This window comes from Ascidiella aspersa, chromosome 2 (assembly GCF_963924565.1).
Source record: "Ascidiella aspersa chromosome 2, kaAscAspe10.2, whole genome shotgun sequence".
NCBI lineage: Eukaryota > Metazoa > Chordata > Ascidiacea > Phlebobranchia > Ascidiidae > Ascidiella > Ascidiella aspersa.
In genome coordinates, this window is record NC_139448.1 from 26,728,904 (window position 1) to 26,789,851 (window position 60,948).

Consider the following 60,948-nt stretch of genomic DNA (forward strand, 5'->3'; position numbering starts at 1 on the left):
AGGTATCAGTAAAGGTTGTGTCAGAGTTTAAATTAAAAATAAATTCTGAACATAAACTAAACAAACCCAATCACTTGACAGCTTGCGCCAGAACTATAAACATCAAAAAGATGTGAAGAAAACAATATAAATAAAGGCTCAAAATATCAACTTTAGCGCTCTTGCAATGTTGGGACAACTCAACATCAGCTACAACCTTCAGATGTGAAATCGTAGGTAAAACAGTCCTACATTTTAATAAAATGGTAATGTTTGTTTAATAAATAAAAAGCCTAGAGGCATCTAATGCAACAGCAATAAAAGGCTTCCATGCACTGTGCTCCGCCAAAAGCGTAGCCTATATGTTTTGCTTGAAAATACCAAAAGCAAAAGGCGGCCCTCACCTGCTCATATACGTGCTTGAGATCGAAGAGTGTTTGCCGGGTTGTGATCGAGTAGACGAGAATAAACGCGTGGCCTCTGCTGATCGACAGCCTTTGCATGGCGGGAAAGTGGTGAGAGCCGGCCGTGTCGGTGACTTGCAACGTGCAGAAGTTCTTGTCGCATTTCAGCATCTGTCGCACACGCAAGGGCGTGTAAGTATATGTAACAAGCAAAAAATGGACAGCCTTTTGGCTTTTATTTCGGCGTGGCGGCTACACGAAAGTATGGGCTGCGGCAAAACGAATTTAACTCATATTGATCAGAGGAGATGGATTGGACGAATTAGGGCGTCTTCCCATTAGCCGTCTTGAATCGATATTTCATTTAGTCTTAAGTAGTTGGCGCAACCACAGTTCGGCCGAGATTGTTGTAAGATATAATTTCAAGGAAAGCATCTATAGGTAAGAATTTAACACAGTCGACTCAACCCTTTGAGAACTCGCGGTCCGTCAATGCAAAAATGATCGTTACGGCGCTGTAAAACAGCAACCAACTAACAACGAGATAAATTATCAGAGTATATGCATTATCGCAGCACTTCTATAGTGACATACGAAGAAATGCGTTTCAAAATCCAAACAGAAACACTTGACTAACAAGTAGGGGAAAAATAGCTTTTAAATTACTTTTTTAAAGAAAAAAAAATTGCCTATACTAAGTTCTGAAAGACGTGATGTCTTAAAAGATAAATTCAACATTTTCACATTTGAGTGATTCTTATCCAGATTAAAGCATTTTTGTATTTTTGTATTTTGGCAATGAATATTTGTAGCAATTATGAAAATGACAATGTACACTGATATTTCTACTCAACCACATTACAGATTTTTCGATTTTTTTATCTTTACGTCGTTTTGGTGAAACCTGGCAGTAATGCATACATTTTTTCTCACAGGTCAAGTTTGTTTACGGTAAAAGGACAATTGCCCCGGTATGAAAGATTATAATCCTTAAGCACTTTAAGCACTAAAAAAATATCAACCTAATATTTTGCCCTGTATAAGAAACAAGCGTATTTCAAATCACTGTAAATTCCACACACGTGTTCGACTAGGTAGCCAGGAGTGTCGTATCAAACAAGTTGACCAATATCCATATCCAAATATTAATACTACTACCATATCACTCACGAAATGTAATTTATATTCGGATTACTGAAATTTACCTTTATGGCATGTAGTCTATGTGTACTCGATCACTCGATTTATGCCCAGCTTAGGGTAGAAAAATGGTTACATTCAATATAACTCTTACAAGAACAACTAGTTGTGTCCATGCAGAACCTACCTGTCGGTAATTGTCCTCCACAGTGGGTGTGTAAGTTTCACGAAATGTGCCTTTCATGAATCGTTGAACGAGGGAGGTCTTACCAACGCCACCAGGACCAAACACCACCACCCTATAATCTGTGCTTTGTTCAGGCATGGTATATCCTCTTTATACGCATCTGTGTAAATCTCGCTATATAACCGCCTATTAAGAAAATCCGGCTGTGTTCCGACCAGTAGGCTTAAACAAAGAAGCACGAATGAACGGGCTTGGTTTAAAGTATTCAATACATAAAAGGCTTCCTAAAACTAGTACAGCTTGCGCCTGGGGGCCTTTATGCATTAGGACAAACCCTAGACGAAATTATATACTTGTAAGCTGCTCGCATGCTTACCTGAGGCCGACAGCGTGACGAGCCCGTTACTGGGTGTTTAGTACAGAGAAACGTTTACCTGACTAGTTCCTTGACCTGGTCGACAAGGTTCTCAGCCATACTAAGCTACTGGACTTGCCATCGGACGAAAGTTTCTTTAATGGGTGTAAAATATTTACCATTAGGCCAACTGCTTGCGACTGACAAACGTCATTGTCTGCTATGCATGATTCTCAGCTTGCCCTGGCAAGGACCGAACGGCCATAAATTATTTAGGAAGCTCATTCACTGAAGCAGACTTGTTGACGGGGGCACATGCATTCGGCGACACAGCCTAATCAAGCCGAGCGAGCGAACTTAAGCCTGCTGAAAGCGCCTTAATTTTCTCTCTTGAATTAAAAAAGAGATATTTGCCTGATTCGCCTGGGATATCAATGGAAAGTCTAAAACTCCAAACTAGATTATAACCAATTCGTCTGCATTAGCTCATTTTTCAAATATCTAGCGTGAACGCAAAAGCTAGGTCCCTGCAGCAACGTGCGCGAGAAGTAAGTGCCTTGCTAGCGACCTAGCGTCTTCGCAACATTTCGACTTTTTCTTTTCGCGAGCCTATATCGAGGGCTGGAACAAAATGGAAACGTCGATATCGATTGCAGGCGCTTGCGCTGAAAAGTCGAATTGCAAGGTCTGAAGTATTTATGTCAAAGCTCGGCGCGGAGATCAATGCTGACGACAGAGTGCGATCGATTCTCACGACTTTTCCTCCAAACAGAGTTTCTTTGAATTTTCCTTCTTCCCAGCTTATAAAGCATGCGCGCACAGCCGTTCTTGATGCTGCTGGGAACTTGCTGGGTACGGTCGTTTCGGCTCGGTCTTTTTCTCCTATTCAAACACGCAATCTATCACCACGAATGTGTATCGATTTGACAATTAAAACTCGTCTCTCGAATAAATTGTTTCGCCCAATAAACGTTGCCTGTTTTTTTCGCCAGGAGAACTTGCATCGTTAAAGGCCATTTGTTTACCAGCGGTTTATTTTAAGTCATAAACGACCGTCGACCGGTACACTTTTCGCAACCTTTTATTTTATCTGATCAAAACTCGTGAATGAGTCATTGGTATTGCGTTTGGTGGGACATTGTGACAAAATGTCAAGTACTCAGATGACGCAGTTCACTATACAGGTTGATCTTTAGGCGAAAGGTGATGAAGGACGCAGCCAACGAACTTTACAAAAACTTTTACAAAATTAACGAAATGTTTCTTGTGAACATTAGATGTGGATAACCTTCATTAGTTTTTACGTAATAAAAATGCCAAATCCTGGAGACAGTTAATTTCAGTTTCTTATTGCCTCGCCAATTTTCTACAAGGTGTTTCAGTTTAGCTGTTAGTTAATTTTATGTGTATCTTTAAAACCTGAATTTCGACGAAAGTTTATCCTTGTTTAATTCTTCGCTCACGCAGTTACCGACGAAAGGTCAATTAATGCGCAGTTTATTTTTGTAAATAGATTAATTGCGTTAACGGCTAGTTTGATATAATAATATTTCAAAAATGAGAATGTAGCTAAACACGGAAGAATCTGTCACAGCCAAAGTAGGCAAACTAAGATAAATAAACTCGTTAAACCACAAAAAACTGGCCAATTGTGTTTGATAACCTTATATTGCGTAAAACCATCGTGACGTTGTTAGGTTGAATTGTTTTTGACTGCACATTATAAAATAAGTGTTAAGTTCATTAAAATACCGACAAATGCAAAATATTGTTAAGCGTGATTTCAATACTATAAGGCGTGGGCTACAACTTTTTACGTCTACTTAGTCTTAGATTATCCTATTTATACCCTCCATTAGGCGTTTACGTATATTGAAAACAAAAAGGTGAAAAAGATTAGGTTGACATTTAAAAGGATGGGTTGATATTTACGAAAATCAAGTTTAATTTCTAGGCCTCAAATCATTTCACAGACATCATTTTTACAAATTTCCAATGAACGTTTTTGATTAAAGTCCTGGTTACTAATAAGACTGTGATAACTAACGCCAATCCATATATTTAACACGCCCTAGTATGTTAAATTTGGTTTTCAGGTGGTATATTTTGCCTCAAAATTATTCTTATACTGTTATCCCCTATATAGTGCCCTGTTGATTCGCAAAACAGTTTGGTAGGACGCCATGTCTTAAAAATCCTTTTAAGGAAACTTTTATTAAATTTATCTTAACGGTACCTTGATTAGGTCATCATGACACCGATTAAGGCTTACCCGAATTTGTTGAATAGGCAAATCCTCGCCTTAGTTATCCTTTTTAACAAAAATGAACCTGATGACGACGAACAAACATTATTATCAACCTTATCTGAAAAATGCGAAACTCAAATAGGCTCTTTTTCACATATTCCTCAAAACATACTAAAATAAATTTGATTGGAAGTCGAAAAACGTTTTAATTTGTAATTGTGAAGATATTTAGTTGTGCAAAAATTGTCAGTAAGGCATGTCTGGTGGTATAATTATGAGGTACCGTACCTATAAAAACTTTAAAATATCAGACCTTGTTGAAAAATACAGGGTGATATTGTTCATAGATCGGATATCTAATAAAATTACGCTCTAATTGCAAGCGATTCAATATAAACTTGCCTACCTGCGTTGTAATGTTTATCGGATAACATTATGCTTATACAGTTTGGGCCTGCATGAGTGCACATATTGCGATAGGCTTACCAAACGTTCCTTTTTAGCCAGGATAGTCCCGGATTTTGGGCTTTCCTGGATTTTTGGCTTTGTACCGGCGCCCGGTCAACCAAAAACGTCCCGCTTTAAAACCAACGCTTTTCTACATAACACGGATATTAAAATGCTGCGATTAATCTTTCTACCCAACTAGAGCAGACCTGGTTAAAATTCGGCCCAAACAATTTAATGAAGTCCGCGACTTTTTTCTTTCAAACATTTCCTCGGATTTTTCGTGCTAATTTGACAACGCATCTTCCATTGTATCCTAGTGTGTGTTACAGTAAATGTTCACTCTAAAGACAATAAAGCAGGCGGTGGTCTAGTAGTCGGTCGGATGTTTGCTTTTGGCTCACTTTAGTAGGATTCTCTTCAGGACCGTACAAAAGCAACTGCGATGTCACGCTGTGCGTCGCTTTTTCCTTATCGCCTGAGACTGCTATGTTTGTAAGTTGGCCTCTTTAACCGCGCAAAACTTTTCCATACATAGTTAGCGCAGTTATCTGCGTGATCGTAAAAAATATTTAATGCTTAATGACTGTTTGCATTCTTCTTATTTATTCGATCCATTCAGACACAACTCATAGCATTGCTTTTTAGGTAAGAAATCATTTTTTATTTTTTATTGTATTAGCAAAACGCAAAACTATCTAATAATTTGCTATACATAAGAATTAGATTTTATTAAGTCAACCAAAAAAATGTGATATTCTATACCACGCCATTCCATTAAATACCCCTTCTATTAACCGTTTTCATACAAAATCAGCGGCACCAGTGCCTTTGGTTTTTTTACAATAGTCCGCATGTTTTCGATCACCGCGAAATGTTGAAAAACACATCACAAGATTTCTATTTACCAAAAGTTATTACGATTTTAAACAATATTTTCGCATTATTTAGCCTTCTGACGAAGATGCTATGCTATCCGTAACATTGCTTTTTGGTTACAGGTGAATTGCCACATTCATTTTTATAATCATCAGCTATAACACGCGAGGCTATAGCAAATTTACACGGACATGTTACAACGTAGTATACAAAAGTCATGACTAGCGTAATAGATTCTTACATTTGTTTAACCAAGCAACATTTAGGTAGACTTCGCGCTTATTGCAGGAGTGCAGTTAACGTAAATTGCCGGGATAACGCCGCAGCAGTACTTCACCAGTTAGACCGTTTGGCAACCTTTCTTAGTCGCGGGGCACAACTAACCTAAGAAAGATCTCCGCGGGCCGTAATAAATTTTAAATGACAATTGTGCATTCAGATACAAAGAGTTGGCGAAACTTCATATGTTGGTAGTTCCATCCGTGGTAGGCAGTACGGCTTTAGGCTGAAAATCCCATCTGCCTTGTCAAATTAGTTGAAAAGTATGAGAAATGGCCTCTTACCCCTATCATGAAGGAAGTGACGGGCCGGATGATATTCATTAGAGAGCCGGATTCGGTCCGCGGACCGTAGGTTGCCCACCCCTGAGTTAGACACTAAACTGCGGTAAATAATCGTTTTAACCTGGGCAACGCCTGGTATTTCGTCCACTCTAAATTTTATTATTCAACCACGTCGCATCACGCATATCTGTTCTCCCTCGCCATCTAGTGCTTATGGGCTTAGGCAAACGTAGCCCTCTTGATCAGAGGTCTCTGAATGAACTCCAGCAAAAATACAAAATTAGAATAACATCATCGCCGAAATAAATCGTAGATTATCGTCGGTATAAAGCTTAGAATAAGAACAAAAAGTTATTACTACCTATAATAGATTAGGTCTAAATCGGAATAATGGTTCTTAACCTTCTATGCTTCGTGGTCCCCTTTGTTAGGCTCAACCCTAGTGACTCCTCTGACTATAAAACAGTCCATCGAATAAAACATACAATAAAACAGTCCATCGAATAAATGCACTTACTTTCTAATATAGTTAAACAAATCAGTCATTTTATTTCGAATTAACTTAGTAAGCGACAAAACTTGTTCTTATACTCCGCCAAGGTACTTCTTTATATTCGGCTCTGTTTTGTAGTGAGCAAATCGAATGTCATTATATACATCGAGACGATTTCTGGATTTCGTTTGATTGCACGCCAGATCAGAAAGTCCAGCTTCGCAAAAATAAACATAGTTGCCATTTATTCACACATTACGATGGTCTTCGTGCTGATTATTGAGTACGAATCTCGGATAGACATCAACAACTGTAGCCATCACTTGTTGTCAAATGGCAGCTTCATTGCAGTTGCAGAAGATGTGGCAGTAATTGCTGTTCAAACTTAACGGCTCTAGCATTCGTCTGTGTTTTTATAACGCCGATCCTTGATTCTAATCTGGCATGAAGTCCATTGAAACAAAGGTTTGTAGGCTACTTTGCCGCGATAAGCTACCTGCCCGCAAAAAAAATAAAATACTTCTGGCAATAATTCTAGAAAGTTTAATTGACAATGTAGGGATCTGCAAAGTAGAATCCAAACGTAATCTACAATAATAGGTTTCCAAACTAAATTCAGAATATCAAATCCTATTATTTTTTTACACAATTACTCAACTTTTATTTTAGGGTGATTGAGAAAACAGCAGTACTATATCGCATAACTAGACGAAACACTAAACAAGAACATAACATGACAGAAACACTAGTCCAAGTTGTTGCAAAAACTTGTTTTTTGTCCATAGTGCAGGGGTCGGCAACCTTTTTCTAGTCGCGGGCCAAAACCAAACTCAGAAAGGTCTCCGCGGGCCGCACAAAATGATAACTACGAATTGTGTTATTTTCATGTTAGAACAACTGTGAATCAGCCGGGCCTCGGATCGTTTTTGCCCTTAAAATGTGTTTAATTACGTTTACGGAGGCAGTGAAGTGTTGGCGCAAAGCACGAAAAAAAACGTTGGTTTGGTTTAAAATTCGAGTTCACACGTCGTCATCCATACTACTAATAAAAGTATAATAAAGGTAATTTTAGGAAACGCGATAACATTTAAAGTTAATCTAGGTCGGTGTTTGTTAATTTTTAAGTCAAGACCCACCTGGCAATCGAAGCGAGCGCGATTTTTTAGGGTATTCTGGCATTTCTTTTACATTTTTTGCAAGTTGTTAGTACATCGCCGAAAAAAAAAATATTAAAAAAGATATCTCCAACATTTTGAATACGTTTTCCGTGACGCACTTAGCAGCCTTGCACGTCGCAACGGTAAAAAAGCGTTGAGCTTGGTGAAAACACAGCAGCAAAACGTAAACAGGACGCCGAATGATGGTTCAAAAACAGGACGCCGAATGATGGTTCAAAAACAGGACGTCGAATGATGGTTTTGCACTTACGTAGTAGTCAAAAAGTATGTGAAATCGACTCGTGTCTAATTTGTCAAAGAGGTGGCGGGCAGGATGAATTACATCGGCGGGCCGGATAGGTTGCCGACCCCTGATCTAGTGAGTACAATGCATAACTATTTTATGTGTGCTCAATGCGTCACGTCCCCCTCTAAATCAAAATTTGCGTTTAAGTCATAAGCCTCAATTGTTTTGCCCTCGCGCGATGCTATGTCGCCTTTTCCGCAAATCGACTTTAAGCTGTAGGCTATATCTGCGCAAAACTTCTAACGTTATAATAGTTTTTTTCGCTTACTTGTTTTATAGTGTCATTGTATGACAGAATATTGCATTTGTGAATGGCCTACCGCAACGTTTTATGCTTCGGTAAAAAAAATAATTGCGCACCCCTGATCTAAAGTGATCAAAACGGATATTTGCTTTAGTTTAAGGTAAAAATTGGTTTAACGTTTTGTTAATAGAGTTTCAAAAGAACCTTGAAATCCAGGTGTAAAACAGGTCAAGAAACAAATCTATTGTAATTCAATGTTTATTTTTTTATTTTTCGCATTAAACGGCAATTAGCGCTATAAGTACATAATAATAACTACAACATACAATTAGCTTTTACACACAGGCTAAGTGCTGTAAATGTTAAATGTTAAAAAAATTACAGTTTTTTACCCTTTAAGGCAGGGGTTCTTAAACTGGGGTCCATAGACCCCTTAGGGGTCCGTGAACTAGTTTTAGGGGCTCCGTGAAGGCCAAATTGAAATATTGGTCTATATTTAGGAAGTAATCAATTTTTCTAAGGAAAGAGTTTAATTAAAAATAAAACTATTTTTGCATTGAATGTCTCTATTTCTATTCTCCTTTTCACATTTTGTGGACTGAAAACTGCAGATTTCTACAGTCTATTTGTATAACGACGTCAAATTATGACGTGAAGCAAAAAAAACAATTTAGGGGTCCGCGGCGAAAAAAATTTAAGAATCCCTGCTTTAAGGAAAGGACAAATTATAAGTTGTTTTCCAATTGTCAAGACATTTTGAAAAAGTTTTGTTCTACAAATCATTTCGATGAATTACTAAAATATCTGTCTCGAGAACAAAAGCCACTCCTGGTTCTCCTGCACAAAATATCTTCTTAACAGTTCTATTTTCGAACAAATGCTCATGTGATTTCTACTTCTAAACATCAAAACTACTTTAAAACAGCAATTATATGATTGGTTCGTTACTTCCGGGTGTTTTGTCCTGTTATGGCCTGACTAGGTGCACACCTGAAACAAAACAAAAAATGTTATCAGCATTATAAAAACCTAAGGATTTCATACAATTCGTATCAGCAAACAATATTCAGGAATCTGTTCGGATCATTTTTGCTTAAAGAGTAAATAGAACTAATCAGTTAAAAGTACCAAAAATATTTTAACCACTGGGGAACAAATCGAAAATATTTTATAAAAATATTTTTTTTTTAAATTGTTTAATATTCAAAGAACTCTAATCATGTCCCGTAATTAAGTCGTAAAACATGCCAAATTTACCTTTTTGGGAGTTCTTCAATTTAGAAGACCATATCCATATATGTTACATATCCCTTTTTAACGAAGTTTCACACTAAATAGCAAACTATGTTGCAGGTCTATTTTTACCTACCAGTATCTAAGGTTGATTCTTTCATTTGATTTTATTATATTTACCTTTTGCATTTATGCTTTGGTTGGTCTAAATCGTAATATACTTTTCCAAAAACAGACAACTTAAAAGCTATGGCACTGGCACCCGACAGGTATGGGATTTTTAACATTATATTTGTTCGATTAATATATAATAAAAGTTATACTAACCTATTTGAGTCCGGATCGCATCGAAGCTGATAGCAGACATCGCCCCCAAAATGGCAATCGGCGGAAACATAACATTTCGTGCTAAACATTGGACAATTTTGTAATTCGTTTGCCTGCATAAAAAAAACAAAAAAACAGTTTAAGTAACTGAAGAACTACAACTAGTATTTACTTATGATTAGTTGATTTTGTACACTTACCGTGGTCCTGATGATTAACTCCGAAATACACATCAACAGAACACAACAAAATATCGCGCGAATCATGTCGATGATCGTGATAGTTAAACTCTTGCCGAGAAGTCACACGCTTGTGATGGATATCGGAGGTATAAAGAAGCTTTATACGTTTTCAGCCACGAATCATCAAAATAAATTTCGCCGACACCGAACCCAGAATACTTACCCGCAAATGGAAAAGTCTGACGCATAGCAAACATCGGCTTCGGTGCGTCACCCTCGGATAAGACACTCGAGACTCGCTCGAAAATGTATCTAATGGCAGATAAGGGGCCCCCGACAAACAGATCTTGTGAAAACAAGTACTCGCCTAATGGAAAGTTAATGCCAACATGTCTAGCAAGTTCAAAACGGCTTAGTCGGTTCATCCGGCTCGACGCGGATGTAAGACCACTTTCTCTTCCTTTTTGTTTTCGTTTCTGTGACTGTTGCCACAAAATCACATATCAACGAAAAAACTGCGCTTTCGTATTGTCGTTTTACGCAAATAATGGTCAGCTAGAAACGACACAACTTAAGTTTGGGCTTTACTTTAAGTTTAGAGCAAAATATAACAGACTGCTGTCCAACAAAATGCATCACGCAAAATTTATTCAAAGATCAAACATTAAAAAAGTGTTTCTAGGTGCATGAATTGGACAAAGAGTCATAAAAAATAACTTAATGGTTGCTTTGAAAAATAGTCTAGGCGTACTTTCACACTTTTACAACGATTTGACCCCGTTTAAACCGGGATGTATACTTTTGTTACTCTAAAGCCGATAGGATTAACTGTTCCTTTCTATACAGCGATAATCGGCTTTACTATTGATTGTGTCAACACCTCGAGGCAGCCCCTTGTGTCATGGAATGCATTTATTTCTGCGACAACGAAAACAAAACGACGTAAAGGCTGTAGTTTAAGGCGTAAGTGATTTTTTTCAGGGTGTAACGGATTTGCCATCTGCCCTTACTTAGTGACTGTGCCCATACCGCCAGTGACAACCGCTTATTATAGAGAGGCCTCTGCTGCATTTCCTCCATTTGAAATTTACTATTTACAAATAACAATGCTTTAAAATGCAACTAATAGTGTCATAACATAAAATGCATCCAGTATGCAACAATATTCATAGCCTACTCATTATATTAGCCGAATTGAGACCAAGTGCTGTTTCCTTACGAAAATTTGTTATGTAAAGCATATATTTAATTTACTGATCGCTGAGATGGACTACCACAGTAATTATAACAACGTCTTTAGTAAACGGCGGTTTTATTTTTCTCAAAGAATAGTTTTGTAGCGTATGATACCCAACCTTTGGGGCAACAAGTGTAATAACATCACAATTTTTGCCGCTTTGAGATTTATCCAGTGGAGAAAGTAAACCGGAATGATCCGGTAAAAGAGTGTCGTCTCAGTAAAAAAAAATTAGCAGGCATGCAATGTACCTTTTTCACCAAGCTATCCCGGCATCTCGTTTACAGTAATGGCATTTAAAGTATTATCGTTTCATATTATTGCACGACATCGACAGATAACAGTAGGATTTCTAAGGTTACCTGGTTTAGATGTCCCGCTATGACTTAACTTTGTTACGCCATCTCTGCAAATTTGCGTTCCGATTAGAGCAGGTTTTTTTTAATTTTTTTACCTCGGGCCTACATTAACATTTCAATTAGGATCCCTAAAACTTGTTCACAGACCCCTAAGGGGTTCATAATCCCCAGTTTAAAAACGCGTCTCGTCTCACAGACAATCGCAATACTAATAAAATATTTATTTTTGACTCAAACGTTTCAACTCAGTTTAACAAAATACGTAACAAATATATAATTATGGCATATATAGGCTACCACATGAAAACTAGATTTTAAAGGCAAGGAAGTTTTTTTTATAAAAAAATGAAGTTAGTTTGCTTGTAATGATAAAGGCAGGATGGTATACCTAATGAAGGTATAAACAATTTAATAAGAATTAGTTTGATTTCAATATCTAGTTTTTATTTTATTATTACTTTAGATTTAACGAAGGACGCAGAAAGACAAGAGCAATAGCTATATACGTGAAATTGCGCTCAATTGTTTGCAGCGAAGAATAAGACAAATAACGAGTATAAGAAAAAACAGAATACAGTGTAAAGGAAGTTCTGATTTCAAAAAACGAAAACTCAAGTTACGAATTGCGCAACACAGCGCTGTTCCTACTGTTTAACCTGGCGCCTGATTTTTTCCCGAGGAGATCCCAAACCCAGGTCAACATGAGGCTCGCGACATTATTATCGGTAGCCCGCGGAACAAAGTTTATTGATTGTCAAAACCTCTATTTACGTGCAATTTAAATTTTTCGTACAGTGTTTTCTTACCAGGTATATTCGGAAACATTAAAATAATTTTATAAACAAACTATAAGAAAGCGTTAAAAGCTAGAAAGGTATATTTAAACAAAGCTTAGAAAAATTGTTTAAAATAAGTTTATAAAACCCTACTGCTCGTATTCCTTGATAACTTAAGATAATCTTAAAATATCGAACGGTTTAAAGATAAATTTTGAGAATTTACAGACACGCTTTCAGTTTAACAACTACAAATTATTTGTTGCACTCATAATAGTTACGGCTTTGAACCGCGCGACATTTCGTCGTAAAGTTTAGCGCCGAGCTTTTTCAGCAGGACGCAGACAAAAACGTTTTCGACGTGATCTGTTGCGAGGACGCTTTCGCTTGCTGTGGGCAAAGAGGGGTAGAAAGATTCCTTTGAAATTTCTTCCAGGAGGGAATCAATTGAACAGCGTAAACGGGACAACAACTGGTTACTGCCGCCAGCATGAAACACGAGCACGTCAACGCTTTTCGCAATATTCTTTTTCATCGCAATAGTCACATCGCTGTTAGTCAGCGATTTTATCATTTCGTCCATGACGCTGTGCTTGGTACTGGTAAGCGCGTCCAACTCGTCCCACTGCAGGAGTTGGCAAAACACGCAGCAAGCTAAACTCTGATCCTCGCTCGAACTCGTTAGGAAGGAGAACAGAATCGGCATGGCAAGGTCGATGCACCTGACAACCTGGGGTTTTAAACTGCCTTTTGAATCACAGAGAAATGGAGGCTTCTCTCGTCCAACTTCTCTCACGCAGTTGGCGGCCACGAGACAGGCAAGCAAGTGACAACTTTTCGTCCGCAGCTGTTTGTCGTTTGAGTTTAGACAAACTTGCGCGGGCGAACCTGAATCTCGGCCGTCGCCAAAAAATATTTCCGATACAACTTCGCCGCATTCCCGCGATGTGTCCGATAGAAGAAGTTGGAGATGCTTGACAAGTTTCACCTTCGCCGATTCGGGTGTATCTGGATCTTGTAGGAAATTGGACAGACAGCGAGCCGCATCGTCACCTTGAGACTGTTTTTCTGAGCAGACACTAATGAATTCCTTGGTGTTGGGAAACTGTATTTCGCTCACAGCAATTAGCAATGCAATTAGCGTCTCGTTCTTGGTGATTTGTAACTGGGAAAAGCGTTGGAACAAGATTGGAATCACGCGCATTTTGGCATATACTTCGGCAAGTTGCTGAAGGACTGTAAGGTCGATTTCAGAGAGAAACGGCACGTAGAGGCAATTCAGAACGGTTGCAACAATATGCGACTGCATTTCGACTTTAGATTGCTTAAACAACGCACTGTCGATTAGCTCCTCTGAAAGAAATGCGAGCAAAGTGAGTAAAACCACTCCATCCGAAGCGCAAAGTAAGGTTCCAAATTCACTTGGTTCCCAGGAAAAAATGTGCAACGCCAAGCAGAGAAATCTGCACACGCCAGTTAAAGAAATCAGCATGTGGTCAAATTCGCTCTTCAGCTCACCACTGCCGCTATTTCGACGAGCGGAAAACACTCCTTCGGTGTCCGTGCTTGCGTGAGTGTCAACGTGTAAAGCATGTGCGAATCGGTACCAAAGAGAAGTCCAGACACCTGACAAAAGGAAGTCAGATATAGAGTCTCGGTTTAGATCTGATATAATTTCCAAGGACATTCCAATAACTCCATCTAAAATACCGTATCCGTTCGGTGGAAGTACTTCAACGTCAGTTAAGTTAGACACCGCCGAACTTGTGACTTCGAAAAAGTCTCCCAAAGGCAGCTGAAAAGTTATGCCCAAACAGCTCAAATTGTGCAAAAGTATGGTAAGGGAAAGAATAACAGTCGGGTTAGTTGAATTGATTAACATGTTGTTAAAGGAATTTAAGTTTTGTGACAAAATAGGGACCACGGCATTAGGGGTTGTATCAAGAAGGGCAATGAAAATGTTTAATACAAGCTGGTCTTCCACATCTCCAATATCTTTGTTTGCATCAAAAATGGTGGGAAGGTGCGAATTAGCAAAATCTGACATCACCATCGCACATATCACCTGGTTGTCCTGACAACATGAAAACAGGATTTTTAGGCAATTTGTAACCAACTCTGGTTGCTTGTGAGACTGTATTAAAACATTTTGCAGGGACTGCGGGTTGGAGACAAAACATGAAGAAATTTGTTCTGTGACCTCTTGCTTAACAGTTTTGATCTTGTATGCAATGACAGGTACATAAACTATTGCTGTCAAGCATGATAACGCAATAACCCTTAGCTGGTTTTCATGGGAGAAGCAAGCCATTTCAAACACACTTTCAGCCATTGCATGCTTGTGTATGCGACCATAAACAGAGGTGGCAACCTTTTTGTTTCTGCAATGGTCACAACTTTCGCATATAAATATTAAGCATAGTAAAGCTTGTTCACTAACTTGACATATTTTCACATGTTCAAATATCTGTTGAAGCACATCTATGGCTTTTGCACCGAAAGATCCAAAACCCTCCACGGTATTTTCAGAATTGACAAACTTTGCCTGAACATTAAAATCACTGGCACTGTAGGCAGTTACCATGGCAAGAACATCTGCCATCAATTCAGGAATCCAAGCAGCTTTGTTTGATAAATACAAGTCAACCAGGTGTGACAGCAACTGAATTGATTTATCAGTTATAGCAATCTCGTCACAAAACTTCCACAAAACTTCGGCATCGCATTTAGTCGCCAACAAATTTGTTATAACCCTGGTAATTGACTTTAACTTACTTATGATGTCTGTGCTGCCACTCAAGAACGATTTAGTGGCCATGTTTAGCTCCTCTTTTATTTTAGCCCTAAACTCTAAATCGGACAGTAACATCATGGGTGTTGTCAGCTGCATACTAGTGGGATCTGTTGCCTCAATAATTTCTTGCCATTCCTCTTCCACTTCTACTTCTTCATCACTTTGACTCAACTTCACGTTGCCAATGCTAACAGGGGGTTTTACCGCAGGTTTTATTTCCTCCACATTGCTTTGTATAGTTGTGTTTTCACTTGTACTTTTTTTACTTGGTGTCTTTTGTTTATGGGCATTTTGAGCCATTTTCTGTCTGGCTTTGTTTAGTATTTTGGACCCACCACCTTTTGAGGATACCTTTTGCAGCTGTTTTTCCTTTTCTTTAATTGACTGAGCAGTTGGTTCTTCTGTCAAAGGAGCAGGATGTGCGTCTTCTCCTGATATTTTTACTTTGGATTTGACATAAGGGTGCTTTAGCAGGTATGGCCATGTGAGACGCTTTTTAGGGTCTTTTGTTAACAGTCCTTTTAAAAAGGTTCTGAAGTCATCACTCATACCCTTTGGCCATTTTATTTCATCTTTGATAATGAGGCTTACAAGTTGAAATATGCTGTTAGTATAGAACGGAGGCTTACCAGCAAACAGTTCGTACAAAATGCAGCCCAGAGACCAAAGATCGGCATTATGGTCATATGGCTTTTCCTCTACCAGCTCTGGTGACATGTAAAGTGGTGTTCCCTTTATGGAAGTTAGTACAAGGGTATTCATGCTCATCGCTCTTGCAAATCCGAAATCACATAACTTTACTACCCCGCCTTTACCAATAAGAACATTCTGCGGTTTCATGTCTCTATGTAAAATGCGATTAGAGTGAATGTAGAACAAAGCTGACAAGAGTTGACATGCTATTTCACACACTTGGCTCTCTGACAAGCGGCCATCATCCTCTAGAATTTGAAAGAGCTCACCTTCTGCAAACTCAGTCACAACAACCAGCTCTTTGGTTGTTTCAAAGTGATCCAGGAGTTCAATGATATTATCATGCTTTAAATTGGACATGATTTCAATTTCCCGCTTCAGATTTTTTAAATCTTTTTCAGCCTTGCCCAGCTTTGGGATGAATTTTAGAGCAACAACTTGTCCAGTGTGTTTTTTCCTTCCTTTGTAAACTTTCCCGAAAGAGCCTTCTCCAATGAGTTCCAAAACATGATATTTCTCCATGATTTAGAAGTTTTATTTAGTTTCTTAAAATAAAAAGTATGTTTTGTAAATAATATATCATTGCACATTTTTACAATTTTTTTAATATATCAAAAAAATATATAACAAAACTTGGCCAAGTTAGAAATTTATATGTTGCACAAATTTTAAAAAATTGTGTTAATTTTCCTTAAAAGCTAATATATTTGTAAATAAATTAGGAGCCTAAATTGTTTACACTATATATATTTACTTAAGTACCCTTTCACTAACTAATTGTGAAATTTAACTTGGACCACCCGATTTTTTCATCAAATATTTAATATCTATAATTTAAAACATTCATATTCTTATGTAAATTATGAAGGGTCAAGCGTGCACGACTTTCCTGAAATAAAGGAGTAACACTTGCGTGCAAAGCATAAAAGTTTGCCAACATATTTTGTCAAAATGGGCTTAGCAGTTGAGTAACCTAATTTAGATTCACAGAAAGTGCAAAAAAAAATTGACATTTATGTAGTTAAAATAGAAAAAAATAGTTTAACCATCTGCACCAGCAAAAATTCACCATATATGTTCAATGTATGTGAAAATCGGATGCATGTTTATTGTAATGGAAATTGGATTTTTTTTTGTAACTCACAGATTCACTTGCTATACTTTTACACTGGTTTACAAATGGATATTAGAACAACATAATTATAAGCCCGCACTCTGTGGCAGGTGCACACCCAACATTTTTTAAAGCAATTTGCATGAACAGGTGGTTTATGCACACTTAAATTGAGTTTGTGATAGGATTCTGAATCTGAGGTATGCATAAAACCTTCATTAGATTTCTGCACTTTTTTATTTACATTACACCAGAGTTGCAGAATTGGGTTAAAAACAGCACAAGTCGGACCCCACAAAATAAACTGGAGTTCTACTCTGACTGAGCAAAATGAACTAATCTTTAAGGATGCCAATCAACAAAATTAAAATAGGTTGGATATACTACAGCAATCCACTCATAGGGTGTCATACAGGTAACCAAACCACATAATGTGAGTCACCGTATGCTATTCCACATTTACGATATACAATGTGTGACATTATAAGTTCGGAACTTTTCTGGGCGCTGGTCTATGAATCCTACCACAACGTTGAAATGATTATTAAGCAATGCATAATATGTGGGTTAGGGTGTCGGTTAGTGTTTGGGTGTGGGTAGGTCAAGTAATATTGTTTAACACTATTACTGGACTCACCCAAACCCAAACGCTAACCGGCACCCTAACCCAAATAATGTTCGTTGTGGTAGGATTCTAGACGAGCGCCCTTCTCTGTCTCTGTGCAAGAATTCCAGACAATCTGGCAATGGACGACATAATACATTGATTTCTACAAAATCTATTAGTTTGGGCATGTATTAACAGAACTTGCAAAAAATAGTTTAAAAGCAACATAAAATGATTTTGGTTTGTATATTTGATGATTAATTTTAAACACTAAACGTGCTAAAACATTTCAAAACAAACTACTGTTTAGTGTTTACCTTAAAGTTCAAGAAATACGTCAAATAGGCAATGATAATTAAAAGTTAACGTACAATTTTGCACCCAATATACGTTTTACACAGCAGTTTCAAACATGTTATATTTTCTTTTAAATTGGTAAATTTCCATAAATTATTTTTTTAAAGCTTACATAAAATTACGCCCTTAAACACTTGACGTTTAACTTTTTGGAAAAACGGTAAAACGTTTTTTTGCGTTGCCATGAAAACAAGATTCAAAGAAGTTACACAAAGACGATAAAATCTTAATGAAAAAGTGGATTATAGATGCTTGTTTGCATAGCTTATCGTTAGAGAAACATATTTTATATTTCATTCAATAAAGTTACAAAATTACAAACTTCTAATGAACCTTGTGGTCAAGGATATATTGGCCGATCAAAACATCAATAGCTTTTACATTTACGAGATTATAACACGCTGTATTTTGTCTTGTGTATTCACGCTATCAGTTTAAGTTTGTAAAAAATAGTTCTTTGGAAAATGATAGGGGCTCACGATTGAAACAAGGATACAAGACCTAAATGAAATACAGAATTTGTGTCTATATGGGGAAATTTTTGTATCGGAATGTGCCTTGCCGGTTTATTTAGCATTATGACACAAAATGCAAATGTTGAACGCATTTTTACTTTGATGTAACCACAATGGTGCAAATAAAGAGACAGCATATTAGTTGGATCACTTTCGAGCATTTTGACCGTTGTACATAACTTCAATGATATTTTTGTTAAAAATGATGATTCCTTATTGGCAAACGTTAATGGAACCGCAAAGTATTCATTGGCTAAATCTGAAAAAAACATTTGATTTGTTGTTTTTGTGTCTGTTTTTGTAACTTTTACTTTGCTTTGTTTTTGTAACTTTTGCCGGCTCCCAAGGAAATGTAAAACATCATCAAACTCAAACGTAACAATTCTACTTTCGTTTTACTTGTCGGCAAAAAATGTCCTCTTTTGGAATGCTGAAAATATGGTAGCCCTAGGCTTATCAAAATTTTGCGCAAATAAATTAACCCTGACGATAGGCTACCGAACGAGCGATACAGTTGTGACGACCTTGTTGAACATATGCGCGAAAATGTGTTTTCCAAAGTAAACGCTAACATCGGTTAATAGACATTAACGCTAATAGGCCTACAAGCAAACCAAAGCTATCAAACTTCTTAAAACAAAAACATATTGATTGGCAAAACAAGTCCAGATTGAATCACGCAGTTTAAGGCGATTTTCGTTTTTACAGCAAAGTTGGAAAGGTAATAGACCGCTTTGCGGAAAATAGCAATATTTAACTAAATTGTTTTTAAGTGTTATTATAAAACTAAAATGAGGTTAGAAAATTTTCAGAAAAAAAGACCCTCCCCTTCTAAAGAGAATTTCTGGACCCCTGACCATTCGATTCAAACACACTAACATCTTTAAATTTGTAATTGGCGTAAAAGATTTTTAGGGTAAAACAAGGCAACTGTTTTTCACCATGGAACCTTTATATGTGTATAGGCCTACTACACAGTTGAAAACTGTCAAACGTAAAAGCAATAACAGCATAATGCAAAATTAAATCCCGTAAAAAATATTAAATGATAAACACAGGGGACATTGATCTGTTTTTAGTGAACCCAAATCTTTGGGAATAATACAATCGTTGACAAAAAATCACCGTTATGCAACAAAGAAGAAAAGCCTTCCAAGAGTGAACTTTGATCCCAGTCAACATTCCCACGAGCACGAGGCAATTGTGTTCCTGGAACTATAGGTAAAGGCGTTTCACGCCCATGAGATATAAATGCATATAGCGCCCGTTTCGAGCGATGCTATGTGTGCGTGAAGTGTGTTTGCCAGTCTCGCATAAGTAGGGCGGCGACAACTTGCCACCACAAGTCAGGATCATGGTTGTTTTTGTTTGCAGAAAGAACAGCCATTTTCCTTTCTCTTGAGGTGGAGAGAGCAAAGGCGGCCGCGCGGCAAAAAACTTCGAAATCTTTGGACTTGGCGTCAAGTTAGTGCAGGCCAGCGAATTCGACCAAACGGTATCCCATCTGAGCTATACTGGAATTGGCATTGTGGGATTTTTAAATGCCTCACTGGTATAAGGTGGTTGAGTTTTCTACAAAATAAAACAACCACTTGAAAAGTGAGTATTATTATACATTATACCGGTGGTTCTAAAATTTTTAAGCCTATGGCCTACTAAAAATGTAAAAGCAAATTCGCGGCAATCTTTTTGTGAATTACCGTAATCTTATCGGTTAACTTGTCCATAGTATTAAAGTTTTGCATGCCTAGCTATGGCTATTTTTAATACAAATTTATTTTTGAAAAATACAAAACCAACCATTCCGCGGCAGACTGGACCATTCCGCGGCAGAATGTCTCGATGCACACTGGTATGCAGCACACAGTTTGAGGAAGCGTAAACCTTTGTTAAACATCCGTAATAATTTATACTCAGAACAGAAATATCGAAATTATTTGAAAGCGAAATATTCTTTGCGAATATTTTTTACGTTTTTCCCATCATAGGAATTACGACTAGAAAATACTTCTATTTTTCAGTAGCTTCAAAAAACAAATAGCATAACAATGTGTCTGTTTGGTGTTCAACTACTCTTGATTCCAACATAGTTTTTTTTATTTTGTAGTTCGCATTTCGCCATCTCGATAACGATAAGCCTATTTTCATTTATACCGAAGGTAAAAATTAAATTTTAGTTGTACGCCTACTTGAGGGAATTAAAGCATTATGTTTGTCGTTTGGCGAACGGCTAAATCGTTGTGTGAATTTTCTTGTTCGGAGTATTGTGTCAAGTATCGTTAAATAGTATTTCAATATTTTTTTGCGGCCATATATCTGCAAATATTATGATGTTTATAAAGTAGTAAAATTCTCATTTTAAACCTGAGCACCTTTCCTCCGAATATTTTGTAACCTGTAGCAAGTAATATAGCAACAAAAAGAACACACGAAGATAAATAAATCGTTTTTTTAATGCAGTTTTTAATGCAGTAATGCCAATTTCCTTAAAGAAGGGTGTTTAATGTTTATTCAAGACTTGACTGCGTGCTTATTTGTACAGGTTCTTTTCAAAATTACAATGTTTTTTAAGAGTATCTCGAGGCACAGTGTGTTGGTGTCTGCACAATAAGTAGAACATACACAGTGAAGGACTATAGATAGGCTAATAAATCTCACTGAAGGATTAAATATAAGTTGGATTTTAGATTAACCAAATTACGCTATGCTATTTTGTGTAACTTCGATAACCTTGTTCACCAAACAAAGCTACCTTATATTGACGCAAATAAAGAGCCGTTTCTTAGAAATTCAAATCGTTTCGATTATTATTATCGTCCATAACCGCATAAGCAACATGGTTTTGCGATTCGTGTGAAATACTCCCATCAGTATGAAATTCAACACGATAAAGATTATTCAATTCAACTTATGACAAGTTAGTGTAGCGTTTTAAAGTTGGAATTTTTTAGTTATGACCAGAAAAAGATCATCGACTTTCAAAAAACATGTATGGCCTACTATTGTTTTGTAAAATGCACTACAAATATATGGCATTTCATATTCGGTTGGCAACAATGTGTGCTTTATGTACCAAACACAGAGGTAAATGTTTTATATATATAATTGCTTATTACAAGGTGGCGTCCTCTTATTGACAGAAAAACAAACAGTCATATATTTTTTATCGCCTTACTGGAGATAAAATCAAAAGTATTAACACTACAGCGTCACATACAGTTTTTGTTTGAAATTTCACTTCTAGATTGGGACTCTGGTTTGCACCGTAGGCCTACTTGGTGTTGTGTTTTATTTGCGTATTTGGCGTAATTGCTTAACATTATTTTCAAGGAGTTTTTCTATAATTTTAATCGGATATTTTGGGTATGAATTTCACAAATATAATTCTGTCATAGGCAAAACAAAACATTTCCAACCGCTTATAAATCGAAAAATAATTTTACTAACAGAATAAATTCTACGAAAAAGAAACGTTTTTTCGTTCATTTGTGCGAATTTTAAGTTGGCGTACGCTCTACAGGCCCAGCATTACTGATTTCTCAAACCTGTGTAATGTGCTGTGTAAGATCAAGTGCACCGCCTAACTTTACGTCATTTTGGAAAAAAATATAGGAACATTAAAAGCATGCGAGACTTGAATGTATATTATTCATTAAACAATTCATAATTTTATGGGGAATACTTTTGACCTATATTATGATAAAAATATGTCCAAAAATCAGGCAGATTTGATTTTGCACAAACCAGGGAGTGGATAAAATGTGTTTAAGGGGATGTTGATAAGTAGGCTACAGGAAAATTATGTGTTGACTACTTAAGTTCAAGTAAAGACGAAGTTAATTTTTTGCTAAATAATTTGTAGAAGGACATGCTGTGTATTAATTCAAAACAGTCGCACCAAGGAAATTAGGTTTTCATGCGATGCATAGTGTTGGGGCAAAACGGACACTTGAGCGGGGCAAAATATAAACCCCTTGCAGGACAGTTCGTTTACTGGTGTAGCCAACTTTACACTTTACTTTTTGTTCAGAGCAGGTAGTCGAACCGTTTGACATTTCCCGTTCAGGTTCGGTTCGGGTTCAAGGTTTTTTGGAATACAGTTCAGCTCCGGTTCGAGCAATTTAAAGGTCCGGTTCAGCTCCGGTTCGACCATCGTTATTTCAAAACCGGTTCATAAAGTTCTGGTTCGAATACAATTTAAGTTGCGTTAAATCCAAAAATGTGGGTCAATAAATGTGAAGATTAATTATTGAATTCGTATTAAAAAGCAGCGTTTTATTTAATCAATATTCGTTTTTTCATAAAAGTTCGAACATTGCGTAACTTGACTCGGTAAAATACAAATTGTTACGTACGTCATGCTGGAGTAAACCGAGTTTTTACAGGTTCGGTTCGGTTAGGGTTTATACTAGGTGCTTTCGAAATAGTTGGTTCAGTTCCATGTCAGCTCCTTAAAATCTTACAAAAATCGGTTCAGGTTCGGTTACGGTTCGGAAAAAATGACGCAAAACCAGGGAGTCGAACCGGAACCTAGCCGGAACTTTATGAACCGGTTTTGCGTCAATTTTTTCGAACTGTAACCGAACATGGACCGTTTTTTTTTAATATTTTAAGGAGCTGAATCGGAACTGAATCTAATACCTTGAAAGAACCTGAACCTTCACCGAACCATAGGCGTTGACCGAACCCGAACCTGTCTAAAAAGCGGTTCACTCAAGCATGACGTCACAACTTAGAACTTTATGAACCGGGTTTGAAATAAGTAAGGTCGAACCGGAACTGAACCGGAAAAGTCAAACGGTTCATAAAGTTCGGGTTCGGTTCGACTCCCTGGTTCAGATCAGTTTTGCAGGTAGGCAAGACAATTAAAAAGTTTAACCAGCCCTCTGTTAAAAATGGTATAATCTATTTGATCGCACCAAAGAGATTATAATCTCTTTGATCGCACCAAGCCAAACCATAAACATATTATTTGGCGGATTAAAAATATAAGAAATAAGCTTTCCAATAGCGTAGAAATATTTAGCTGTAAATAAACCAAATTTATTTTTGGCTTGTTGTTACTACCCTTGTCTTGAAAATGGAAAGTATTTTTACTTCAAATAAAAATAAAAACAATATGAACATCCACTTCTTTTCACCGCAGAAAACGTTTTCGCTATGCGTGACTCAGCGCGAGCACTGTACAGCACATTTTTTGCAGACTGACGATTGCATCGCCGCCGGCGCTGCGTCAGCTAGCGTTGCTGACGGGAAATGCCACCCGAAAGTATTTTAACGGATATGTTTTTGTGCACTAATGTTACACGAAAGGTCAAAAAAGACAGACTTGTTATCTCCTAAATGTTAAGGGTAAAACAATCTCTAAAATTGATCACATGAATTGTTTGCCGTTTTGTATAAACAGGAATAAGATTTTTTCGTTAAAAGGCCATTATGTCAGATGACGTAAAATTTGTTTTGGGTGGATCTCAATATGACCAAGTAAGATATGAATAAAAATTTGAATATTATGTTGATATGTGTTTTGTATTATTTCAGTATAATAGGATTATTAATTTGTTTTTTTATTGTTGAATTATTTCACTTGTTGATCTCTCTCTATAAAATATTTGTATTGTTGTGCCATTCATACTGTTTTGCAGTTCAGATATGTGTGAAACAACCCTAAATAGATCCGTTTATGAAACGTCCTTAAATTAACAGCATTGCTTTGTTTTCAGAGCACATTTTCTGGGCGTTTTTGGCACTTTCTCAGCATCATAAACCCACAAACACTTCTCACTTCTCAAAAGCAGCTGGATGATGCAGTGGAACTGTTGCAAAAGTTCAAGCTGGGAGACTTGCCACCAAACACAACAAACAGTGACCTTTGGAAAGCGCAACATATTAAACAAGTATATGTTTGTTCTTTATAAATATAATGTAAGTGAATAAAACATACATAAACATTGCCTGCGGTTTTGATCTATCCCTGAAGTCTTCTTTTTATCAATAAGAATGACTTTTATCACAGTACTCCGGGAGACTTTAGGATTTTTGTTAGAGATAACAAAAATATTGCCCTATATTTAGCGGCTTCTGATATATTATTAAAACAGTTAATTTGGGACGATATCTTTGTAGATATTTTACTATGAAAATATTTTAAAGTATATCAATAAAAATAAATAAAAATCTTAAATTTCGAACTTACAAAAAATTGTTATTTTGATTTCATTTTCAAGGCTGACTAATTTAACATCGTTTTTGGTTTACTATGTTCAGCATCATTCCAAGTTAAAACGCGAAATAAGAGTTGTATCATTAAATAAATGTAAAATAAACTTTTCGGTCCCTCCCTAATTTTTTCTGCAAGCAAAGCCAAGCTCACCAGTATAAATCCTTAAATAATTGAATGATTGGGTTAGTCTATTGAAGGTTATGGCATGTTATGGCATATATAAAAGTTAATTTTTATAAAACACTGAATTACTCAATTAATGTAGGCCATCAATTAACCATTCACAAGATAATATTTTTAAAAGATTGAAGTACTCAATTCAGTTTAGGCAAGATCACTGAACCAAGTTTATTTATTTCAAGTATATTTTTTGTTCTATGCCTAATTTATTGAAGCATTATAAATTTGGAAACTGACAATATGGGTTATATGTGTATATACCTCATTGTTATCAATTGTAAATTCAGATAGAATTTACTAAACTAAACAAATGTCAATTTTTCCTAAAACTGTGATGATGCCTAGGCGATCATTCACCCTGACACAGAAAAAAAGATTTTAATGCCTTTTCGAATGTCTGGCTTTGTCCCATTTGGTACTCCAATCGTTGTTGGAATGCTGCTTCCAAATCAGACATTAGCATCAACAGTTTTCTTCCAATGGATCAATCAAAGCCACAATGCCTGTGTAAACTACTGCAACAGAAATGCGACCCAAGTAAGTGCTTTTGAAATGCTGTGCTAGCTAGTATACAGTTTTAGTGATATTTTAGAAACTAAAACTTGTTGCATCACAAAATCCCAACTTGATTTACCATAACTCTCGGCCAAGTAGTTTATTTTTGTTTCCAACTGGTTTCTTGTACAACATAGTTTCTTTTTATTACCTTTCCTTTTCCAAATTAAAATCTCTTTTTTGCAGCATAAGTATATTCTTTGTAAAAGCAGTGCTGTCAATCTGGAAAAATGGAAATCTTTATTTTTTAGGGCTGTAAAAAATTTTGATCAGAAGGTACTGCATATAATGCACTTTGTTTTTTGCAGGCTTCATCAATGAAGGACTTTATGCTGGGTTATACTGGAGCAGTTGGTTCTGCAGTCAGCATTGCGCTTGGTTTAAATTTGCTTCTAAAGAAATATTCAACCAGCAACCCAGCAGCATTCAGACAAATGCAGCGTTTTATACCTTTTCCGGCTGTAGGTATGTAAACTGAACACAGTAAAACATACTTTAAAAGTCTTTAGTTAAATATTTTGTTATGTGTTGTTCAAATCGTGCTTATATGTGTAGTGAAAAAGAAGACTATATTTTGAAACTAGGTATACTAATTAGTATAAATTATCAACCAACCCAAAAAATTGTCAAATCTTTAAGAAATAAAAAATCAAATTCAAATAACTATACTTTGTTTATGTAGACCAGCTACTTTAAGATGTCGACTTTCAAATATAAATGGTTTTGCGGTGTTTTGTTTCAGCTGCTGCTAGTGTTTGCAACGTAGTTCTCATGAGACACACAGAGTTGTCAACGGGAATTGAAGTTTTTGACTCAAATAGAAACGTCATCGGAACTTCAAAAATTGCAGCTAAGAAGGCGCTGAAAGAGACTGCCACAACCAGGGCGTTTTTGCCTGCCCCCATTTTATTGATTCCACCAATATGCATGGCTTTGTTGGAAAGGTTAGCAGTAGATCTATTTTTTTAATATTAAGGGCATAGTCGACTTTATGTAAAAAAAAATTACTACGGTATTGAAACCAGTTGGCCAATCCAGACTCCCAACACTAATTTAGTTGCATTATACTCAAATGATAAACACAGAAAATTTTAGGTAGGTTTGGTCCGGTTTTACGGTATCTACTTTAGGTTTTACCTGGTTCCCAAAGGCGACCTAATTTTTAAACGATTGGCATATGCAACTTTTAACAACTCCGTTTTACGGATTAGGAGTAATCAAGACTTTGTATTTATTTTATTCAGAACAGCGTGGTTCAAACGTTTTCCACGACTTAACTTGCCAGCTCAAGTCTTTTTTGCAACAGCATCTTTCGGGCTGGCGTTACCACTGGCAATTGCTATTTTTCCGCAAATATCACAAGTAACGACTATTGTTCCAATATTTTTTCATAAAAATATTCTAATTGACACAAAATGATATCCTTTAAAATAAATCTTCTGTTAAAAAGACGTAAAAAATATCACTATAATATTTTAGTCATTTAATAATAATTAATTATTTTTTATATGATATTTTATATCCAATTTAATTATTGATATCGTTTTTGGTTTGCAAGAAAACGAAACTTATGAATTTGACTAAATCTCTTTACATGTTTTTTGCAGGTTTCTGTTAAAAATCTAGAGGAAGACATTCAATCGAAAACCTGCGAAAAAGTGCTGTTTTACAACAAAGGTTTATAATATGCCCTGGTCCGACCTCTTTGTACAGCGTATTCATGTTATGTTTTGTCGAAAAGTTTTAGTCTGTAAATTACCCTATCGGTCGCTTCCATTTTTTACCTGACTTACCTGTTTTCCAGCAGTAACGTTACTGCATTTTAAAAATATGACCAGCATTCCAAGGGACTTTTCTAGTAAATCGGAGTGAGCTGTAATTCCCTTTTGCATTTGCTATGCACTAATCACTTTTATTTACTTCAAGTCGTTTTGCGCGTTTTTTACATTTTAATGAATGTCGCTAAGTCAGTACTAACCGTGTTTTAATTGTTGCAAATTAATTGTGCAATACATTTGAAAATGCTTCACAATGTTTTATTTATTTAAGGCTTGTAACAAAGTTAATGATTTCTAATAGTTTAGCTTGCTATTGTTTTAAGATGGTAAGTTAAAAACGAGCTTCAAAGAAACAGCAAGACACATACAACAAAAATCAATGCCCGTTTAAAATCAATAGTTAGCCGTGAGCTCCAAGGAAATAAATGTTAAATTATTTGAAAAGATCAATACGTTACTTGCTTGTTAAACCTATAGCCTGTGCTAAGTTGATGATTTAACGATTTATCTGTTTTAAGCATACCCCCATAGAAACTGTGTATACAACCGCGAAAAATAATTTCCCACCTGAGAATAACTTTCGCATCTCCGCACGTAGCCCAAGCATGCAATGATAATTGTGTATTAAACTCCACGTGGTTAGCATAAGTTATTGGAAGCGAAACTTTAATAGAAAATCTATTTAATAATAAAAATATAGGCTCAATACAGGGATAGTCAATAACTCTACATAACCACCATATTTAACATGCTCTGACGGTTTCTCCACACAAAACGCAATGTGTCAAACAAATCCAACTCATTTATTTGCAATTTTTTACTTTGGAAACCGGGATAATCTAAACCACTGCTCCCCCTGCTCCTGGTGTTCCTTTACGTTTTATACGAAATTGTGCATTAAAGTAGGCGTTTTTATACGCAATAGTTTTAACTTACCTTGATATTTTAACTTTGTCAAACCTATTGTAGTTCATGTCGAAAGTCATATTTAGACTATCATACGATTAGCACGTTAAACCATGGTGTCAAATATTTATACTACGAACTCGGGCAAAAAAAATAAAATTATCCATGCGTTCAAAACTCCTAAAAACCGTTTAAAAATTATAAAATTAGGCTGTATTTTATATTTCCTTAGGTGTCTCTTATTGATTTCCGGAGCACTGACCTAAAAAGAATTAGGTTGCGGAGCACTTAAAAGGAAATATTTCAGTTTGATTTCCAACAAGTATAGGTCTTATAGCACTATGAACTGTAACTATTCCAATCAATGTGCCATCGTCATCTTAGCACCATCAGGGTAATGCTTACCAAGAGGCAGTCGTACGTGCAGAAAAGTAGGCGGGTGTCACCACGGGACTCCAACAATAAGACAGGCCTATGACATAAAAACTTTATCGTCGACAAAAACACAATTTGGGATGAGACTAAAATAGGAATAATAACTGTCGAAACATCCGTACTAATATTATTCAGGACTGCAATTTCATAATTACTTGTAGACTTGTGCTTTTTACTCAAAAAGAGTCCCACATTGTGTTTTAATATTATTTTATATACTTTGTTTCAACGTGTATAGACGTCAAAATTTTAAACACGTCGCTTTATTACAAGATTTAAATTTTGCTTCGCAAATGGATAAAAACCAATGTGAAAGGCGAATTCAGTTGAGGCTACAATAAAGCTGTGTTAAAAAATCACTAGTGGTGTATAAGTAGGCCTATATAGACTCACTAAAATCGGTTTTGCAGAAACTCTTTGATCCTTTCCAATCATAGAGTACCGTACTCACATAGATAGGAATTTCTTTTTAGAATTTTATGTTTTTATTTTGAGTAGGGTAACTTCAACGAGCAAATAGCGAAATTAGGCACTTGTTTCGTATCACACATATAATCCTATCAATCTTTTTTTTTATAATGTTTTTTTTGTTGGCTAAGCACGTCACACGTACACTATAAGGAAATTCCCTGTTAAATCCTCTGTTTTATATTTGTCTGCCATAAAACGTTGTTTTTGTGTTATTAGGAGCAAGCGAGGGAACACACAATATGACCTTAAAAGCAACAATACCTAAAGCAGAAACATCTACAAAACCATAGTATTATGACCAACGACAAATATACAGTAATATGCAGTACAGAATAAGAAAATCGTCTAAATAAGTTCTAAATTTGCCGGACTACGTTCTAAATTCATCTGAACCTAAATGGCCAAAAACAAAACTGAAGGTAGAGGGAATGGGACGATCGGGGACCATGGGTCTGGCATTGGCGGTTTGGTGTCCACGTTTGGGCACCCTATAGTTTGACCCAATTTTGGTCCTGTTTGGGGTTATTGGTGGGTAATGAGTGAGGTTAGAAAATGGGTTAGGGTTGAAATTTTTAGGGGAGTTAGTGATGTACTTAGAGATGGAGTTTGGGGGTAGGTAAAGTGTTGTTTAGGCCTTATCGTACCACTGAGGTCCTATTCCGATTTATACGGCACTACGACCATTTATCTATTAGTCCTGTTTTGGTCTTATTCCGACTTTGATGTTGTTTGTTCCATCTCGGCCTTATGGCTGGTGTACCAAGCGAGGCCACTTAACGACGCGCATCCTGACAGACGAATCTCGACAAATGGGCCTGTGTTAAAATTAACAACGACGGTCGACGGTAGACCGAATATGAAACTGTATTTTAGGACGGACGTTTAGAAGCACCTGTGGTTTTACAGAATGTTTTCACTTTGCAGCATTAAGTGTAACAAAATATAAGAGCATCTTTAGAGAGCGTTTTCATAATTACGAATTAACAGCACGAGCTGTGACAATTCGATTAGTGATTTATGCAGCTTTTCATTATGCAGTATTGTCATTAATAGCACCAGTATATTGTTTCGGAGGACTATATACAGTATTTATGCAGTACTAGCAGAAAATAATGTAGTTCAAGAAATAGAAAAATCAATTACATAAAATCAGATTATCTTTGTAGACTTGATGTTATTATGTCGCTTGTCTTAATTATATAGTTCATATAAATATTTTTGGCTTTGTTGAGAATTTCGCTACCTACAATTCACGGTAAAAGGCGTTAGTATTATCCAGATTGGAAACTCTGGATTTTGCGCGGGGGAGACGATTTTGCAACTTGAAATTGCGCAGCTGTAATAACATTTCCGCCCAAATTAGCGCGGCTGCAATACCGTTATTTGTAAAAACTTTCCAACCTGGAGTATTATTACCAAGTTAAGTTTTTCATCCAGCTTGCCTGCCTAGTAATACCTGCGCGGGAAACCTTTACTTTAACAATTATTTAGCAATAGAGCTAAATCTAAATTTGTTTTCGAATCGTAAAACTACATTTGGTCACAGTTTTGGCCTAACCTGTGCAACTGATATTCGGTGACTTAGCGAAAACAGGCAATAAGTTAGAAGCGATTTGCGAGGATTTCAAGATTTATTTGGAGCAGAAAATTGTCCCGAAAGCGAAGGATACAACTAGCTGCGATCATCGTTGCGAATAAAGTAGGCATAGCAATATTTCGATGGTGATGTATTTATTTGCATTCCATAAACGACTTGAAATTTCTTCGGCTGATTTGATTTCAGTGCAAGCTAACAGAAAACAACATTTCCAGCTTCATTTAATTATCGTAGTGAGAAGTAATGTATCACCAACACCAACTTTTTCAACCATTATTTGACGAGTCTATCTTGGTAGGCCGTGAGCCAGTCCCTTCGGTGGGAACACACAGGTCGCACTTAAGCAATTTCGTAAAGGCGTGCTTTTCTCGAAATAGTGTCCGTCTGCCATTCACCGAACGGAGAGGAGTCATTAGCCTTCAACAAACTGTAGTTGTAACACTTAGGACTTTGGATAATACAATTCATTTGTGCGATTTGACGACTAAATACAAACCAACGAAAAAAACGCGCTTTAACAGAAAGAAATGCACTTCCATCAGTTTATTGATATCAAAAGTGGCCGCACAACGTCATATATTTTTCAACGCAAGTAAAATAGAGGTGCGGCCCTAGATTTTTCTAATAATAAATACTATTGCAAAAGAAAAGTTGTACTAAATTAAATCAAAACAAATCTATAGCGCTTACGAACTGGTTTCAAGGGGAACAATAAAAGTTAAAATCGCAGGTGTTATTAATATCTATGAGGCAACAGCATACGGGACATAATTAAAAGACATAATTACAAAACAGCTACCGCATAACGTTCATCGGACACCGTAAAGCGTAAATAGCCACGAAACGTATTTGACACAAAACTGCATAACTTAGGATCCAAAAGGTAAAGTTTCGTCTTCAATCTTGTTGAATTCGTATTTTCCTCGGCCGTCCATGTGTAGGTAGAACTAAAAAACAAACGTTTAGTATTAAGACGTATTTCTAAAAGCGGGTAGAAACTGCCATTGCACTTGTGACGTGTATTATGACGTCACAACGGAGGATACAGCTAACGATTTAGGTTAAGTTCAACATGGTGTTCCTTATATAATAGCGATTTCAGGTTCGAGTGTGACGCGACAATTAGATTTTAACCAGATTAATTCGGCGAGGTTGTGACTGCTGGCAAAAAAGCAACACGGTTATTTCCGGTTCTTGTCAGACTGAAGCCTAAAAATGGGAGTAAAGGACACTGTTGTAAACAACAAATATTACGACTAGCATGTTTTAGCGATCCAAACGCCGTTTATCGTACGACTAAAATTTCCCAATGTTAGAGTTTCACGCAGGTGATTATACCGACATACTGGACAGGGCGACCAAACGTGTTCAATTGCAAATTTTGATTGAAATTTCAACATTAAATTGGTATCGGGTCACTACGTATACGACCATGTAGTACCGAACGAGGTAAAATGAGCGTTCCATGGTTCGCAGAACGCTCGAGCTGCTTAATAAACATCATTGCTTTATTTGTCGTTGGTATTTTAGTGGACACACATACTAGAAAATGAGCAATTTCGATAAACGCATTGCTAATGCTGATCAGATTTCAACCCAAGACGCTGAAAAGTTCTGCAATTCTTTAACGGATCTTTATTCAAGTCTTAGCAAAGTAAGTTTATTAATCTTAAAAAATATTTGCATATATTTTAACAATGCTCGCAGCTATTTTATCAGCCAAACTATTTTATATATAAATATTATGTACGGTTATTCCCAGCCTCTTCTGGATACATTCATTGCTTGACTGGGGTTATTGGGGGACAAGGCCCTGCAATAATGACTGGCTACCTTGGTGTGCTAAATAGGTGAGTAATTAGAAAAGCCAAACAATAGTTATAAAAATAAAAAGTATTAGTTAACATATTTTTACTAGTATTTTTACGTGTTATGGTTATAACCTAAATTGATGAAAACACAACTAGTTGCTTTTCCGTACAGGTTGAGAAGACCAATCGAAAAACTGACTGTTGCTGTGCACTCCCGAACTGATCACAAACAGCGAAGAAATTGCTTTTTACAATGGTTTGTTTTATATTATATCTTCTAATATTCGGTTAAATGATAAAATATCTACACTTTTGCCTTACAGTTTTAATTGAGATGTTTTAATTATCAAATTAACAAAACATTACTTTATTGCCAAATGCAACACAAAATTAGCTTCCCTGTCCCAGGAAATAGCAGGCTATTAGCATGATGTTATTTTCTATTGTGTTTGTGTGATACTCTTGCCATTTTTTCTGTGGTATGTCTTTTAAGCTAAATTGCCTTTTTAATATTATGCACCCAAAAGTTTGCCTATTATCTTGAGTTTTCCTTGTTAGACATGGACCTTTTCAGGTATTGCAGATCCACTGTATAGGAAATTCATTTAAATCAATAAAACTTGAACCTACAAAAAAGAGCATCTAATATAAAATACATATAGTGTAATATATAAATGTTTTCCGATAAAGGCTGTCGGGTGTTTACAAATAGTAATTGGTATTTAATCGACTGGATTGTTTTCTACTTTGCAAATTGCAATGTTAATTCTTAAGAAGAGTAAATGAACAATCGGAGTTAACTAACTGTTTAACGCTATATCAAATTTAGTTCTGACATTTTATCCATTTAGTTTACTGAACCAGAGTAATGACGTCATTTGGTAGCCAATCGGATATCCGTAGTTTTGGCCACATACCGGGAATTCATACACTATGTACGCACTGCACATGCCTATATTATACAATACATGCATATTGGAAAAGTCTCACTCTAAATCCAAACACTGCCATTAATTTATCAAGGCATTGAATGGTTGGATACGACAATATTAGGCAGTTGCTGCTTGTTCGCGCTGAACCCTTTTCAGGCTTTTAAACGAATGACGCACACGAAAATCGTGAAACCACTTTTTGTGGAAATTGCTCTGTTCAAGCAGGCATTAGATGAACGGCGTGTGTGTTTTCTATGGCACGCCTTTGGAAAATCCTTAATAAAGGCACGACATGCAAACGTCATACCAACTTAAAAAAACGAGCGAAGCACGTCGAAACTATGCCGAATCCCTTTCCCGACCTTCTAAATGTGCACCACTCTAGCGTTGGTGCCGCCAAAATATCGGGTATCGGTATCGCAATAAATGTCAGTTATGGAACAACCCTACTAGCGATCTTATTTTACAGTGGTCAAGTCGTCCTCGTATACCACATTGTTGGGCATCTCACCTCGTGGTATTTCCAGAGCGACTTGCGATGCGACACTGTGAAGAGGGTGATGCCGACCTTGCGGCAGTGCTGGTACATGAAGCCCTCCACATCCACACTCACTGCGCTAGTGCACTCGTCCAGGATGGCGAACTGCGGCTTGTGGTAGAACAGGCGAGCCATCTGCGAAGGAAACACGATCATTGGAAAACGGAACAGATTACTAGGCCGAGAGCCGGACCCAGCTAAGCGGCCCGCCAGCTTTTGCTCGACTTTGTTTGTTTGTTTCTATTATACGCCCTGAGGAAATGACCTCGGCCCAACTCGAACAGCTTATTCAGGGTGAGTAAGAACACGATCTACAAAGAAGACTTACTTTTGTATGTAATTTTCAAACCTGGTAAAAACGGTTTTGATAATTTGCAAAATCGATAACTTCATGCTTTTATGTGGAAAATAAAAAAAATATGTCTTACAGCCATCCTCTGCTTTTCGCCTCCACTCAGAACATCCATCCAATCCTGGACCGAATCCCAACCGCCTTCCCGCTCAAGAATGTTCTCCAGTTGGACCTTGTGAATTAAAAATGGATAGGTAAATAAATTTGTACCAAATTTGCAAGAAATTTAAAATTTGCTTTTTGTGATTCAGTTAAAATACTTGGAAAAATTGTTCTAAATACATAAATAACTGTAAGGTAGAAAGAAATCCTTTACCTTTTTCAAGAAGTCCTCCATGTCGTTGTCGTCGAAACCCTTTAATTTCATTTCACTGTGAGTGTCGGGGTAGATGACCTGGTCCCTTAGCGTGCCAAGGGTCATGTAAGGCCTTTGCGGAATGTAGAACAACTTGCTCCGATGTGGCTTCGTTAGAGTTCCGCCAAAAAGAGGCCACAACTTGAAAATAACATAGCACATATGATAAAAAAAACAAAGCAAAGAAACGCAATAAGATAGATAAATTAATAGATTTTTTTGGAACCTAAACAACCAGAACGCAGTACAAAGTTACAAAGAAAATTATAGTTGTTTGTTCCAGGGGGCAGCGAAAGACCATAAGGTATATCGAATAAAGTTAAAAAAAAATGAACTGGAACAGCTACCTCTCCCAAAACTCTGAACAATGAGCTTTTTCCGCATCCGTTCGGACCGCAAATGATAACGTTGACACCAGAAGGCACCTCGAAGTTCATCTCGGTGATTAAAACATCGCCGTTGGGAGTGACAAGGGGGACTTTATCAAAACTGCGGCACAAAAGCAGCATTCGCATTAGGCACGATATTTCATAAATCGTTTGCTCAAGGCTGTTCTAATAATATAATGGCTTACCGAATAAGGTTGTCTTTTAGTTCAATGGCTCCACTGCCAGGGATTAGTTCTTTGGTAGTTTCTGAGAGCAGTTCTTTTGACGACGGCGATCTAGGCAATTAAAATTAATACTTTGTTACTTTAAATGTGTAAATATAAAATCCTGTAAAAATAATCCATTTTTAACTATTTTAAGTATAAAGAATTAAAGAAACAATATGGTTGAAGAACGTCACTGAAACAAATTTATCAGTTAAGGAGGCAACTTTGTTTGAAATTCAATTATATCGAACAACGTTTACCTGTGCACCATGGTTCTCTGGTAAACACCTTTGTTGAGCTCTTCAGTAACGTTTAGTAATTCTGTAACTCTTGAGGTAAATCTAAAAGTGTACAATAAAGTGACTTTACTAATATTAAAAATATCGGACATACAAAACTAAAACAATATAAAAAATGTGAAAGTGTTTACATAGCAAGCCACAAATTGACAAGCATAAGGAACTTGTTGACCAAATATAGTTTTTAATCAGACTGACCCTGATAATCTGGACATTTCTCTCCCGGCGAGAACAATTCTTCCTATTGCTTGCGACAATCGTACCAACATTCTACCACTTCTGTAGTATTCCTATGCCATCACCGAATAAAAAACAAATCATTATGGCAAATGGTACAAACTACAAAGGGAAAGTAATAAACAATTGTTATGGAAGAATATATATATAGCTAACCATAAATTGTACACCACATTTTATAACAATATAATAACAAATATAACAATACTTCGACCTAGTTATCACTACAAAGGAAAAGAACAAGGTATAATTTACCTCCAATAGTTCAGAATGGGAGCAGTCCTTGAGGTTTGCATTATTTAGGTCCATGAAGGGGCGGCTGACGATCAAATACCCAAATGTGGTTGCCGTATCTAAAAAATAGGTTTTAGCATAACTGGCATATTGTATGAAGTACTCGGTTTTCACTTTCAAGCGATATCCTTGATGGTACAATCTCGGTTAAAGATACTGACAAAATTGTTACAAAACGAAAATTTTGCAGTTGACATTAGTTTAAGTTTTACCTTAGTTTATTATGGTAGTTTAGGCAAAGCAAATATCTATTTAGCGATTTATCATTAATTTAAGGTCGACACTTACATTTGGCAATAATGTCGTCAATGATTCCCATCCTAAACCTGAAGCGAATGAACTTTTGAAGATGTTTCAGCAGTTTAGTGAAGGTGTCAACAATAGTATGTTTCTCACGCTTATTTCCTGCAAAGCAAAAACAAATATAAAGCATAGGCGTCACTATTAAAAAAACATACTTTATGGAAACTATTGTTTGTCCATGTCCTAATTGTTGATGTGGGATTTTTACACGTAGTTCTGTTATACATTATTTTCTCCGTTCAGGTAACATTTAATAGAGCAACAAATTGCTTTCGGCCAGCAACGGCAAACTAAATATTCAAACGAAAGTTAAGTACAGCAAAACGAAATAGTGTTCCGCCCGGTAGAGCCCCGCTAACTTTATATCACTTTTTTAGGTTGGTATGACATTTGCATGTCATCCCTATACGAAAACGAACAAATGTTACCAACGGTGGTGTAGTGAGGCTTTGCCGAAGGCGTGCAATAGTAAACACACGCCGTTCATATAATGCCTGTTTAAATACAACAATTTCCACAAAAAATGGTCTTACGTTTTTAGTCTGCGTCATTCATTTAAATGCCTATAAAAGGGTTTAGCGCATACCCACAAATAACTGCTTAAGATCGAAGTATCAAACTATAAAATGTCATTGATAAATTATAACTGTGTCTGGATTTAGAGTGGGACTTTTCAATAAGCATGTATTGTACAATATGGGCATGCGCAGTGTACACATAGTGTTTCATTCCTAAGGATTCCTGGTATGTTGCAACTTCGGCTGTCCGATTCGCTACCAAATGACGTCATTACTATGGTTAAGTAAACAATGGGGTGGGGGTTCGGACACCCCACCCTCGTTCAGGTTGGCTTATTAGCAAGTATGTACTCGACAAATAACAACGCTAAGTCCAGCCTTTTTCTTTAATTTTTTGTCAAAAACAAGTTAGGTGCAGCAAATGTCCGCGCTGTGCTGTCTGCGCTAATATCCGATCCAATGGCATTTTTTTAACTAAAGCAGATTTTCTTAAAAGGCGGTCTAACTGTTACTATCGTGCGCGTTTCAAAGTCGCCATTTATATGTAATGATAGTTATCGCAAAATTATTTTTATAAGCATACACTAAAATCACGTGCTTAGTAAGCGCAACTTATTTTCACTCAAACGCAGCTTGTATTTGAGCTGACTTGGCACACAGTTCAGATGTTCTGCTAATTGCATAATAACACCCGGAAAAAACGATCTTCGTTTAGTATTGCAGGTGAAGAAAGACGTGCTTGTAATTTAGAGAAGTTAGTAAAATTATGATTTTACTAAAATTAATCACACTTATTATAGTCTTGGTTTAGTTTTTTCGCCTAAAGTTAACGATTGCACACTAAACGGTTTTGCAGCTAACGCCTGGCAGAAGTGTGAACGACGCACGTGTTCGCTTTGCGTCTTAAGGCTCGCTTTCGCTGGATGATAATTGGCTCTTTCTGATTACTTTTTTCCCATTTATGACGTCATTTATATCACTATTTTATGACGTCATACCCGTCACTATTCCATGAGGTCATTATTCATTAACGGCACACGGAAAATAGGGTAATTGCCTAAGTTTAAAGTATGGATCCCCCTTTTTGGATTTCTAGATACGCCCCTGTATACAATAGATCAGCAATAGTTGAAAAAGTCCATATCTAACAAAGATAAACTCAAGATAATAAACAAACTTTTGGCTGCATATTATTAAAAAGGCAAATTAACTTGAAAGATATCCCACAGAAATAATAGGAAAAATAGCACACAAACACAATAGAAAATATTTGGAACAACTAATTCAACATGCTAATGTCCTGCAATTTCCTGCCACAGGAAAGCTAATTTTGTGTTGCATCTAGCAGTAAAGTAATGTTTATGTTAATTTAATAGTTAAAACATCACAAATAAAAATTAACAGGCAAAAGTGTAGATATTTTATCATTAAACCTACAATTAGAAAATATAATATAAAAACAAACCATTGTAAAAAGCAATTTCTTCGCTGTTTGTAATCAGTCGGGAGTGCACATATCTATGTTCACCTTCCAGTCTCTGTTCAGCAACAGTCAGTTTTCCGATTGGCCTTCTTAACCTGTACGGAAAAGCAACTTGATGTTTTTTAACATTTTAGGTTATAAGCATAACAGCACAACTTAATAAACTTTTTTCAAAGGTTTTGCCTCTAGCAAAATAAAAAAAATGTAGTGAAAAATATACATTTAATAAACTTTTTATTTTTATAAGTGTTGTTTGCCTTTGACAATCACTCACCTGTTTAGCACAATGCCAGACATCACAAGGTAGCCAATCATTATTGCAGGGCCTTGTCCCCCAATCGCCCCAGTCAAGCGATAAATGTAGATGAATATATCCAGAAGAGGCTGGGGATAACCATACGTTTTATTTATATATGAAATAGTTTGGGTGGTAAAATAGCTGTAAGCATTGTTAAAATATATGCAAATATTTTTTTAAAGATTTAGTGTCTTACTTTGCTAAGATTTGAATAAAGTTCCACTAAAGAATTGCAGAACTTTTCAACATCTTGAGTTAAAAGCTGATCAGCATTAGCAATGCGGTTATCAATATTGCTCATTTTGTAGTATGTGTGTCCACTAAAATACCAACGACAAACAAAGCAATGTTATTTAGGTAAAGTACAACAACCTGTCAGGAGTTGACAGATTGACATAATCTTACCTTAAATATTGATCATACATATACAAAGAAAACTGCTTGCGAAAACAAAGTTTTAACGAGTTTAATCCATATTTCATAACTTGATTGGTAAGTGCAATCTGAAACAATAGTTCAAAAACATAGTTAGACAGGTATTAACTTGGTCGAAGAAACCATACAACTAAAAAAATTAGGTAGGCTTATGTTTATAAGATATTGCTAGAACTTACAGTTGGTTGGGCATAGATAAACTTGAATAAATGATGTAAAAATCTTTTTTTGTCCCGACCGATAATGGAACTGAAAAAACATGAAATACGGCTTATTCATATCAGTAACGTAATAGGTATAAATTGCAAGAATTTTTGATATAAAAGGAGAATCACATTTTGTCAGTTAGCTGAGCCCAATTTATGTATTTTCACCAACGACCTAAAATAACAGGAATATATACACCATAAACTTTGAGTAAACCAAAGCCTTTATACAGAGAATGTAGAATTATTTTTTTCGTGAAAACATGTTTCGGTTTAGACCTGGTTGTTTTGATTTTGTGTCTGTCATTTTATAGAAGGTCTACCAATGGCTGTAATGCATTGTTAATGTATAACTCTGTGCACAGTATCTACTATGTAATTGATAATAAACAGTGTTGAGTTGTATTGCAAAGCAGCTTAGTTAACTTGTCTTTTGCTTTAATGCGTTTATAATTTCTATAAAGAATGGTTTATATCCCACACAATTTTTTTGAAATAAAATGCATTAAATCTGATTGCCACCAGAGAAAAATTGTTACAAACATAATTTGCTACAAAGATGGAAAAAAAATATATACATTATGCACAAATATCACTTCATAATGCAAAAGCAATACATAATTTTACAAACCTTTCAATAGCGGTGCCATTGCTGATCATCCATACATCAAATCTGGTACGCATTAGCAAACTTACTGCAACCAGAATTAACAAGAATGTCTCTTTGCTCCACCATCCTGGTACACAAATCTTCAATATCCGCAGAAGTCGTCTAACATATTACAAGCTATTACTATCTGTATATAGTAGGTATTTTCAAATTTATAAATTTGAATATATTATATGTAAAATATGACATTTAACGCTACAGGTTAAAACTAAATTAACTTAATTTAAAAAAACATTTCGACAAAAAGGGGACTTTTCTTTCAGGATATGTTATGAGGGGTGATAAGTGCCTGCCAATGCCATACAACAGCTGTTGCTTTTAACATGTTATCAGTTATTTTAAACTGTTTGCTTAGGGTGGTATTTATGAGAATCAATGATTGCAGTTAAGACTCAGATGGATATAATAATCAAACAATAATCGATTTTGTTTTACATTTTTTGGTTAAACCTGCTATTTAGAACTGTTTGGTATTCAAGGACAACAAACATCCCTACTAATCAATATGAGTTTCACTAAATAAATAAAAAATCTTCAGCTGCTTCTTTAAATAATATTCTAGGGAATCACTATAAACTAATCAACTAACCTAAAAAATACTCCATCAATTTGGGCTTTTTCTTTCGACACAGAATTCTTGTTTGAGTCTCTTGAAACTAATGTCTGGTCTCTTAAAAGATGTAATGGGTTGGTTATTTAAACGATTTTATAAATATTTATATTTTTTTAGTAAAGCATTAATAATTTACATAAATATACTATTGATACCAATGTAAATTCTTTACATGAGAAAGGTACACTAAAAACCATAGGGTAGAATACAGCAAACATAATCTAAAAAGGAATTTGCAATTAATGTAAATACCTATAATTAATATCTTCTTTCTTCAATAAAGTGCTAACAAGATAAGCAAAAGAACCAACAGCACCAATGCTGAAGAGGTAGTTTGACTTTAAGGCCCCCAAATGTTTACTAAAACTAGGAGCCATTTTAACTAATTATACCTATAAAAAGAAATAAATTGGCAATGTTAAAATAGGAAAATACAAACAAAGTAAAAAATGTTAGTAAAAGGTGAGTATTGCCTCCTGCTATTATTGATGTACGGCAATAGTTTGATTTAAACTTAGTTCTGGTAACTTGGACATGCAGCGGGAGTGTTTGTCGAAGTGTAAAGCAACATTTCCCATTTCTCCGTCAAACCTATTTTTTGCTACCTCAAGGTATTTTCTCCAATCATAATTAACATTAGTCTTATATTTCTGTAGGATCAGGACATTGTCTGCTTCTTGTGTACACTTCGCAGAACCGAAAATGGAGGAAATGTGTAACGGCAAGTTCGGGTCCTCCTTTCTGGGATGAACTATCACTGTGACGTGTACATGGTTAGATGTTGCCAGTTCACGAAATTGGCCAACAACATAATCTTGAAAAGCAAACCGGTCTATGGAATTTTGGTTTCCAAGCATGAATTGCAAATTGTCAATTATGACATGCTGGATGTCATTTACATAACAAGCGTGGTTGATGGTGCGCAAAACATCTGTAAACTTTTGTGAGCCCCTGTATGTCATGAAATAAATCGGTAACTTTTTAAAGTCTTCTGAGACCTTGGCGAATCTATCCATTTTATTTTCGAGGTCAATATAAGAAAACTGTTTTAACATAGATTTAATAAGGGCAGTGTTACTGATTTCGAAACTTCCCCATAATGTCGAGACTCCTTGCATGGCTAGATCAAGAGATAGCTCAGACGCTAGTGTTGTTTTACCACATCCAGTAGCTCCAGTAAGAACAGTCAATTCTCCCTGTCTATGTCCCTTTAGAATTTTGCTTAATGCTGGAAAGCGTTTCCACTGCATGCCACAAAACACTTTGTGGTTTCTTAACTCATCTATGATTGAAAATTCGATGTCATCAAATTTTACAATATTCTGAACATTAATAGGATTTGCCGAATCAATAATCTTGTCCAAGTCCATGCCATTCCTTAATGCAATATATGCACTGGCAACATTTGTTCGGACAATTTTACATCTTTCAGTGTTTAACTTTCTTGCAAAGCCATGAGCAGATTCGATTGATAGTAGATTGTTATTAAACCACAATACAATACTTGAAAAATGCTCTAGATATGGCAAAATTTCAATAGGAAGTTGAGTTGTACCATGCCATAAACATATTGCAGTATACTTTGATGACGAAAAATTAATTGACAGGGCATCATATTCGTTTTCAGTCAAAACAAGTGTTTTCAAAGGTTGCTTTTTTGCTAAACCAAACATGCTTACATCACAGTTTGGTGAAGTTTTAAGGGGTAAGAAGTTGTGCACACCAGAGTCCCGGGCATTAAAAGATTGTACCACCTTAATTCCACAAAGAGTGGGACGAGGTTTAGAGAGCAATGAAAAGTAAGGGAAAATAATAGCGGAGAAATCCTGTTGAAGCTTTAGTTTGTGCTTCTGTAGAAACTTAACTGGAAAACATGCCAATCCAAAGTTTTCGAGAATAGAAACGGAATTTTTAGATGATAATTCTGCAATATCATTACTTTCTGTTGTCCATATTTTAACACCGGGTTGGGATTCAACTTTATCTAATTGAAGCTCTTTTAACAAATTGCTGTATTTTTCCCAGTCTTCACTTTCTTTGAAAGAATTTAACGTTTTAAATTGCTCCCAAGAACCACTTAAAAACATTTCTGCACAAGAAAAATTTCCATTTGTTTTGTTTACAAAGCAGCTCATATTATCCAAAGAACTTTTTGCTTTTTTAATAGTAGCAAATTGCATATCAGAAAATTTAAAAAAGTCATGACAAGAGTAGCAAGTCCAGCCATCTTCATATAAAATTGCTTTTCCTTTTAAATATTGTTTAATTTGCAGCTGAATCTTTAAACTTTCCTCAGAATGTTGCTGAGTGTTTGGTGAGCTGTTTATGGTTGATAGCAATTTTGGAAAGTCTTTAAAAACATTAAAATTGCGCAATAAAGAGCAGGAAGCATTTACTAACGCAGAAGAGTGGTTAAGTACATCAGATTTAAAATAGAAAGTCATTTCAAAAAAACCTAAGCAAAGATACAAAATATAAATTAAAACTGGTATATTTCAATAGGGTGACATGACCAGTTGACCACCGTACTCTGAAATTCTACTATATTAAAACTAAACAAACTGTCGAGCATTTTAAAGTGCATAGTGTGAGGTCGCTTATAGATTTATTGTATTCAATTAATTCAACATAGGTCGCTCTTAATATAATAGCTTACAACATAGTAAAACGAGTCTCGCAAGTAAGGCATGCATTTGTTGACTGGTTTTTAGTAGAATTCGGATACAACTAACGTTGCAGTAAAAGCAAATGTGTAACTCGCCAGTTAACTTGTAGGATGCAGGGAAACGGAATAACGCCAGAACATTTACAGGCTTTTTTTTAATGCGCACGGAAAATAATCACAGTAAATAACAAATACAGACGCTGGCTCCTCTACACTGGCAACATAAAATATAATTCAAAATTTCCCATAAACTTAAAAAATCATGTAGCCAATACCAAAAAAGTTGGCGCTTGTCTAGAATCCTACCACAATGCACAATATTTGGGTTAAGGTTAGCACTTGGGTCATATATTTTTAAATAATGAATATAATAGCAGTTGACCACCCTAACCCAAATATGCTATGTTGTTTGATAACTGACATAGGATTCTAGACCAGCACCAAAAAGTTATCTGTAATATTACAACCAAAATTAAATTTTTCCTGGATTTCATCTTCTATTTAAACAATAATCCCCTGATTTTGTTTTTATATGGTTATGAAACAATTTGCATAAGGTTAGGTAATTTGGCTCTGGTCTACATTTGTTTTAACACTAACGAAACGAGTTGTCAAAGTTCAAATTACAAGGAAGCCATAAATATGCAAGAATAAATATAATAATATTAGGCGCTCTTTCACTATTGTACGTGAAAAGTTATGCAAAAAAAAAATAATAATATCGCTTACCACAACGCATATTGTTTGGGTTAGCGTTTGGTTGAGGGTGGGTCAAGTAATATTATGTTTATTGTAAGTAATAACTTGACCCACCCTCAACCAAACGCTAACCCGCACCCTAACCCAAACAATATGAGTTGTGGTAAGCGGCATTTCAAGAAAAAAATTTTTTTATTAATTTTTACGTACAATAGTGAAAGAGCGCCTAATATTACTTGACCCTCTCTCCCTAACCCAACTATTGTTTGGCAATATAAACACCCGGAAGAAAATGTTGTACGATTCTACACCAGCGCCGTTTTCTGTCCTTTACATAACTAATAGGATTAATACCCACGGGAGGTGAATTTTTTAAGCCAGTGTAAACTTCGACTTTGGAATTTGCTTAGCGCGGCCGCGGAGACCGGTGACTTGACGATTTATCTTCTTCGGCTCTTTGGAGTCGAGTTAATATCACGCATTTGACCAGCGATGCGTGTAATATTTTTGCGCAATGTGAACACTGATCTCTATGAATTACAGTATAAACTAGTCTTTGATATGGAAATGTCAAAGAAACAAACATAGACTACCTTATTTTGAAATAGTAAATATACCTATTGTAAATACCACAGAAAAAATACACAGCAAAAACTATTTATAAATTTGTCCACAATAAAGATATAGCCTACTATTTAAAGCAGTGCTTCGCAACTGCATGGTGTGTTTAATCGCAAAGGTCGAATTTCTAAAAATATATGAAACAACAGTCAACAAACCCATGCGTTTAGCTCAAAACTACATGTTACACCAGGGGTGGGCAACCCCTGGCACGCAAGATGAGTTTGCATGGCACGCCAATTGATTTAACGCTTACGTAATATCACCTTAAAAAAGTGCAACCATTACATCACTATCACATCATTAACATTACTATTACATCACTAACACTAGCGCTAACGAAATGGTTGCCCACATTGCCAGTTCGTGTCACAAATAAGTGTCTTAACTGTGTAATATGCTGTATTTAGTATTTTTTTGTGGGCGTACTTAATTGTTGTTTACCAACATTTCGTATTACGTCACAATGCCTCAAATTTGGCGTAACATTTACTACGTTAAAGCAGGGCATTCTAAATCAGTGGTTCTCAACTGCCGGTCCGCGTCAACTTTCCTGCCGGTCCGCTACATATATTACCAATTTATATCTCAATTGCAAAAAGCAAGATGTTGAAGGCGGCTTGTCCATCAAATTTAGAACTTAGCCAGTTCCGTAATTTGCAGCATTGTGATGCAACATAGAGTTAACTGGACTTCATTTTACGTCACAATGCTGCAAATGTTGTGCCCAACTATTTAAAAGTGGGCTACAACTCGTTTAAGTCCTAAACTTGGTTGACAACCACTGTTCTACATTAAAGTAAGCACGTGTGTTTTTGTGAGAAACCAACAAAAAGCGAAACTGGTAGTTAACACTTCTAGGTATCGGCGTAAAAGCATCGAAGTATATTTCAAAAAAGATACGTAAATTAGATGTCAGATCACAGAAGGGCTACTGAGTCGGACTCGGGAGTCGAGTAAGACCAGGTAAAACTACCCGAGTACGACGTGTGCGCATACGCAGAACCAAATTTCGAAACTAATAAGGCAGCAAACTGTAAATTGTTAAGGTGGAATAGCATATGCTCGTGGTATATTTTCCATGACCCTAGAGTGGATTGCGGAATATCCACCTTAATTTAGTTACACGTAAATTGGTGAAACACAGAGGCTGAGTCGGACTCGGGACGTGATGAAATCTGATGTTTGGCCGGAGTCGGACTCGGGTTGCTTTTAACCGACTCTGCAGCCTTGATTGCCAGTGCGAAACCAAACATAGAAAAATGTTTGGCACGCGAGTTGTTATTATTTTGACATTTTTGATAAACTGGCACACTGCGTACGAAAGGTTGCCGACCCCTGTGTTACACTAACGATGTGAAACTTAAAGAACTCGGCGGACACTAACAAAAAATTCCAGGCTGTTTTAGTTGATCAATATTTACCTTGATAAGTAGGCCTACGATAATAAAAGAATTTGGTACCGGTATCTTTAAGAATTTTTATATGCATTTCGACTTTTTTTAAAGTTATTTCATAGACGATTTGCCTGGGACTTTTTTAAAATACTGGATTATTTGCTTTTTAGAACAATATTGCTTACTTAAACAACACTTCAATTTCACTTTGTAGTGTCTTTAAGCCCGATTTTTCTCAACCAAAACTAACTGTTTATCGGAACTCCTAATTGCAAAAAAATGTTTGTTGTATAAAGCAGGGAGTCGAACCGTTTAACTATTCCGGTTCAGGTTCGGTTCGGGTTCAAGGATTTTTTCGGAAATACGGTTCAGTTCCGGTTTCGGTTTTGAGCAATATACAAGTTTCGGTTCAGCTCCGGTTCGACTAGATTTATTTTCAAAGCCGGTTCATAAAGTTCCGGTTCGGATGAAATTTGAGATGAAAATGTGGGATAATAAATGTTACGTGACACAAACCAGCAGCTCATTATTGAAATATCTGAAAAATAAAAAATCAACGTTTTTTTATTAAGTTTTCTTGTTTGCGTTACGGTTCGGGAAAATTTGGACCAAAACAGGTTCATAAAGTTCCGGTTCGGTTCCGGTTCGACCCCCGGGTATAAAACCTAATATAAACGTCGTTTGCCTCGGTTTTGTGTGAGAGTCTTTAATTTGCCTTTTTTCATTGGATCTAATTCTACGCATTTTAAACCAAGGCTAAGGATTCGGAGCCGGCCTCGGGACTCGATACTCGAGTAAAACCACACGAGTCTCGAGTCCGACATACGCATGCATGCGCAGTACCAAGTTTTAAAGCTGATATGGCCGCCACTGGAAATTGTAAAGGTGGAATAGCATATGGTGGAATATTTTTCAACCATGTATTGATGTGAGTTAATTAACGACACACCCCGTGCTATCTTAACTCCACTATATCGAAACTAAAACGAACTGTCATTGCATTTCAAAGAGCATACTGTCAGATCGCTTATAGATTTATTGTACATTCACATAATTCATCTTAGTTCGCTTTTAATAAAATAGCTTACAGCGCTGTTAAAACGGGTCTCGCAAGTAAGGCATACATCAGTTGACTGTAGTGTTTTATCCAGCAGTAGCGTGACACTATATAGCACAACAGCGACTAAGATGGGGATTAATTGAGTCGAAATGCCGGCTGGATTCGCCAGAACGGCCACGAAAGGAAATGAGTATCGAGGTGAAATATTTAACACTTTACCAGGCGAACACGCTATAATTACAAGCACTAACATACATGCGTCGTTCCTCTACACGGTACCGGTCCGATTAGGTGATACTTTCGGGTGACTGGAGAAACAGATTTTCCATCATCTGAGTAGTCCAAAAAATGCGTTCGGACAGTGGTATAATCTGGGAACACATTGGACCCATGGCTTTATGTATAGTCGCACACTAGAGGTTGTGCGGGCGAAAAATTGAATTATTATCGGCAATTTTAAAGTATTTTCCAACACTTTCAATGGCCGGAGAAATTCTCAAGGGGCCAATAAAACTAAACTTAAAACTTAATGATTTTATTTTAATTGTTATTTATACATGGTTCATTTCACGTGCATTCGTTCTTAGTTGTCCTGGAGATGTGCCTAATAATACTAATTTAGTATAGGCCTATTATGTTCGTGTGTATAAAAATTCTGTATTTACTGCCAATTAATTCTTTTAGAAAGATTTGGCGAAAGATAAGTGATTATCGTCGATATGAACTGTCTTTCGTGAGTTCCGCCGATTTTTTCTGAATCTTAATAGTGTGTCGGATACAAAAAGTAGTTGTGCAACAAATCTTATTATAGAAAATAACCTAACTTTGACAAATAATGGCTTTCATTTAGAGCGCAAGATTTTGTTGTTAAGAAACAATATACTTTATTTTTAGTTTTCAATAATTTCCATCGCAATTTTATTATACTCCTTACTTTGTTTCAAGCAATTTTAATTATCTCATTTAATAACATCCTCGGTGAAGATGACTGAATCTTTTATTAAGGTAAATAATGGTAATTTTTTTCGTCTTCAGTTTAACATGTCAAATGACTTCACCATATATTTGTACATGTGTTCCTAAATTAAATTCTCTAGCTGGATCTGACTTGCGCTATTCCCTAGCCTAGCCCAATTGCATTCTGGTCCTTTAGGCTAAAACATTGATAGTAATATTTGTGGGCCCAAGAAAATGTATACAAAAAGCGAAAGGTTTCTGGGATTGCAATGAATTGTAACCAACAAATAGTTTGTGTTTAAATGTTGTCATACTTCTATGAGTACCAATACTCTGTAGACTTATATTTCAGATTCCGGATGACTACAAAGGTTACTCAATTGATCACTTTTGTATTCCTGAACATTATGTTGAAGATATTGAAACAGTTCTTATACCCAAAGGGTTTGTGTTGGACAGGTAAAAGTGTTCCACCCACTGCTTTGGCAAATGTTATCTTTATAAAAGTGGTGTTATTTTCTAGCAAAGTGTAATTTAATGATGTTCAATTTAAAGTATAACAAAGTTATTATTTAATTGCCATTTGTTCTAAATTATGCACATTGAAATTAGTAAATCAATCCAAATATGTAAATAATTACATTTATTCAAATCAAAACAAATTGCAATTTGCGCAAATAAAACTTAAGAAATGCTATGCTTTGCAAATTTTGCGGATCCATACAATACTGAGTAAGCATGACCTGTTTATGTTTTTAAAAGGACAGAGCGCATTGCAAGAGATATTTACGAAAGTCTTGACAAGTCAAAGCCAACAGCTGCTCTATGTGTTTTGAAGGGTGGTTACCAGTTTTTCAATGACCTATTGCATTTTCTGAGGCAACTTAATGCAAATGGCTCAAAGTCTTGTCAACTTTCATTGGACTTTATACGGTTAAAAAGTTATCAGGTATATAATTATATGGTTAACAGTCACAATGTTTAGTTATTAGGTGCAAATCTAAATTCTGTTCTGCTATATAATCAAATTACATGTGTGATTGCGTATCAGTGAACCAATATCTTAACTTAACTAATTTTTAGAATGACCAATCTACTGGAACTGTAAAAGTTATTGGTGGTGATGATCTATCTTATCTTGCCGGAAAAAATGTTCTTATTGTTGAGGTAAAACAAAAGTCATTCTTTGTTAATTTTTGTTGTTGCTTATATAAATTAATAACATACATGAGAATCTATACCTTGTGCTGTGATCAAGTTAACAAGTTATACTAATAGGATAAAAATTAGATTTTTATTTCCCATTACCTTTCTTCTAATGTCAATATCAAACAATCCATGTCAACAAATGTCACTCTTTGATTTATGTTTTACTTAATCCAATGTCTAGATTTGCAGTACTAACTATCTTTCTATCTTTGCTATCGATTTTCTGCAGGATATTATTGACACTGGAAGAACAATGAAGAAGTTACTTGAAGTTTTGGATCAGTACAAACCTCACTCTGTGCGAGTTGCAAGCCTTCTTGTGAAAAGGAATCCCCGCAGCTGTGGCTACAGGCCTGATTGTAAGCTTTCTTATACATATTTTATATTTAGTTGGTTTTTGTTGTTAACCAGCTTAAATATGTTCAGGCAACATAAATGTATTAAAAATATGTTCAAGCAACTGCAATGTATAGTGTATCATGTTGCTCGTATCAAGAAATCTAATTAGGGGATTTCAGTTCCTAAAAAGAAAGTAAACCATTTATAAACAAATCTGTGTAACTTTGATCTGGTTGTTCCGATCACTGACTTGTCTTATAACAGATATCTAGGCATCTAAATTTGCTGTTCAGTTTTCTAATAATTTATATTTAAAAAGTTTAAAATCAGAAGAACTATGTTTCGAACAAATTTATAAATGAGAATCACCTTAGGAATAATATTAATTTATGTTTAAATACAGACATCGGATATGAAGTTCCAGACCAATTTTTAATTGGGTATGCAATAGATTACAATGAATATTTCAGAGATTTGAATGTATGTATTAAATAAATGCATGAAATTCAACAATTAAAAAATGTTTTTTGTTTACCTTTTGTTCATTTTTTCAGCACATCTGTATAATAAACAAAAATGGAATGGAAAAATACAAAATGAAACAATGACATATACACAGGGTAAGTAGCAAACACTTATTTGGAACCTTTTTTTGTTGAACATACACATTACAATTCGAAATTAAAGCTAATGACATTTTTCACATCAGCTTTTTACATAAAAAAACATTTTGATTCAATTAGAGAATGGCAAGTTTGTTACTGGTTGGGATAAAGGGGGTAATACGCTGGAAAACCTTGGGTAAGACAATCGCGCGTCTGTTATGCTTTGTAGTTTTAGTTAAAAGTATCCTACTGCAATTTCTTGAGAAACCTAAATTTCTATGTGAGTGACAGGGTTTAAGAATTGTTTTTACTAATGATTTTTATAATCACGATCTACGTGAAATATCTGTCATAATTTTACAATGCAGTCAAGTCATATGCCGGGTAGTTTAAAAGAGGCTATTATTATCGAAATGAGTTGGCCTGAGCACTGAGCAGCTGTCCGTAGAGCGGCCACTCTCAGTATAAATCTATCTGCACATGATAGTAAAAATCAGGAGGCATTTTATCCTTTACGTATTACCACGTAGTGAATATGCTATACCAGTGGTATCGCCGGTCCGTTAAAAAGTCGGCTCCATTAGTTAAAAAAAAACTTGTCCGGGGGGTTAAACTGCATAAAGGTTTTAATTTGATTTTGTTTAATATGTTAAGCCCGAGTCTGTACAGCGTAGAAGCGCCACAAGTAGTCGAGACACTCTGGCTTAAAATTCATGCCAACTAAAAAAGACGCATTACCTCAAGTATATATTTAAGTTAGCGTTTTCATATTTTCCATTAGATTAATAACATTTGATGAATTCTGGTCTTAAAACTTTGCGCTCAGAGAAACCACATAATAGTTTCTATTCATAGGACAGAAAGAATGCAACTTTTGTAGTTAAAGGGTTACAACTTTTGTACGTTGGACACCCTTTGCTACCGGGATACGTGTTTGCAATAATATTAATTAGAATACTGTTGCTATCTCACGGGCCATATCCTTGTAAAGTTTTACGGTTGGTAGGTATTCCTGATCGATTTATTTCACGGGGTTTCGTTAAGTAAAATATGGCCAACTACGCCGAGTATATAGTCGATCCATTTCGAAAAAACACAACATTACAATCTTGCTCTTTATTTTTTTTCAAAATTGTCACCCAACTAAAACACGCAGCTTTAGCAAACTTTCACTGGGATGGTACAATACTTATTAGTTCAGTGTTTCTCAGCCTTTCATGGCTAGTGGTACCCCTCAGCAATAAGAAATAGATTGCGGCACCCTTACAAGATTGATTTTTCCGTAGGTAATTTACTATAATGTCGCATTAAACGTAACTGGAGCCACACACATCAACTCTCTGCACAACGTAGGAAGTTGCAATTAGATTTATTCCACTCTAATCTTACACAAAACATTGTTAAAGTTAAACAAAAATCAGATTCTTAAAGATTCGCAAATATCTCTCGTCACCCTTGAGAATTAGAAACGGCGGCACAGTGGTTGAAAACCACTGTATTAGTGATTAGGAAAAAATGATATTAGATCATGCCCGATGTTGTTTTTCTTGTTTGTAATGACATAAATTCAGGCTGCTCATTTTTAGTTAATCCAATTCATACACAACACACAACAATTTTTTTTGCTTATTTTTAGTTAATCCATTTCATACACAACACACAACATTACTCATTATATATTCATTTCACTTTCACACTATATACTAAAACACTCATCTAAAAGATTTTACTTTTTAGGCCTGACAAAGACAACGTCAAATAGCCCCATTTTACAAATATCGGCTACAGGCATACAGATGTTGTGATAATTAAAAATGAAAAAGTTTTACGCTGTTACACCTTAATTTTTATGACTCAACTTTCTGACGTCATCATAAAAATTCCACTGGCGGCCGTGAGAAAAATAAAGACTTTCAACAGGTGAAAGGTTGCGCACCCCTGGTCTATATTGTTTTGTTTTTATGTAATTAAAGCTTTCAAACAATTTAAATTTTTGCAGTTTTAATGATAAAGTTGGGGAAAAACTGAGTTTATGCACAGGTGTAGGATTGGTGCCCAACGCAATTGCACTACTTGGATCTTATGTTCACCACTTATAACTATACCATATTGTTCTAACTAAACATAGCGCAAATCCCCCCCACGACATTTTTTTGTTTTACCTTGTTTTTGCGAATAAACAGGATTCTAGCTGCACATATGTGCGAGTTCAATCAAGAACAACGATTTTTTTTTTCAGATTATAGTTTGTGACGTCTTTCTAAACAAATTCATGCCTTCCAAATACAAAATCCTGTATACAACGCTGTTATCGTAGAATTTTCACTTATAGTGGGCCTTCAAAAGTTTTTTTTTTGTGAAATGTCATTCTTTTATATATAACTTTATTGTATATTAGTTTATTAACGTATCAGTTACTTTGCAATCAATATGCGTCTTGACGATGGTTCCGTGCATAATCCTGAAATAAATCCTGCTCATATAACAAATATTGAAACAATCCTTATGGAAAAGTTAACGTTAGTTTCATTTTTTGGACGAATATTGATTCTGGTTTATGTAAAATACACTAAGAAGGTCGCAGGAAAAAAACTGGTAACCACCGTAAAGACGCATCACAAAAAGACATCTATAAATTAATCAATCTATTTACTTTTTTGATATGAGTTTTTCGACCTGGTTTACATATTTTACAGAAACCAAACGTAAACAAAAAATATGTGAACTAATTAGTAATTACCTTACAGGAACCAATAGCACATTACCACAAAAAAAACTATTAGAAGGGCCACAATCTGGAAAACTGTTTTTAGAAGTTCTTGCCAAATCAAACTATATACAGGCGTTTTTAATTTCTAAAAACCCTATTTCTCTACTTCGGGTGGCAATATGGCGCTGTGTTTAACATGATCAATGTGAAGACTTATTAATTCTCTTACAGGGTTAAAGCTTGAAATACACAAGCAAAAAAATACACAAAAGCGAGGAAACATTGAAAAGTTCCAAGAATTTTTATTGCATGTCTTTGTCACGCTGTTTGATCGTCTTTCTCTATTCAAAAACCTGATCAAGTCTATTGTGTTGTGCTTTTACGAAAAACGATTAGGCGTCTAATAAATTAAAATGAAATACCTCGGGCGACCGGTTAAGCCACGATTGGATGTATTGGTACATCTGCAACTAACAAAATAAGTTTCCTAGTTCAGGAAGTATTTAATATCCTCCATATTATGTTTGTAGACCATAAAAGACTTGGCTTTAAGTAATTATTTGGAGATTTTAGTTAGATTTTTTGCAGATTGTCTTTCTCTAATCAAAAACATGATCAAGTCTATTGTGTTGTGCTCGAAAAAAAACGATTGAGCGTCTAATAAATTAAAAAAAAATTGCACGAAATAAAGCATTTGTACGTATTCGAGAAAAAGAGTATTGAATTATAACGATAAGTAGGTTCGAATTACTTTATTCCTGATTGCATTGTTATACAGTTAAGCACCATAAACGGTGCTAAACTTGGACGTGAGAAAATTAAGTGTTTTATATTCAATTTCAATGTTCATTTAAGTTTCATTTAAAAACAAAAATTAATCCAATCAGGCCTACTTTAACGCAGCTAAAAAGTAGTTTGAGGGTCTACAATGCAATTCGTTGATATGGCCTATGAAATATAGCCTATGTTCCAGAACATGTTAATATAATAGAGCTTTATATTAATCGCATCATACCTACTAAAATTTAAGTCTCTTAATAGACAAAAGAAACTTATAATGTAAATAAAGCTAAAGTATTCTGTTAATTTTTCTTTATTGCACCAGCGCTCATTTTGACCGTACGGTAATTCTAGGTTTGTCCACAACGTGATAATCCCAGTGAATTGTCGAGTAAATATTACGTGATAAAAACGAAGGTATTTAGGCTTCTTAACGGAAACGCAAATTGTAGCCTAATACCCTAAAAAACACTACCTATATAGCAGTGACTTGCGGTGAGGTTCCTAAATGGTGAGGCACAAATTTTTTCGAGTCACGTTTTTCTTTAACAACCACAACACAAACATGGTATAGTACTAATAAAAATAAAAAAAAGTTTGAACTTTTGTTGTTTAGCTTTTGCCATTGTATGAACTGCGCGTATCGAACACAAATAAATATGCTAGCAAACCGTTTCGAGAAGCAACTGACTGAGTTTTAGCGCAATACTCCATTCAGAGAGCAAAAAAATGACTAAAACATAGTAACCAGGGGAGTCGAACCGTTTGACTTTTCGGGTTCAAGATTTTTTTCGGAATCCGGTTCAGTCCGGTTCGCCTAAATTTATTTTCTAAACCGGTTTATAACGTTCCGGTTCGTATGCAATATGAGATTAAAATGTGGGTCAATAAATGTACAGTTACGTGACGTAAACAAGCAGCTCGTTATTGAAATATCTGGAAAACAAAAAAAGGTTTTGTTTAATCAGTATTCATTTTTTTCCCTAAAATTTCGAACATGGCATAGATTAACCAGTGCCTATATATTGACGTGCCTGGTCACAATGATTCTCACTCTTTCACGTTCTTTGTTTCTTTCTTTCTCCTCAATGCGCTCCGATCCTGATTCAACCGCCTGCTGCTTCACACATGAGTGGCGTTACATAAACAGGTGTTTTGCCGCGTTGATTTCTTGTGAATTCAAGCCTTCGTGACTAAATCGCACAAAAAATCCTTGATATTCTGATAATGGCGGCCGAAACAAACGATTATGAGCTGTTTGATATAAAAATTTCTGAAATTATTGTCGAAATTTAGACAGGAAATGTTTGTTAAGGCATACTGAATATTCATCTTGAACAAATTTGAACGGCCGAATGATACAAATTTCATCATCTGTCTGATGCTTAATTAACCAGTTAGGTTGTTTTGTAATTAAATTGTGAACTGATTAGCACACGGAATTAAAATCTTTAAGAATCACTGCTGCTGTAAATGGCCCGACTAAAGGAGCCTTTCGTTCACCACATTTTTGTGCACATTTTTTTGGCATGTTTGTGGTGGGCAAAGCACCAACTTTCAAAATCTTTTTTTCTTTGTCTGAAATAAAATAAAATTATTGCGAACCTAATTATATATAAAACCTAAAATTACACGTGTTCTCTATATGGAAATAAACAAACTAAACTAGCAAAAAATAACCATAAATTGAATTGAATTGAACTTGACAATATCTTGTAAACTGACTGCACTTCCGAACTACTTTAGCTGTTGATCTATATTCACTGATAACCTCACAAATCCCTCATCCAAAGAATAATTATAACTGATTAACAAACTTACTTATTGCGAAATCTGACTCATAAAAGTGTCTCTCACACACTTTCACTGAATCTCTTTTGTATAGGTTTTTTATGTCAGGATCCGCTCGACAAGATAATACTATCTTTTCCATTTCTGTAGCCCACTCTTTCTTCTCCCCAGCACAAAAGCGCTTGGCTGGTATCCAATGCAGCGATTCAGGTCGCTTTCCAGGACATCCAGGGACAAAACAATGTTTCGACATATTAACAACAGCTGCTAGCAAAAAATTATAAGAAAACTAACCACGATGTTGCAGAATAAACCTAGCATACATATTTAACATTTAATTATTATTTTTTTTTGAAGTACTTATATCATCACCGCATTCATTAGTTTTGCTGAATGTGTCGCAACACGTCAGCACATCAAATTAATTCTTTGTTTTATCGCCTTAATGTTGCGTCATGAAAGTTTTTGTTTAAATTCGATTGCCGATATCTCTTGCTAGAGTTTGCAACGAATGCCTTGTTACACCAATTTTTATGCGTCAGAGCTGTATGTGATGTGACGTATATTCGTTTAATGTGAGCGCTTTGTTTTGAAATTCGCCTTATTGTCAACAATCCGGTATTTTTTAGAATCGAACGCCAGTTACGTCGCAATGTAGATCGAAGCGCTTTTGTTCAAGTCATATTGGGACAAAAATATTATTTCCGTCTATAAGAGTCGAGAGAAAAAGGTTTAGACCACGCCTTGTTGTCACGTGATTTATTATTGAAAATCGTAAGAATATCTACGTCAATATTTCCTGTGCATTTTAGAAATCTTTTCGCCAATAAGTATAGTCGCACAATCGAATAAAAACCAGTATCAACCAGTATCACCCAGTACTGCCTAGTGCAGAGAGAAAATACTGAGACAGCAAAATTGATTGTTCATGTATCTGAACTAAAGGAAAGAATTGGACCTGTCTGGCCTCACGAAGACAGGCGATCTCAAATCTTGAAGGAGTGTGATCGATTCATCTTGGCAATTATATAAATGATGACTCATTAATCAGACCCATACCCCTACAAATGCTTGGCGGCTGGCGCCTTCTAATATTATATTACTCCTACTTCTATCATAATACGAATAAAGAAAATAACAAAACAGTCTTTTAGAAAAGCAAAGGGTATAATTGGGAACCCTGCAGGGCCCTGCCTCACCTGCCTCCCCTGACTGCACGTCCCTGCATAGTGTTTATACTTATTAATTACAATAATTTTGCTTTGGCAATGGAAATTACGTTATTTGGTATCGTGCCGGGTTGCTGTACAATTGCCTAAAAAGACGCACCTAATCACGCCTGTATACATCTATGTTGACGCTGTTATAGCACTATATCTTTATAATAAAACTCAATTAAAAATCTATAAAAAATTTAACGAAACACTTGGAAATGGCAAAGCAAATTGTTTAAAAAGATTTATATTTTCGCGTTTCTTGTACTTGGAAGCCATTTTTGGTAGGCTTGGCATTATCAGCGTGAATAAAACACTTTAATGCTATAAAGATTTTTTGATATAAAACCCGAAACTTCACTTTTCAACGTAATAGGCCTAGTTGTTTTCGTTCAGTATTGATTCGAGAACGAGATTCGTGCTTTATGATTGGAGCATACATGCCTAATCACTAGACAAAAGATGTAGTCCTTCGGTGTCCAATAGGTTTAATTTAGCACGTGTGTATTGTATTATCACTGTGCTATTGTAGGGCAAGCTTAATTTGTCTCTTTTTGAAATTCGTGTTTTGTATATAGGTCAAGATTTTTCCTAATAAAGCATTCGCTTTTGCTGAAATGAACAATTCTTTTATAACGGTAAGAGATTTTGTTTTTTGGGCGATCCATCGATTTGTTAAAGAAAGTAACGCAAAAAACGGTCTACAAAAGAGCCACTGTTTTTTTATCTACGTAAACCTATATAAGGAAACCAATTACAACATACATTAGTTTTGAAAATAAATAAAGATTTTGGCGCTGGTCTAGAATCCTCCCATATTTATTTTAACGTAATGAAACGAGTTGTCAACGTAATGAAACGAGTTGTCAAAGTTTAAATCGCATAAATATGTTAAAATTAATATAATAGTAACACTTGACCTACCCGAGCCCAAACGCTAATTCTCACCCTAACCCAAATATTGTTAGCAACACAAACCCCTGTAAATGTGGTAGGATTCTGGACAAGCTCCAAGATTTTTAAATGCAAGGATTTCATGCATTTTAACTTTTATTGCCTGTTTTATATGCTAAAAGAAAAACAAGTTACAACAATTGGTATTCTACAAATATGTAGAATTAAATGTCTTAAACGGCATTACAGTTATAACAAAATTTCAGATTCCTGATGACTTTAAAGGTTACTCAACTGAGCACTTTTGCATTCCTGGACATTATGCAGAGGACTTAGAGTCAGTCATCATACCTAAAGGATTTGTTTTGGACAGGTAATACATTTAACACTAATTTATTTGTTGCCTATACTATGATACTCTTTGAAATACTACAGCCAAACCATCAAAACTACCCAGTCTGCAGGTGTACACCTGAATTGGTATAATATGCAGTAAATTTTCATAAAAACAGTAAATTGTGTTGGGATTTCCAACCTGAGGTGTGCAGTATTTAAGACTTGAAAGTTGTTGCTGATAACATTACATTTTGTGTTTGTATATCATGCATTATTTGTTTTACATAATTTAATTTACCATGATACGTTTGTAGGAAAGGCAAGTGAAAAATAAAAAATTATACTGTTTAAAAACAATAAACTGCAGAAAGCAATTGCTCTCTATGTTAAATGTATTGTATAAAATAAACAGTATTCAAATATATATAAGGAAGGCTCAAATAAATGCATTTTTAAAAGGACAGAGCGGATTGCAAGAGACATTTACGAAAATCTTGACCAGTCAAAGCCAACAGCTGCTCTATGTGTTTTGAAGGGTGGTTACCAGTTTTTCAATGACCTATTGCATTTTTTGAGGCAACTTAATGCAAATGGTTCAAAGTCTTGTCAACTTTCATTAGACTTTATACGTTTAAAAAGTTATCAGGTATGTTATGGTTGACAGTCGCTATGTTTAGTTATTAGTGCAAATCTAAATCTAAATTCTGTTCTGCTATATATTCAAATTACATGTGTGATTTGGCATTTATCAGTGAACCTATATCTTAGCTTGACTATTTTTTAGAATGACCAATCTACTGGAACTGTAAAAGTTATTGGTGGTGATGATCTATCTTATCTTGCCGGAAAAAATGTTCTTATTGTTGAGGTAAAACAATTATCACCTTTATTCTATAAGTATGATGTAACCTTCAACAATTACCAACCTGTTAAAATATTTGATGTCAATACAGCCAACTTTTTTTTATAAAATCCAATATCGGTATGGTTCATAATAAGTGATAAGGAAGTTTATTTCAGCGTTTTAGTTGAATTACCATAAAACAAACATAATCAGTAACACCTTAATTAGTGAAGGCAATTCTGTGAAGTTCTTCTAGTACCTGTTATGTGACTAGTTTCTAAGTTGCAATCACTCAGAAATTTGCTTTTGCCTCACAAAATTTTGTTTTGACACCCCAAATTAATTAAAACCAACTTGAAAATAACAAAAGTATACATATAAAAATTTCATATGTGGAAGCCAAATACTAGACCTAAAGGTAGTATCTTATATTCGTATTTGCAGGATATTATTGACACTGGAAGAACAATGAAGAAGTTACTTGAAGTTTTGGATCAGTACAAACCTCACTCTGTGCGTGTTGCAAGCCTTCTTGTAAAAAGAACTCCCCGCAGCTGTGGTTACAGGCCTGATTGTAAGCCCTCTGCCTTCTACATGATTCATGTTTATTGCTTTAATATTCAACAATCATGCTTTATGGCAAAGTATGACAGTATGAAGGTGGTCCCCAATATCAAATTAACTGCCAAAAATCTTTGTAAATAATTGTTATTCATTAGAATATGAAAAATAACTCTCCTAATAACCATGTGATCTGAAAAAGGAGGCTCCCAAAATGCAAAACCTTTATAATACAAAAATGTGTGTTTTTGGTAAACACCAAAGACTAATTTTTCAGGAATGCATAATCATTATACAAGTTTATTTACAGATATTGGGTATGAAATTCCAGATAAATTTTTGATTGGCTATGCACTGGACTTCAATGAGTATTTCAGAGATCTCAATGTATGTATGCTTGCATACTATGTGACATTTAGGTTCTTATTTTTCATCTTGATTTTTTTGTTACAGCACATTTGTGTTATAAACAAAAAAGGGATGGAAAAATACTCAACAAAGCAGTGACCTATCGGTAAGTTTAATGCTGAACTCCATATACTTTTGCATCTTGTGCAATAAGATGAATTAACCAACTACAATGGGAAAAAAGTATTCGTTGAAGCTCTATATGGCAGAACCATTAAGAACAATGTATTTCTGTCAAATGTGCTTTGTGCAGTTGCTCTACGTTATGTAATTTCTCGTTTGTGCAAATGAATGTTTTTATACCTCCACTTATTTTGTCTACCACAATGGATTTGTTATTAGCAATACACTGCCTACTTTTAAATACATTCACAAGATGGTACTGTATATGTTTCATAGAAAGAAATCCCTCCAGTTTTATTTACCTAAGAAAATTTACGACACCTGCATTGTGGCTATAAGTGATTCTGTTATTAAATATAGTTTTGAGTTAATTTTACAGAGTAGGCAAATTAGGATGCATCCTTAATAGACATCTATAACTTATCATTTTGTCACTGTACTGATCTGGACCTATTAAATAATATATTAACAGGGGGGGTTGAGGATTTAGAAAAATAAGTACTCACATTATTATAGTGTTATTAGCATACAGAAATGATACACTAACATTTGTAATTAAACACACAACATAATGGTGCTAATCTGTTGTTTGCCACAATCAAAGGACCAAAATCCAATTGAAGTAGAGCAAATAGTGAACAGAAATGGATATTCATAAACAGTATCAATCTTCATTAAAAAAGAGATTCACAGTCAGTTCACAGAGAATAGCAGAGATGCATTTTTAATCGTCATCATCTTCAGGAACAAATATGTCATAGTCTTCCAACAGACTTGCACCTTTCATCGACATCATTCCACCGAGATACACAAATGGTGCCAGCACTGTAAAAAACTTGGTGCATCCCAAAAACGTCTTTTGTGGTTTCCTTGCAATTACTTGGAAGGACATGGGGCGGGCAGCGCAACATCTCACTGATCTTTTCAGTTGGTGTGACCTGAAGGTTGACCTCAATATGGGAAACATGCCACGCATTGCAGCTGATGTTGGTTTTCAAATATTTACACCTTTTTGTTATTATAATAAATCAAAAATGAAGTCCTATAAAATACA

General features: G+C 35.6%; 7 protein-coding genes and 1 long non-coding RNA gene across 8 annotated transcripts in view; 3 read left to right on the forward strand and 5 right to left on the reverse strand.

Moving 5' to 3' along the window:
• Positions 1-2,492, reverse strand: part of LOC146164581 (GTP-binding protein Di-Ras2-like) — an 8,449-nt gene extending 5,957 nt beyond the window's left edge. The window contains exons 1-2 of the mRNA XM_083382341.1: positions 1,711-2,492; positions 384-554 (exon numbers count right to left, since the gene is read on the reverse strand). Of these exons, the coding sequence (XP_083238467.1) occupies positions 384-554; positions 1,711-1,848 (309 nt within the window). The 5' untranslated portion in view covers positions 1,849-2,492. The remainder of the gene's footprint in view (positions 1-383; positions 555-1,710) is intronic.
• A 6,209-nt stretch (positions 2,493-8,701) lies between these two features.
• Positions 8,702-10,276, reverse strand: LOC146164582 (uncharacterized). Its single transcript, XR_014494554.1, has 3 exons — positions 10,164-10,276; positions 9,964-10,076; positions 8,702-9,393 (listed from the first exon to the last, which is right to left on the reverse strand). It is a non-coding gene; the product is annotated as an uncharacterized LOC146164582 (long non-coding RNA).
• Positions 10,277-12,051: 1,775 nt separating this feature from the next.
• On the reverse strand, positions 12,052-16,534 carry LOC146164583 (serine/threonine-protein kinase 36-like). Its single transcript, XM_083382312.1, has one exon. The coding sequence runs from the start codon at positions 16,524-16,526 to the stop codon at positions 12,795-12,797; it is 3,732 nt and encodes a 1,243-aa protein (XP_083238438.1). The 5' UTR covers positions 16,527-16,534; the 3' UTR covers positions 12,052-12,794.
• Positions 16,535-23,861: 7,327 nt separating this feature from the next.
• On the forward strand, positions 23,862-27,531 carry LOC146164584 (sideroflexin-5-like). Its single transcript, XM_083382334.1, has 7 exons — positions 23,862-24,081; positions 24,321-24,494; positions 25,346-25,537; positions 25,864-26,020; positions 26,298-26,499; positions 26,800-26,917; positions 27,163-27,531. Exons 1-7 carry the CDS (start codon positions 24,034-24,036, stop codon positions 27,238-27,240), a joined length of 969 nt encoding a protein of 322 aa, XP_083238460.1. The 5' UTR covers positions 23,862-24,033; the 3' UTR covers positions 27,241-27,531.
• Positions 27,532-30,770: 3,239 nt separating this feature from the next.
• Positions 30,771-41,092, reverse strand: LOC146164585 (ATP-binding cassette sub-family D member 3-like). Its single transcript, XM_083382316.1, has 18 exons — positions 40,934-41,092; positions 40,658-40,738; positions 40,030-40,170; positions 39,372-39,441; positions 39,163-39,260; positions 38,954-39,077; positions 38,734-38,843; positions 38,442-38,554; positions 36,444-36,560; positions 36,117-36,214; positions 35,823-35,914; positions 35,586-35,666; positions 35,305-35,394; positions 35,078-35,219; positions 34,692-34,871; positions 34,452-34,547; positions 33,997-34,158; positions 30,771-31,689 (listed from the first exon to the last, which is right to left on the reverse strand). Exons 1-18 carry the CDS (start codon positions 41,056-41,058, stop codon positions 31,612-31,614), a joined length of 1,998 nt encoding a protein of 665 aa, XP_083238442.1. The 5' UTR covers positions 41,059-41,092; the 3' UTR covers positions 30,771-31,611.
• On the reverse strand, positions 41,074-43,130 carry LOC146164586 (twinkle mtDNA helicase-like). Its single transcript, XM_083382317.1, has one exon. It carries the CDS (start codon positions 43,123-43,125, stop codon positions 41,164-41,166), a length of 1,962 nt encoding a protein of 653 aa, XP_083238443.1. The 5' UTR covers positions 43,126-43,130; the 3' UTR covers positions 41,074-41,163.
• A 4,852-nt stretch (positions 43,131-47,982) lies between these two features.
• On the forward strand, positions 47,983-53,623 carry LOC146164587 (hypoxanthine-guanine phosphoribosyltransferase-like). Its single transcript, XM_083382339.1, has 8 exons — positions 47,983-48,128; positions 48,433-48,539; positions 48,843-49,029; positions 49,164-49,247; positions 49,519-49,648; positions 50,032-50,108; positions 50,183-50,248; positions 53,175-53,623. Exons 1-7 carry the CDS (start codon positions 48,108-48,110, stop codon positions 50,234-50,236), a joined length of 660 nt encoding a protein of 219 aa, XP_083238465.1. The 5' UTR covers positions 47,983-48,107; the 3' UTR covers positions 50,237-50,248; positions 53,175-53,623.
• Positions 53,624-57,244: 3,621 nt separating this feature from the next.
• Positions 57,245-60,381, forward strand: LOC146164588 (hypoxanthine-guanine phosphoribosyltransferase-like). The gene is made up of 7 exons (XM_083382340.1): positions 57,245-57,366; positions 57,889-57,995; positions 58,418-58,604; positions 58,743-58,826; positions 59,247-59,376; positions 59,674-59,750; positions 59,817-60,381. Exons 1-7 carry the CDS (start codon positions 57,346-57,348, stop codon positions 59,868-59,870), a joined length of 660 nt encoding a protein of 219 aa, XP_083238466.1. The 5' UTR covers positions 57,245-57,345; the 3' UTR covers positions 59,871-60,381.
• Positions 60,382-60,948: the final 567 nt, after the last annotated feature.

Coding starts and splice junctions, on each gene's coding strand:
- LOC146164583 (XM_083382312.1), bottom strand. CDS start 16,526: ATGGAGAAATATCATGTTTTGGAACTCATTGGAGAAGGCTCTTTCGGG.
- LOC146164584 (XM_083382334.1), top strand. CDS start 24,034: ATGTCAGATGACGTAAAATTTGTTTTGGGTGGATCTCAATATGACCAA. Junction 24,495..25,345: donor AAGCGCAACATATTAAACAA/GTATATGTTTGT, acceptor GATGATGCCTAG/GCGATCATTCACCCTGACAC. Junction 25,538..25,863: donor GCAACAGAAATGCGACCCAA/GTAAGTGCTTTT, acceptor TGTTTTTTGCAG/GCTTCATCAATGAAGGACTT.
- LOC146164585 (XM_083382316.1), bottom strand. CDS start 41,058: ATGGCTCCTAGTTTTAGTAAACATTTGGGGGCCTTAAAGTCAAACTAC. Junction 35,220..35,304: donor CTAAAAGACAACCTTATTCG/GTAAGCCATTAT, acceptor TTTGTGCCGCAG/TTTTGATAAAGTCCCCCTTG. Junction 31,690..33,996: donor CGCTCTGGAAATACCACGAG/GTGAGATGCCCA, acceptor TTTGTTTTTTAG/TTCTACCTACACATGGACGG.
- LOC146164586 (XM_083382317.1), bottom strand. CDS start 43,125: ATGACTTTCTATTTTAAATCTGATGTACTTAACCACTCTTCTGCGTTA.
- LOC146164587 (XM_083382339.1), top strand. CDS start 48,108: ATGACTGAATCTTTTATTAAG. Junction 48,129..48,432: donor TGACTGAATCTTTTATTAAG/GTAAATAATGGT, acceptor CTTATATTTCAG/ATTCCGGATGACTACAAAGG. Junction 49,030..49,163: donor TACGGTTAAAAAGTTATCAG/GTATATAATTAT, acceptor ACTAATTTTTAG/AATGACCAATCTACTGGAAC.
- LOC146164588 (XM_083382340.1), top strand. CDS start 57,346: ATGAACAATTCTTTTATAACG. Junction 57,367..57,888: donor TGAACAATTCTTTTATAACG/GTAAGAGATTTT, acceptor ACAAAATTTCAG/ATTCCTGATGACTTTAAAGG. Junction 59,751..59,816: donor AGTATTTCAGAGATCTCAAT/GTATGTATGCTT, acceptor TTTTTGTTACAG/CACATTTGTGTTATAAACAA.